Below are 72,089 nucleotides of genomic sequence, written 5' to 3' on the forward strand. Positions count from 1 at the left end.
GCTCCTTAAAGTAACTAACTTTCGCCTTCCGCATATCCTGGGTGCACTTATTTCTAATTTGCCTGAATGAGAGCCGATCAGCCTGAGTGTGCATGTGCCGAGCGATTTGCCAAATGGAATTCTTGAGGTAGAGTAACTCTGACAGATTACGGTCGAACCAGGGGCTGAACCTGTTTTTAATTCTCATTTTCTTTACGGGCGCGTATTTGTGAACGATACCACTGAAAATATCAAAAAAGAAAGTCCAAGCGTCTTCGACAGAGGGGATGAAGCTGATTCTATCCCAATTTACAGTGGCCAGTTCATGAAGGAAGGCTTGCTCATGACAAGTCATAACAGGTCATTTCACTGAGCAGCCATTACAAACACAGGCTGTAAAACAGTGATCACTAAGGTCATTACAGAAAACACCAGACTGATACCTATCAGGATTATTTGTAAGGATAACATCAAGGAGAGTAGCCTTTTCTGGGTGTTTGAAGTCATACCTTGTGGGATTGGTAATAATCTGAGAAAGATTTAGGGAGTCCAATTGCTTTAGGTTTAAGCATGTCCCAGTTTAGGCCACCTAACAGGATAAATTCAGACTTAGTGTAAGGGGCCAGGAGAGAGTTTAGAGCATTTAGGGTACAGTTCGGTGCTGATGGTGGCCGATAACACCCAGCAAAAGTCAACAAATAGTTATTTGAAAGTTTAATTCATAAAACTAGCAAATCAAATTGTTTGGGGACTGTAACGCCCTGGCCATAGAGAGGTTTTTTTTTGTTCTTTATTTTGGTTAGGCCAGGGTGTTGCATTGGGTGGGCGTTCTATGTTCATTTTCTATGTTGTCTGTTTCATTGATTTTGGCCGTGTGGCTTCCAATCAGGCACAGCTGTTGTTGGTTGTTGCTGATTGGGAGTCACACATAAGTGCCTGTTTTTCCATTGGGGTTTTGTGGGTAATTGTTTCTGTTAGATTATTTCCTAACAGGACTGTTTTGCTGTCGTGTTTTTGTTCAGTTTTGTATAGTGTTCTTACATTAATTAAAATCATGATGAACACTAACTCCGCTGCGCCTTGGTCTACTCTCTCTCCCGACAGCCGTTACAGGGACAGACTTGATGGAGACAACCAAGCACTGAAGGTGTTCCTTGGTTAAGATTGCCACTCCACCACGTTTGGAAGATCTGTCTTGCCGAAAGAGGTTATAACCAGAAAGGTTAACATCAGTGTTCAAAACCCTCTTTCTTAACCATGTCTCAGTAATGACCAACACATCTGGATTGGAGCTGTCAACCCACACTTTCAATTGATACATTTTAGGTAATAAGCTTCTAGTGTTAACATGCAGAAAACCCAGGCATTTACGAGAGCAGAAATCAGTGAAGCAGATATCAGAGCACAAATCAGAATTGGGGCTAGCAACAGTAGATGGGCCAGGGTGTACATGTACATTTCCATATATAATCAGCAATAATACAACCAGGGTACGGCAGAGGACAGGTAAAGCTCTGCAGTGTTGCTTTATAACATTTGCATGTGCAGTAGATGGCAACAAGATCATATTGTACGGCAATACATTCAGGTAACATGAATACAAAGCCAGTGAGAGGTGGCTAGAATAGGATGGGAGGCCAAGAGTCCGTGTAACCAATAGAGAGTCAGAGTCCCAAGTGTGGGAACAAACATAGACTGTCCCACGGTTGGGAACACAAGCAAGTTCAAAGTCGACAAAGCACGCAGGAGTCATGAGGCAAATAGCATTTTTATTACATTTTTTTATTTCACCTTTATTTAACCAGGTAGGCCAGTTGAGAACAAGTTCTCATTTACAACTGCGACCTGGCCAAAATAAAGCAAAGCAGTGCGACAAAAACAACAACACAGAGTTACACATAAACAAACGTACAGTCAATAACACAAAATTAAAGAAAAATAGAAAGACCTATAAAGCACAAGTGAAAAATATAAAAACTTGGGGCTAGCCATTGTAAGTTCAGAGTCACTCGCCTCAACAGTGCATGTGTGCTGGAGGCGAGCAAAAGCTTGGGAGAGAGGGGGAGTGTGTCGGGGGTACCTATACCAGACAGAAGGTGACAGGCCAGGGCAGACGGTGAACAGATCGTCAGTTGGAATCCAAGCAGCAGAGCAGCAGGCAACGGAAGAAGCTTTTTTCGGGAGGCAGATTCCTTGTAGAAAATCCCAGCTAGCTCACTAACGTAGCTAGCAAGTCTCCGTTCGTCTTTTCCGTGTTGAAAAGAAGGTCGTTAGCTAGCTATATCTTTTCAGTGTCAACGAATGGTACTTTACGACGTCCAAACAAAGTTGTCCTGTGGCTGCTGTATTTTGGGGATTCTGAGGAGGATATCTTCTCTGCACAGATGGGGGGCTTCAAAGGCCTCTGCATTTGGGTGGAGAGGGGCTGTGAAACTCTCCTGCCATTGTTAGGCTCAGGAGTTTTCACACGTCTCACTTCACACTTCAGTTCTAGTTTCAGTCAGATTATTTCCTAGCAGCGTGTTAGATTTATTTATTAAGCTTAATATAGAAAAAAAATTACCTAGAGATTGTCTTTTACTTTTTGCCTTCAGAAAGTAGGTTCAGACCGAACATTACTCACTCAATTTTGTGTTGGATGGTATTTCCAAGTTCCGCTGTGTTTCTTCTGCAGGTTTTGGCTTGTTAGAAGTATTTTTTTCTTGATAGTCCTTGGTATTAAAAGTCCATTCAGGTCATTTTGTCCACAAGCAAGGTTTTAGGTATGGAATTGTGAACTGGAATGAAGGTTTTGATGTTGAGGTTAGTGTCCTTGCAAAAACAATTCATATTTATCAACATTTATCTAACTCCAGTTCTATATTTTTGCAGAAGAACTTAGGGGCATCTGCTCTATGTGTCTATTCGCTCTCACTCCCTGCTAGGCGATTGAATAAGTGCATTGACGACATCATCCCCACAGTGACCATACGTACATTTCCCAACAAGAAGCCATGGATTACAGGAAACATCCCCACCGAGATAAAGGCTAGATCTGCCACTTTCAAGGAGCGGGACACTAATCCGGAAGCTTATAAGAAATCCCGCTATGCCCTCCGACGAACCATCAAACAGACAAAGAGTCAATACAGGACTAAGATGGAATCTTACTACACCGGCTCTGATGCTCATCAGATGTGGCAGGGCTTGAAAACTATTACAGACTACAAAGGGAAACCCTGCCGCAAGCTACCCAGTGGGGCAAGCCTACCAGATGAGCTAAATGCCTTTTATGCTCGCTTTGAGGCAAGCAACACTGAAGTATGCATGAGAGCACCTGCTTTTCCGGACGACTGTGTGATCATGCTCCGATGTGAGCAAGACCTTTAAACAGGTCACCAGCCACAAAGCCACGGGCCAGATGGATTACCAAGACATGTACTCAAAGCATGTGCAGACCAACTGCCAAGTGTCTTCACTGACATTTTCAACCTCTCCCTGGCCGAGTCTGTAATACCTACATGTTTCAAGCAGACCACCATAGTCCCTGTGCCCAAGAAAGAAGGTAACTTGCCTAAATGATTACCGCCCTGTAGCACTCACGTCAGTAGCCATTAAGTGCTTTGATTGGCTGGTCATGGCTCACATCAACATCATGCCAGAAACCCTAGACCCACTCCAGATCCACAGATAACGCAATCTCAATCGCACTCCACACTGCTCTTTCCCACCTGGACAAAATAAACACCTATGTGAGAATGCTGTTCATTGACTACAGCTCAGCGTTCAACACCATAGCGCCCACAAAGCTCATCAGTAAACTAAGGACCCTGTGACTAAACACCTCCCTCTGCAACTGGATCCTGGACTTTCTGACAGGCCGCCCCCAGATCCTCAAAACGTTTTACAGCTGCACCATCGAGCTGCACCATCGAGAGCATCCTGACCGGTTACATCACCGCCTGCTCAGTGTAACCGATGTGAAATGGCTAGCTAGTTAGCGGTGGTGCGCACTAATAGCGTTTCAATCGGTGACGTCACTCGCTCTGAGACCTTGAAGTAGTTGTTCCCCTTGCTCTGCAAGGGCCGTGGCTTTTGTGGAGCGATGGGTAGCGATGCTTCGAGGGTGGCTGTTGTCGATGTGTGCAGAGGGTGCCTGGTTCGAGCCCAGGTAGGGGCGAGGAGAGGGACGGAAGCTATACTGTTACATTGGTGCTGTGACCCGGATCACTGGTTGCTGTGGAAAAGGAAGAGTCAAAAGGGGGGGCAGTGTAACCGATGTGAAATGGCTAGCTAGTTAGCGGTGGTGCGCGCTAATAGCGTTTCAATTGATGACTTCACTCGCTCTGAGACCTTGAAGTAGTTGTTCCCCTTGCACTGCAAGGGCCGTGGCTTTTGTGGAGCGATGGGTAGCGATGCTACGAGGGTGGCTGTCGTTGATGTGCGCAGAGGGTCCCTGGTTCGAGCCCAGGTAGGGGCGAGGAGAGGGACGGACGCTATACTGTTACATCAGCATCTGACTGTAAGGCGTAACAGAGGATAGTGTGTATGGCTAGTACATCACTGGGGCCAAGCTTCCTGACATCCAGGACCTACACTACCATTCAAAAGTTTGGGGTCACTTCGAAATGTCCTTGTTTTCCATGAAAACATACATGAAATGAGTTGCAAAATGAATAGGAAATATAGTCAAGATGTTGACAAGGTTATAAATAATGATTTTTAATTGAAATAATAATTGTGTCCTTCAAACTTTGCTTTCGTCAAAGAATCCTCCATTTGCAGCCTTGCAGACCTTTGGCATTCTAGTTGTCAATTTGTTGAGGTAATCTGAAGAGATTTCACCCCATGCTTCCTGAAGCACCTCCCACAAGTTGGATTGGCTTGATGGGCACTTCTTACATTCCATACGGTCAAGCTGCTCCCACAACAGCTCAATAGGGTTGAGATCCGGTGACTGTGCTGGCCACTCCGTTATAGACAGAATACCAGCTGACTGCTTCTTCCCTAAATAGTTTTGCATAGTTTGGAGCTGTGCTTCGGGTCATTGTATTGTTGTAGGAGGAAATTGGCTCCAATTAAGTGCCATCCACAGGGTATGGTGTTGCAAAATGATAGTGCGTGATAGCCTTTCTTCTTCAAGATCCCTTTAACCCTGTACAAATCTCCCACTTTACCACCACCAAAGCACCCCCAGACCATCACATTGCCTCCACCATGCTTGACAGATGGCGTCAAGCACTCCTCCAGCATCTTTTCATTTTTTTCTGCATCTCAAGAATTTTATTCTTTGTGATCCGAACACCTCAAACTTAGATTTATCTGTCAATAACACTTTTTTCCAATCTTCCTCTGTTCAGTCTGTGTTATTTTTTCCATCTTAATATTTTCTTTTTTTTTGGCCAGTCTGAGATATGTCTTTTTCTTTGCCTAGAAGGCCAGCATCACCGAGTTGCCTCTTCACTGTTGACGTTGAGACTGGTGTTTTGCGAGTAGTATTTAATGAAGCTGCCAGTTGAGGACTTGTGAGGCGCCTGTTTCTCAAACTAGACACTAATTTACTTGTCCTCTTGCTCAGTTGTGCACTGGGGCCTCCCACTCCTCTTTCTATTCTGGTTAGAGCCAGTTTGCACTGTTCTGTGAAGGGAGTAGTACACAGCATTGTACGAGATCTTCAGTTTCTTGCCAATTTCTCGCATGGAATAGCCTTAATTTCTCAGAACAAGAATAGACTGACGAGTTTCGGAGGAAAGTTATTTGTTTCTGGCCATTTTTAGCCTGTAATCAAACCCACAAATGATGATGCTCCAGATACTCAACTAGTCTAAAGAAGGCTAGTTTTATTGCTTCTTTAATCAGAACAACAGTTTTCAGCTGTGCTAACATAATTGCAAAAGGGTTTTCTAATGATCAATTAGCCTTTTAAAATTCTAAACTTGGATTAGGTAACACAACGTGCCATTGGAACACAGGAGTGATGGTTGCTGATAATGGGCCTCTGTACGCCTATGTAGATATTCCATGAAAAGATCAGCCGATTCCAGCTGCAACAGTAATTTACAACATTAAGAATGTCTATACTGTATTTCTGATCAATTTGATGTTATTTTAATGGCCCAAAAATGTGCTTTTCTTTCAAAAACAAGGACATTTCTAAGTAACCCCAAACTTTTGAATGGTAGTGTATGTACTAGGCAGTGTCAGAGGAAGGCCCAAAAAATTGTCAAAGACTCCAGTCACCCAAGTCATAGACTATTCTCTAGGACCCAAAGGCTCCTTAACAACTTCTACCCCCAAGCCATAAGACTTCTGAACAACTAATCGAATGGCCTCCCGGACTATTTACATTTCATTTTTACACTGATGCTACTCAATGTTTGTTATCTATGCATAGTCACTTTACAAATTACCTTGACTAACCTGTACCCCCGCCTATTGACTCGGTACCGGTACCCCCTGCATATAGCCTCATTATTGTTATATATACTGCTCAAAAAAATAAAGGGAACACTAAAATAACACATCCTAGATCTGAATGAATGAAATAATCTTATTAAATACTTTTTTCTTTACATAGTTGAATGTGCTGACAACAAAATCACACAAAAATAATCAATGGAAATCCAATTTATCAACCCATGGAAGTCTGGATTTGGAGTCACACTCAAAATTAAAGTGGAAAACCACACTACAGGCTGATCCAACTTTGATGTAATGTCTTTAAAACAAGTCAAAATGAGGCTCAGTAGTGTGTGTGGCCTCCACGTGCCTGTATGACCTCCCTACAGCGCCTGGGCATGCTCCTGATGAGGTGGCGGATGGTCTCCTGAGGGATCTCCTCCCAGACCTGGACTAAAGCATCTGCCAACTCCTGGACAGTCTGTGGTGCAACGTGGCGTTGGTGGATGGAGCGAGACATGATGTCCCAGATGTGCTCAATTGGATTCAGGTCTGGGGAACGGCGGGCCAGTCCATAGCATCAATGCCTTCCTCTTGCAGGAACTGCTGACACACTCCAGCCACATCTAGCATTGTCTTGCATTAGGAGGAACCCAGGGCCAACCGCACCAGCATATGGTCTCACAAGGGGTCTGAAGATCTCATCTCGGTACCTAATGGCAGTCAGGCTACCTCTGGCGAGCACATGGAGGGCTGTGCGGCCCCCCAAAGAAATGCCACCCCACATCATGACTGACCCACCACCAAACCGGTCATGCTGGAGGATGTTGCAGGCAGCAGAACGTTCTCCACAGCGTCTCCAGACTCTGTCACGTCTGTCACGTGCTCAGTGTGAACCTGCTTTCATCTGTGAAAAGCACAGGGCGCCAGTGGCGAATTTGCCAATCTTGGTGTTCTCTGGCAAATGCCAAACGTCCTGCACGGTGTTGGGCTGTAAGCACAACCCCCACCTGTGGACGTCGGGCCCTCATACCACCCTCATGGAGTCTGTTTCTGACCGTTTGAGCAGACACATGCACATTTGTGGCCTGCTGGAGGTCATTTTGCAGGGCTCTGGCAGTGCTCCTCCTGCTCCTCCTTGCACAAAGGCGGAGGTAGCGGTCCTGCTGCTGGGTTGTTGCCCTCCTATGGCCTCCTCCACGTCTCCTGATGTACTGGCCTGTCTCCTGGTAGCGCCTCCATGCTCTGGACACTACGCTGACAGACACAGCAAACCTTCTTGCCACAGCTCGCATTGATGTGCCATCCTGGATGAGCTGCACTACCTGAGCCACTTGTGTGGGTTGTAGACTCCGTCTCATGCTACCACTAGAGTGAAGGCACCGCCAGCATTCAAAAGTGACCAAAACATCAGCCAGGAAGCATTGGAACTGAGAAGTGGTCTGTGGTCCCCACCTGCAGAACCACTCCTTTATTGGGGGTGTCTTGCTAATTGCCTATAATTTCCACCTGTTGTCTATCCCATTTGCACAACAGCATGTGAAATGTATTGTCAATCAGTGTTGCTTCCTAAGTGGAGAGTTTGATTTCACAGAAGTGTGATTGACTTGGAGTTACATTGTGTTGTTTAAGTGTTCCCTTTATTTTTTTGAGCAGTGTACATTTCTTGTTACTTTTTGAATGATTTGATTTTTTTACTTTAGTTTATTTAGTAAATATTTTATTAACTCTATTTCTTGAATTGCATTGTTGGTTAAGGGCTTGTAAGTAAGTATTTCACGTTAAGGTCTACACCTGTTGTATTCGGCGCATGTGACAAATAAAATTTGATTCGATTTCCTGTATTTTTGTAAGTAATTAAAGTGAAATATAGTGAAGTATAAACAACTAGCGTAAATCAATGGATCTGATTCATTTGATTCAATGCCATTCCATCACAGAATCCTCCATTTAATGCATATTCTACCCTGCACAAAACAAATTCATGCTGGTAATATAAGCTATTCAGAACTTCACTTCTATATAACGTTTTATGCTTATTTTTCTCACTGCCAATTGCTCACGCAAAACGTCACCAAATATGTGCAATATTGAAAAATGATTTGGTAACTGGGTGTGCAGAGCTGTGGCGGAGTGGTTACACTCCCTGCTCTCAATACCTATGTGACTCCTCGCCAGAGACCAAGGTTCAAACCCTCAGCCGACCCTTCCAACTTTCTCCCCTCTCTACCACAGGTGGCACGTTGTATGGCCATTAAAGTCTCTGTCTGACCACATACCATAGAATAACTATTGTGATGCATAATTGCCATGGTTTACTATTAATTCCCATGGTAATTTAGAATGTTCAGTCAAAGAGCATTATGGGTCATGTAGTCATTCCAAAAGTATAGTTTTAAACATGGGTTTTTAGTAAGGTTTATTTGATATGATCTTGTAGGCTATACATTTGCAGCTAAAAGCTGAATTACAGTATACTGACAATAATACGAAATTAGATGGGTAGGAAAATGAAGGATGATGGCCTTCAACAAATCTTTCATTTTAACAAATCTTTCATTGAGTTATTTATTTACAATAGATAGACTTTACTAGATAACTTAAACCTTAATCATCATCTAACAACACAACTCTGGCCCTTGAAAAAAGTCAAGGTTACATAGGCATAATTTAACAGCAAAAACTGGCCTATGCATCACAATGTAGCTTCACTATAAATGGACACCATGTGTAATCAGAAATAGAATTTCTCTTCAATTCTACATCTAAATATGTTAGGTCTCATACTCCACTGACAATCCACATTTATTTTCAGTGTAGCGCTTTGTCTGTACAGAAATTAAATTCTCAAAAATTGGATTATTCTGTTCAAATGTTTGATCTCTGGATATGCTGCTAATATTCTCAACTTCGGAGCATTTAAAAAAAAATCTCTGTCCAATTGGTCCAATTGATCATGGCACTTGTTACTTTCTCTTCAAAATTCTTTAAAGCCCAAAATAAAGAAAATAGGTCCAAAATTGTAGGATACAAATCTACCACCAGTTAGGGTCTTACGGTAATATATACTGAAACATTTTTTAACGCAATGTGCAACAAAATGTAAAATTCTCTAAAATGACGTTGAGAGGCTTATGGTAGAGAAATTAACATTCAATTCTCTGGCAACAGCTCTGGTGGACATTCCTGCAGTCAGCATGCCAATTACACACTCCCTCAACTTGAGACCTCTGTGGCATTGTGTTGTGTGACAAAACTGCACATTTTAGAGTGGCCTTTTATTGTACCCAGCATAAGGTGCACCTGTGCAATGATCATGCTATTTAATCATCTTCTTGATATGCCACACCTGTCAGGTGGATAGATTATCTTGGCAAAGGCGAAATGTTCACTAACAGGAATGCAAACAAATTTGTGCACATCATTTGAGAGAAATAAGCTTTTTGTGCGTATGGAAAAATTCTGGGATCTTTTATTTCAGCTTATGAAACATGGGACCAACAATTTACATGTTGAGTTTATATTTTAGTTCAGTATAGATTGTCCATTTTGCGAACGAAATGAACCTTCTAGTTGATGCAATCTTCCAGCTATTATTCAACTCTCTAACCTCTAATTGTCTAGGCTTATTTTTTTTATTGATGTAGTTCTGTCCTTGAGCTTTTCTTTTCTATTGATGTTCTATATTATGTCATGGTTCATGTTTTGTTTTGACCCCAGGAAGAGTAGCTGCTGCTTTTGCAACAGCTAATGGGGATCCTAATAAAATACCAAATATCCCAAACTCGGTCCTGGGGCCGCCCCTGGATACATGTTTTGGTTTTTGCCCTAGCAATAAACAGCTGATTCAAATAACCAAAGCTTGATGAGTTGCATATTTGAATCAGCTGTCTAGTGCTAGGGCAAAAAACAAAATGTGCAGGACCGAGTTTGGGAGACCTTTGATCTAAGCTACCTACTTCCCTCTGACCAAGAACAACACTGTAATAAGCGAAACCCTTGCATCTACACAATGAACTAACAATATAGCCTATGTTATGACATGGGTGTAAAAATGAGCTCTGGATTTGGTGTACTTTTGCCCCCGTGTGGTGATTTGTAGCTTGTCATTCAGTTTATTTAGTTGTGTACAGTATGCTATGTAATAAGGGCTTTTGCCATGTAAGCACCTATTCTAAAAATTATAACAATTCAGTTCATGATTGGGGGGGAGGCAATAGCTCAATTAAATATTATTTTGTTTAACGTTTATTTTATATACTTTATAAATACAATAAAGGAGAGGATAGAAAAAATATATAAATTGTGTTTGTGGCAAGGAGAAACAGCAATTACTAGTTACCTTCACCTTTTACATGTTGCCTCTTTCTCCTCCATGCTATCTCCCACTTACACTTTGGAGCCTTTGAGCCTTTGTCTTCTCCTCTCATATTACAAAAAGCATTTGACCAGCTCCTTCTCCAAGTGCATCTCTCAGCAGTCTGCAACAGAGAAAGTACACTGGCTACTATTACTCGAGTTCCACTTGCAAGTGCTCAAATCATGGATTGTCAGCTTGTTTCCACTACTCCTGCAACTCCTATTTCCGACCTCTCTGCTCTCATGAAATGACTCAGCCCAGGCTGATCCAGATGGCTGAAGGCGGTTTGGATCTCAACAGTCTCAAAATGAATCACCATGCTATTTGCTCTGGAAAAGTGCTACCCTCTCAACCGTTAATGAACAGTCCAACTCCCCCAGATAGGCCAGATAGCAACCGTTACTTTTTACTGTAATATTTTGAAAGACTTCCAAGACAATTCAACCAAGCCACTTACCCTACTTACCCTACTTTGACCCATCTCATGGCAAAGGGTCTGAATACTTATGTAAATAAGGTAGTTTAAAAAAATAATAATAATTTGCAGGTATTTCTAAAAACCTGTTTTTGCTTTGTCATTATGGGGTATTGTGTGTAGATTGATTGAGGATTTTTTATTTTTTTTTTACTTATATAAATGTCATTAAGTATAATACATTTAGTATCCATATAAACATGTACATTTTCCATGCATCCACATTTTTTGTCAATCACAGCCTCAGATATGTGTGATGTGAGTGACAAGTAGTTTTTGCAGATCCGTTTCCGGGAACCTCTTTTATCATCTATCCAACATCATACATTTCTGAAATCCTCAAGATGTTTCCTCATCACACAACAAGGACACATGTTTATCATATTCACAAGAGGCATGCCACTCATTTGTGTACACTGAGACAAAGCCATATTTTCAGTTCACATTTTGATAAACTTGGACAGCAGGTTAGATAAACTGGGATGGTCTTAATAGTACCCCAATGATAATTCAATTTTGTGTGATTAGGAAACATATTCAGGATTTGAGTAATGTAGCCCGTGTTATGCTAATATGCTGCATAGATGTCAAAAGAGGTTACAGAAGACAGGAAATGCAAAAAGTGTCCCACTTTTTCTGAATTCCCCCTACTATAGTTCTGCTTGGTGCAAGATAGCAGTACTACAAGAATCAGAGCCCGGTCTAATCTAATTACAGGGTCCCTCATGTAAACTGGATCTCTTTCCTACATTGGAAAAGCCTATAAGACTGTCCCACTTTAGCTACTCCTTGCTGTCCTACTTTAACTAACTATGGTTGGTAATGCAGGATTACAAAATTGAAACATAAAAATTGAAACATAATATTGGCAATTTTTATTTTGAAGCACCAGCACATAGTATGCATATTTACATCACAATTTTTCCCAGTGCAATATTTCTGACTTTTCTTAATAAACTTAACATCAAAACATAAAAAAAACTATGTTACTGATCTTACCATGTGCTACGCAGGGTGAGCTTGCTCTGACCCCCTTTATGTCACAACAATTAAACGCTGTGGTTTTGATCATGTGGTCCCTCTGCGAGGGTTAAGTAACAACAGTTGTGATTTTCAATTGTCAAACCAAGAAATAAACACGTCAGGATTAAACTGTCCCAGTTCATGATGTCCCAGTTTTTCTGAATTCACCATACTGTATGTTCATGGCCCTTTAAGAAACACCATGTTTTCGCAACATGTGATACGTCAACATAAAAAAAAAAACGGATGATGACGATGTTATGTAAAAAAATAAATAATAATAATAAAAAAAAAAAAGGAAAAGAAAAACTCCGAAGTGAGTCGAGGTCCATGTAGCCTACCGTCCGCAGGTAAGTGCTCTACTTTCATATTTTCTTTCTCCGGTGATGGTTACGGCAGTGACTGGTGTTATTGAGGTCGATATCCGTAGCCGCCTCGCAGTTTGAGGGTCTGTAATTGGATGAAACTAGGTCCCTTTGCAACTGTACAGTACGTGTTTCATATCTACATGCGGAGTCTCATACACCTGACATGTCTTAATAAATATCGCACTTTTGGGGGGGATTTTCCTGCGATCGTTTGTATCAGCTGTTTTTGACGCTTCATGCGCAGTGTTCGGGCGGAGTTACTGCGACTCGAGTTTGAGTGGCTGGCGAGAACAGAAAGTCCAGTGACATCAAGCCCCTCGGAGTAGGCTAGAGGATGGACACATAGTGTTGAAGTCGGAAGTTTACATACACCTTGGCCAAATACATTTAAACTCCGTTCTTCACAATTCCTGACATTTAATCCTAGTAAAAATTCCCTGTTTTAGGTCAGTTAGGATTACCACTATTTTAAGAATGTGAAATGTCAGAATAATAGTAGAGAATTATTTATTTCAGATTTTATTTCTTTCATCACATTCCCAGTGGGTCAGAAGTTTACATACACTCAATTAGTATTTGGTAGCATTGTCTTTAAATTGTTTAACTTCGGTCAAACGTTTTGGGTAGCCTTCCACAAGCTTCCCACAATAAGTTGGGTGAATTTTGGCCCATTCCTCTTGACAGAGCTGGTGTACGAGCGGGTGGACCGCTCGCAAACACTTTTTCAGTTCTGCCCACACATTTTCTATAGGATTGAGTTCAGGGCTTTGTGATGGCCACTCCAATACCTTGACTTTGTTGTCCTTAAGCCATTTTGACACAACTTTTGAAGTATGCTTGGGGTCATTGTCCATTTGAAAGACCCATTTGCAACCAAGCTTTAACTTCCTGACTGATGTCTTGAGATGTTGCTTCAATATTTCCATCTAATTTTCCTGCTTCACGATGCCATCTATTTAGTGAAGTGCACCACACCCTCCTGCAGCAAAGTGTAACCGATGTGAAATGGCTAGTTAGTTAGCGGTGGTGCGCACTAATAGCATTTCAATCAGTGACGTCACTCGCTCTGAGACTTGAAGTAGGGTTTCCCCTTGCGTTGCAAGGGCCGTGGCTTTTGTGGCGCGATGGGTAACGATGCTTCGTGGGTGTCAGTTGTTGATGTGTGCAAGGGTCCCTGGTTCGAGCCCGGGTTGGGGCGAAGAGAGGGACGGAACCTACACTGTTACAAAAGCACCCCCACAACATGATGCTGCCACCCCCGTGCTTCACGGTTGGGATGGTGTTCTTCGGCTTGCAAGCCGCCCCCTTTTTCCTCCAAACATAACGATGAACATTATGGCCAAACAGTTCTATTTTTGTTTCATCAGACCAGAGGACATTTCTGAAAAAGTACGATCTTTGTCCCCATGTGCAGTTGCAAACCGTAGTCTGGCTTTTTTATGGCGGTTTTGAAGCAGTGGCTTCTTTCTTGCTGAGCGGCCTTTCAGGCTATGTCGATATAGGACTCGTTTTACTGTTGATATAGATACTTTTGTACCTGTTTCCTCCAGCATCTTCACAAGGTCCTTTGCTGTTGTTCTGGGATTGATTTGCACTTTTCGCACCAAGGTACGTTCATCTCTAGGGGACAGAACGCGCCTCCTTCCTGAGCGGTATGATGGCTGCATGGTCCTATGGTGTTTATACTTGCGTACTATTGTTTGTACAGATGAACGTGGTGCCTTCAGGTGTTTGGAAATTGCTCCCAAGGATGAACCAGACTTGTGGAGGTCTACACATTTTTTTCTGAGGTCTTGGCTGATTTCTTTTGATTTTCCCCATGATGTCAAGCAAAGTGGCACTGAGTTTGAAGGTAGGCCTTGAAATATATCCACAGGTACACCTCCAATTGACTCAAATGATGTCAATTAGCCTATCAGAAGCTTCTAAAGCCTTGACCTCATTCTTCTGGAATTTTCTAAGCTGTTTAAAGGCACAGTCATCTTAGTGTATGTAAACTTCTGACCCACTGGAATTGTGATACAGTGAATGATAAGTGAAATAATCTGTCTGTAAACAATTGTTGTAAAAATGACTTGTCATGCACACAGTAGATGTCCTAACCGACTTGCCAAAACTATAGTTTATTAACAAGAAATTTGTGGAGTGGTTGAGAAACTAGTTTTAATGACACCAACCTAAGTGTATGTAAACTTCCGACTTCAACTGTATGTGTTTACACTGACCTTCTTTGAACTCGTGTCACAGCTGATGAGACTACTTGACAAGTTGTTGCTATATTAAGTCATTCTCCAAAACATACGTTTTTATTTTTGCCATAACAGATCAAACCATTTGCAACAGTAAAAGTTATCCCAATAATGGACTTAAGGTGCCTAACATTACTCTTTATAGTCCAGGGAATTGATATGTTCTGTTTAAAGGCGAATTGGCTCTAGAAGCCAAAACAGCCATCTACAGTAAATTTGAATCGATTCTCAACTGTGGTACGGTTCTAGAAACAAATCCTTCTACTTTAATATCACATCAAAATCATTTCACAAATGCAAAATACACAGTTACTGTGTGGCGGTCAGTGCTGTTTAAGATTTGGGAAGACTAATATTTTTTTTTCAATGATCATTGCCTTATTTCTATTACAGCATATTGGATGACTGTCATTCATATTCCATTCACCCAGCTCAATGTAACATCGATAGGTTTAGGCTACTTACTACATGATACTCAAATTTTCCATATACCTGTCATGAGATTTATAATGTAGGCACACTCTTGCCTGCATCAAGTTGATCTAGGGTGTAATCATTAGTCCAATCAGTTGCTAACGAGAGTTTCTATTCGATAAATTCAGGTAGGTTTATCCCCCATTTCGTTCCGTTTAAGATTTTTTTCTACAGAATCGGTGGATTGAATACATCCCTGTTCACCTGCACAAACCGTTCACTTTCATAGCAGACACATACAAACAGCATCATCACTTTTCTTGTTGTATAATTCCTTCTTGCATCTACGCGCTATGCTCCTCTCACCTTTTCCCTTCGCAAGTGGACTTCAGTGCACAACACAACAGCTGTCTGTGACCAGGCAAAAAAACTTTTCTAAGTCAAACCTTCATACCATAACCGCTAACCACTACACACAGCCTACATCGTTGTCACCATATTAGCAAATGTCATAGTCAACATAGCTACTAGAACTAACGCCCTAGTAAACCTGCTACAATCACGCAGTACAGTGTACAGCAAGCAGTTTAGCAGTTACACCGGCGGGCCCCCGTGGCAGTAAATTCATAAAACAGGAAGCTTGACTTGGAAGAGTTCCAGTGTTGGATAGCCTAGCTAACACTAATAGCATGCCTCTGTTTGAGCTGGATGTTTGAGTAGGCTAAATTAGCTAAAGTGAATGAAATACAACAAAATACATCTCAATCATCTCCTTAACTTGAAGAAATTAAGTTGTTGAACTATTTTATTTCTCTCTCTTTGAGTCAGCTACTCACCACATTTTATGCACTGCAGTGCTAGCTGTAGCTTATGCTTTCAGTACTAGATTCATTCTCTGATCCTTTGATTGGGTGGACAACATGTCAGTTCATGCTGCTGGATCTCTGATAGGTTGGAGGGCGTCCTCCGGAATTCGTCATAATTACTGTGTAAGTCTATGGTGGGTGAGAAGTGGGTGAAGTGAGAAGGGTGAGAAGTGGGTGAGAACCATGAGCCTCCTAGGTTTTGTATTGAAGTCAATGTACCCAGAGGATGATGGAAAATAGCTGTCCTCTGGCTAAACCATGGTTCTACCCCAGAGAGTGCTGTTGAGGCTACTGTAGTCATTCTTTGCAAAACAGTGTGTTTTAATCAGTTATTTGGTGACGTTTAGTATAGTTTGATCTAAAAAGGAGAACTTTTTAATGTTTCACAATTTTTATGAAATTCACTGAGTAGGATGGTCATCCCTTTCCTCCCCTGAGGAGCCTCCACTGCTGTATATTGTTTTAAGGGAGTGAACATGTAACGCCCTGGCCATAGAGAGGGGTTTTTTGTTCTTTATTTTGGTTAGGCCAGGGTGTTACATTGGGTGGGCGTTCTATGTTCCTTTTTCTATGTTTTGGTATTTCTTTGTTTTGGGCCATGTGTGTGGCTCCCAATCAGGCACAGCTGAAGCTCGTTGCTGCTAATTGGGAGTCACACATAAGGAGCATGTTTTTCCTTTGGGTTTTGTGGGTAATTGTTTCTGTTTGAGTATTTTCCTAACAGGACTGTTTGCTGTCGTTTTTGTTCATTTTGTAGTGTTCTCTTGTTTATTTGAATTACAATTCTAATAATGAACACATCCTCTGCTGCACCTTGGTTCCCTCTTTCGGACAGCCGTTACAGAACACTATTTATAATAAGGGTTACATGGAGAAAATCGTACTTCTCTGCAATGAAAATGGATGGCCCTCCCTTCAGCAAAAAAATATTTTACCTAAACAATCCCTGAATGTTAAAAAAAGACCCTCTTTTACCCAAAATAATAATTAAAACATAAAGTGGATTGCAGAGAACATGCATACCGTTTACCCTCAATTCTTGGACAGACCAGAGCTTGGGATATGCAGTTTTAGAAACAGTTTTCTGAAATTACATCTCATCATATTTCTCTAATGCCAAATCTGTGTGTCTTGTTTGCAACAAAACTAGCCCTTTTTGCAAATAATTTAATCTGAGAAGTCATTAGGAATCTGAGCATGGTACTTTCAAAAGTTAGGCCTACCTTTCCACCCCAGACAGAGTAGGCCTACCGATGCAGAAAAATGCAAGCTTTAAATGCTGGCTACTCTTCTTCTGTGGCTTAACCCAACGAGAGAAGATCACACATGTTTCCCTGAAAGCTGTCTGGGTTTAAACGTCTTCTATTGTACAGAAAGTGAATCGCTTAATCAATTGATAGTGACAGAATTAGATTACTTCCCAAACAAAGTCAATGTTTTTGTCTCCTTGGCTATAGAAGGTTGTAGCTCCACCTCTGAATATCAAGGAAATACAACAATGATATTCCCATAATGCATCAGAGTCACATCTTTCCAGGGTACTTTGCTGCTTGTTTCTAGCATAAAGCATCGAGGACCAAAGCGCTGTTATAGATCACTTTATATAATCGCATCCATTTTATTTTCTTCAAAATCTTAATCTAACGAGGGGTAGGCCTGTGATATTTTTTGTTGCCATTTTCTTTAATAAAAGGTAGGCCTTTGGCATACACTCTCATACTCCCTCAGTTCAAGTCTTGGTTTTAACTTACCCTATCGCCATGTCAGTGAAAGGCTGTTATTTAAAGAGTGCATGGTGAGTGGAGCAATTGACCAACAAAATCTATGGATATAGCAGCCTGTAGCCTAATTTCGTTTGTCAAAGACGTAGGTCTACCTCTTATTTCTTAAACAGGTAGAAATAGGCTCAACACAAAGCCCTCTTGTTGTTAGTAAAGTCTAATTAAAATGAAGACTGTTGAAATGAGTTAAGCCTATGTAACGGCTGTCTGTGGAAAGAGTAGACCAAGGTGCAGCAGAGTTAGTGTTCATCTTGAGTTTTAATAAACGTAAGAACACTATACAAGAAAACCGACAGCCAAACAGTACTGCCAGGTGCAAGACACTAAACAGAAACAATCCCCCACAAAACCCAAAGGAAAAACAGGCTCCTTATGTGTGACTCCCAATCAGCAACAACGAACTACAGCTGTGCCTGATTGGGAGCCACACACGGCCCAAAACAAAGAAATACAAAAACATAGAAAAATTAACATAGAACGCCCACCCAATGTAACACCCTGGCCTAACCAAAATAAAGAACAAAAACCCCTCTCTATGGCCAGGGCGTTACAGCCTACTTGAATTTCTACTTTCAGCACCATGATCTGTCCATTTCTGTTTGATTGTGTCGCGACTGCTGCTTCAAGTTTCAACACCAAGTTACTCGAATCTAGCTTATTGTGACGCCAATAACGCTGATAAATACATAATGGGCAAGAAACATATTGTTTTAAATAAAATCAATTCTAGTATTAACAAGCCGACCTCCGGTCAAAGTTGACCTCCGGTCCTCCCTCTCATCGTCACGTTCTCTGTCTCAAACTGAACAGAACATAGGCTATAGGCTAGTCCACGCACAGGAGAGTGCTTTTAAAAAAAATGTTTAGACTCTCCTCCTAACTGCCATCGTAGGCCTACACAGCACGGTGATTGGTTAGGCAGCACACAAACAAGTTTTTGATCAGCAAGAGCAGGCCGGGGCTCCGGGTTGGAATATCCATTACAGTGTGTAATGCAGCCTAGTTTTATTTACACCATCCCAGCAGCTATCTTGAAAATATAACTTTGCTCTGTGCTTCTCCCAGCATGCACTTCGTAGCCTATAAGCTATGGATCATTTGATTGAGACTACACTAAATAGCCGATAGGCAAACTTGATTTATTGCGCGCACAGTGGAGAATCAGAGATGAGGTGTGGCATCGGGCACACATCGATATACACGGAACAAAAATATAAACCCAACATGTAAAGTGTTGGTCCCATTTTTCATGAGCTGAAATAAAACACCCCCTCATTCTGATTGGCCGGGCCTGGCTTCCCATTGTGTGGGCCTATGTCCTCCCAGGCCCACCCGTGGCTGCGACCTTGTCCAGTCATGTGAAATCCATAGATTAGGGCTTAATAAATTAATTTAAATTGACTTTCCTGAACTGTAACTCAGTAAACTCTTTGAAATTGTTGCAGGTTGCATTTATTTTTGTTTAGTGTAGATGATTTACGATAACGATGATCGGCACCAGACAGCGCATCAGTATCAGAAGTAAAAATGCAGCCAGACTGTACTATACTGTACCTTTTCTAGACCTTATCTATTGATAGTAGACCCACAACTGATCCAAATAACAGGGCTTTTTGGGCCATTATTCAAATGAAATTTTCACCCCAGTTTACAGCCTAGAGTACAATTATACTCACTTGAAAACAATAATGCAAATATTGATTGCATTGTGGTGTTGTAAGCTAGTCTAGGTAGGATCATTTTATTGGCCCTAAGGCCATACAAATGTAATTTAGTGAGGTGAGCCAGCTGGAAAAAAATTTATATTACAACAATGATACTAAACAACCTTTGTACAACACCTAGCAACCTCACCAAGAGATGTTAGCCTTTTGGTATTGTAGCGAACGGTGGGGTGTGGAATACAACTCTGGTCTCTGGCGTGAAAGGGAATTGTAACGTGGCTCATATAGCAAGGTTTGCTACACTGTCCCCTCCGTACTTGAAGACACTCGGGATTCTAACCAGCGACCTTTCGGTTACTGGCCCAACACTCTTAACCGCTAGGCTACCTGCCACCCTCATCATGACTCATATAGCGAGGATTGTGACAGTATAATGGTTTTATGACAGTCACAGGGACCAGGATTTGAGTCCCATTCAGGGTACCCCCCTAATCCATTATGTTGGTGTCAGGTGTTGGACAGCACCATTGAAGGGATGTCACAGTACATTTGTGTTAGGCTAGCAGTGTTTTGCACATGTGATGGCAGAGTATGGAAAACAAATGTGCACCCTATTGATACAAATCATCATGATATCATTCTGCCAGTTCTGCCTACTTTGCAGTCATTTAATTGGGAAGGTTTTTGGAGAAAAAAGTTGAATCACAGATTTTATAGAGCTGGTAGGCTATACTGTACAGTGCCTTCGGAAAGTATTCAGACCGCTTGCAGGTGCATCGTGTTTCCTTTGATCATCCTTGAGATGTTTCTACAACTTGATTGGTGTCCACCTGTGGTAAATTCAATTGATTGGACATGATTTGGAAAGGCACACAATTATCTATATAAGGTTCCACAGTTGACAGTGCATGTCAGAACAAAAACCAAGCCATGAGGTCGAAGGAATTGTCCGTAGAGCTCCGAGACAAGATTGTGCCGATGCACAGATCTGGGGAAGGGTACCAAAATGTTTCTGCAGCATTGAAGGTCCCCAAGTACACAGTGGCCTCCATCATTCTTAAATGGAAGTAGTTTGGAACCAACAACTCTTCCTAGAGCTGGCCGCCTGGCCAAACTGAGCAATCAGGGGAGAATGGGATTGGTCAGGGAGGTCCCTACAGTGTAGCATGGTGGTGGCAGCATGCTGTGGGGATGTTTTTCAGCGGCAGGGACTGGGAGACTAGTCAGGATCGAGGGAAAGATGAACAGGGCAAAGTACAGAGAGATCCTTGATGAAAACCTGCTCCAGAGCACTCTCAGACTGGGGAGAAGGTTCACCTTCAAACAGGACAATGACCCTAAGCACAAGACAATGCAGGAGTGGCTTCGGGGCAAGTCTCTGAATGTCCTTGAGTGGCCCAGCCAGAGCCCGGACTGATCGAACATCTCTAGAGACACCTGAAAATAGCTGTGCAGCGATGCTCCCCATCCAACCTGACAGAGCTTGAGAGGATCTGTGGAGAATAATGGGAGAAACTCCCCAAATACAGGTGTGCCCAGCTTGTAGTGTCATACCCAAGAAAACTCGAGGCTGTAATCTCAGCTAAAGGTGGTTCAAAAAGTACTTTGGAAAGGGTCTGAATACTTATGTACAGTTGAAGTCGGAAGTTTACATAGACTTAGGTTGGAGTCATTAAAACTTGTTTTTCAACCACTCCACAAATTTCTTGTTTACAAACTATAGTTTTGGCAAGTCGATTAGGACATCTACTTTGTGCATGACACAAGTCATTTCTCCAACAATTGTTTACAAACAGATTATTACACTTATAATTCACTGTATCACAATTCCAGCGGGTCAGAAGTTTACATACACTAAGTTGACTGTGCCTTTAAACAGCTTGGAAAATTCCCGAAGATGATGTCATGGCTTTAGAAGCTTCTGATAGGCTAATTGACATAATTTGAGTCAATTGGAGGTGTACCTGTGGATGTATTTCAAGGCCGACTTTCAAACTCAGTGCCACTTTGCTTGACATCATGGGAAAATAAAAATAAATCAGCCAAGACCTCAGAAAAAAATTGTAGACCTCCACAAGTCTGGTTCATCCTTGGGAGCAATTTCCAAACGCCTGAAGGCACCACGTTCATCTGTACAAACAATAGTACACAAGTATAAACACCATGGGACCACACAGCCGTCATACCGCTCAGGAAGGAGACGGGTTCTGTCTCCTAGAGATGAATAAACTTTGGTGCGGAAAGTGAAAATCAATCCCAGAACAACAGCAAAGGACCTTGTGAAGATGCTGGAGGAAACAGGTACAAAAGTATCTATATCCACAGTAAAACGAGTCCTATATTGACATAACCTGAAAGGGTGCTCAGCAAGGAAGAAGCCACTGCTCCAAAACTGCCATAAAAAAGCCAGAATACGGTTTGCAACTGCCCACGGGGACAAAGATCATACTTTTTGGAGAAATGTCCTCTGGTCTGATGAAACAAAAATAGAACTGTTTGGCCATAATGGCCATTGTTATGTTTGGAGGAAAAAGGGGGAGGCTTGCAAGCCAAGGGTACACCAACCCAACCGTGAAGCATGGGGGTGGCAGCATCATGTTGTGGGGGTGCTTTGCTGCAGGAGGGTATGGTGCACTTCACAAAATAGATGGCATCATGAAGCAGGAAAATTATGTGGATATATTGAAGCAACATCTCAAGACATCAGTCAGGAAGTTAAAGCTTGGTCGCAAATGGGTCTTCCAAATGGACAATGACCCCAAGCATACTTCCAAAGTTGTAGCAAAATGGCTTAAGGACAACAAAGTCAAGGTATTGGAGTGGCCATCACAAAGCCCTGACCTCAATCCTATAGAAAATTTGTGGGCAGAACTGAAAAAGCGTGTCTGAGCAAGGAGGCCTACAAACCTGACTCAGTTACACCAGCTCTGTCAGGAGGAATGGGCCAAAATTCACCCAACTTATCGTGGGAAGCTTGTGGAAGGCTACCCAAAACGTTTGACCCAAGTTAAACAATTTAAAGGCAATGCTACCAAATACTAATTGAGTGTATGTAAACTTCTGACCCACTGGGAATGTGATGAAAGAAATTAAATCTGAAATCAATCATTCTCTCTACTATTGTTCTCACATTTCACATTCTTAAAAGAAAGTGGTGATCCTAACTGACCTAAGACAGGGAATTATTACTAGGATTAAATGTCAGGAATTGTGAAAAACGGAGTTTAAATGTATTTGGCTAAGGTGTATGTAAACTTCCGACTTCAACTGTAAATGTCATATTTCACTTTTTTTATTTTTAATAAATTAGCAAAAATTTCAGAACCTGTTTTTGCTTTGTCATTATGGGGTGCTGTGTGTACATTGATGAGGAAAAAAGTAATTTTAATCAATTTTAGAATAAGGTTGTAATTTACCAAAATGTCGAAAAGGTTAAGGGGTCTGAAAACCTTCCGAATGCACTGTATTACAAAACATTTTTGCTGTAACAATCAGTTCTGTAACAATCAAACATCAATTTTTTTACTTTTAAATTTGTGATATAAACTCATTGATTCTTGAAGAATATAACTTGTAAATACCTCATGAACTTAAATGCCCAGTGCAGTCCAAAAATGTAATTTTCCTGTGTTTTATATGTTTCCACACTATGAGGTTGGCATAATACTGTGAAATTATGATAATGCCCTTTTAGTGTAAGAGTTGTTTGGAAAGAACGCTCAATTTCAGCCTGTTTTTTTGGGATGTTTTTTTTTGCCAGGTGGTAAATTTAGTTAATAGATCAATGAGAAAGAGTTCCAATCCTCTCTGCCAGTAACCGCTAGTTTTCAGTTTTCCCCTTCCCACTCAGACCACTCGCAGACAGTCCTAGCTACATTTTTGTTCATTTTTACCATTTTAATTTAAAACAATCACAGGCACTTCATTGATACCCAGACAGGATTTGATATTGAGATAAAATCAGCTGCATTGGACGTTTTTTAAATAAACTAAGACCATCAGAACCCAAAATATAAGCTTGTTTTACTCAAATGCTTTGTATACAATGTGTTTGTAAACAAACACTCTATAGCCTTAACATGGTTAAAGCTTTAGTTCTGATCTCATGGATGGTCTGTCCTTGCATCCATAGCCCCGTCTATGAATTTGTGAGTGGTTACATTTCTCCAGCCCCATCCATATGAAGTTTAACCAAAAAGGTGGTGGGGTGACCGCTTTATTGTTTGATTGCCCCTTTTAATGAAATGTAGCGAATGGGTTATGGGAAGGCTGTGACAAGATGACACTTTGCAGTAGCCTCCAGAAATGTCAGAGCCTATTTGTAATGCACCATGAACGGAAGCATAAAGCCATACAGGAAGTCTATACAGAATCCTATTTCTTCCACAAAGTGCCCTGCTGGTTACTTGCACTGCCTGCTTTGTCACTCTCTTTATTCTGAATGAATAATCCTCTTTTAAATATGCAATTCATGAAAAAGCAGAAGAATCTGTGCACTTGGATAGTAATAAGAGTTCATATGGAAAACTGCTCTTTGGTCTTTGGACATCAGATGCAATATTGTGCAGTTGTACACTGAGCAACAAGAATACCTGAGATGGTTTTGTTTTGATTCCTGAGCAGATGGAAGCCATAAGACTCTGACCTTACCCTAAGTGATTGTTTTGTGGACGATCGTTGGCCCCTAACTTAATAGCCGAGGTAGCCGAGGTAGCAGAGCCTGCGTTTACACAGGCAGCCCAGTTCTGATCTTTATGAGGCAAAGCCAGGTCAGACAGGAAACCCCAGTGTTTGCATCAGCTGATGTTGCACCAATTAGATTCATCACCCTACCTTAACATGGAGGTCTATTTAGTTAGATTCATCACCCTACCTTAACATGGAGGTCTATTTAGTTAGATTCATCACCCTACCTTAACATGGAGGTCTATTTAGTTAGATTCATCACCCTACCTTAACATGGAGGTCTATTTAGTTAGATTCATCACCCTACCTTAACATGGAGGTCTATTTAGTTAGATTCATCACCCTACCATAACATGGCAGTTTATTTAGTTGACCAGTTTCTGCACATCCTCTGATGGCCACAATGCGCTGGGGGTTCTTGGTGACATGCTGTTGCTGTAACATGCGTTACTCGCCATCGCCATGCGTGTCTGTTTTTCTGTTTTCCCACCCCAGCCTCCAACTGTTTGGGCTATGCTTTTGTAATGGTTGAGCTTTGCTATGGCAGTGAGCTACCCTGAAGCTGCAGAGCCTAATGCCAATACCTAATGTATTGTAATTTACTTTCTAATAAGTGGTTAAACGAATACGTGGCGTTTTCAGTCTGAATTCCACTAAATGGTCTTTTGAGCAATCAGGTCAGCAGCTCTTTTGCCAATAATTGACCAAAATATCAGAATTGGGCTGCCTGTGTAACACAGCCAGAGCTGGACGCAGATGGGTCACATGGATGCTCAGCATCGGGGTCTGTTCTAAAGGGTGCAGCATTACAGAACTTCCAGAGAGAAATGTTTTCAAATCAAATCTTGTGTAGAACCGATATGACTGACTGGCAATGATATGACTGAGTAATCTATGAAGTTCTGAGCGTTTCACTGAATACACTATTGTTCTCACTGGTAGTGGCACTAAACAAAACTGGCAGACAAAGCCATTGTTTATTTATTTTTTTGCTAATTTATTCTCATCCCTTTTTCTTCAATCACGCTATCAGTTTAGGGGAATGTGTTTTTTTTAAATCAATTTCAATCTTGAGATGATGCTCATTCACTTTTATCAATATCTGAAATAGCTTGTCAAGACCTTTACTGTTTACTCTTAGCTTCAAGCCATACAGTAGTAAAGCACTGGCAGCTCGTTCCTATTTATTGTGTTGCACTGAAAATATATATATAATATTTAAACGCAACATGCAACAATTTGAAAGATTTGACTGAGTTACAGTTTGCCCACACGACACCATACACCCTGTCTGGCCGGTACAGTTGAAACCGGGGTTTCATCTGTGAAGAGCACACTTCTCCAGCATGCCAGTGGCCATGGAAGGTGAGCATTTGCCCACGGAAGTTAGTTACCACGCCGAACTGCAGTCAGGTCAAGACCCTGGTGAGGACGACGAGCATCTACAGTGGTTCCTCCTTTAAAAGTTGCAGCAGACTGCGGCACACCCTGCATGCTACTGCAGCATTCTGTGGCACGTCATTTAATTCTCAGCCATTTCTTCTATTACTGCAAGTTATTGGTAGTTTGACCACCAGAGGGCATCTTTGAGAAACATTTGATGGTATTCCGTATTGGCATTACCAGAGAATTTAAAACCTTTTTTGTAATAACATAGTATATGGGATTGATTTTAAGAAATTTGCCTTAATTAATTTGATTAATATTATGGTGTTTCCATTCAGAGAAAAATTGTAAGTTTGTAAATTCAGACCGTTTCGCTCTCTGGAGCGTTTCGCACACTGGACTTTCGGGCCGAGGACTAGGGTTCCTTTGAGGGTTCTGGCCTTACAACGGCAGTCAAGCACCCAAGCAAACTTTGGCTAGTTACTTCCAGACACAAATGAGACAACTCTGACCATTTTACTCGCCCTAGCAGAGCTGGTAAGGCAGTTTTCATGTTAACCAGAGCGTTGGTGACTGTAAATGTGCTGCTGGAAACAATTGAATTACATTTTTTCCCGACGTTTACTGATACCGGCCATATTCCATGGGTGTTGAGCCGCTCGTAAAGTAATTATTCTGCGCTCTGGTACACTCAGACGAGAGTGCTCTGAAATCCGTGTAGATAGTAGGCTGGACACATGACATTTTTAACAACGTTCTTTTCTGATTAAAAACTACTTCATTGCATCCGCAGTGGAGCCCAGTTTCATAATATGATCATGTTTTCCAGCTGCTTGCCGTCGTTTTGAAGTAATCGCGAAAATACCTTATTTTAGTGCATTTTTCACCCTGCCATCTCCTTTTAGTTCTATTGAGCACCGTGGCACCAACTCGCCTTCTGAACATTCTATTCCTAACTTATTGTTCAACGTCACAATGCCTGCTTCGCTATTGTTGGCAATGAGACCTGCTCACGTTGTTTTGTAGTTAAAATGTAAACAAGTAAAATAATATTGGAACTCTGCGGTCTTCCCATTGTTTCCTATCGGGAAAATGTAGGCATGTCTGTCTTTTGCCAAATATCTCACAATGTGTATATTTAGATTTTTTTTCAAGTCGGGTGTAACTGGTGTGAAATGGCTAGGTAGTTAGCGGGGTGCGCGCTAATAGCGTTTCAATCGGTGAAGTCACTCGCTCTGAGACCTTGAAGTAGTTGTTCCCCTTGCTCTGCAAGGGCCACGGCTCTTGTGGAGCGATGGATAACGATGCTTCGAGGGTGGCTGTTGTCTATGTGTGCAGAGGGTCCCTGGTTCGAGCCCAGGTAGGGGTGAGGAGAGGGACGGAAGCAAAACTGTTACATGGGCACAATTTTAATCATGAGAATCTCCTCTTTGTAATTATGTAAGTCTGGGCAGCAAGCTTGTTCATCATCGATCACTAGACCAGAAATAGTCGGAAGCTCTTATTTTTTTCCTACTTTTTCATTACGCAGACATAAGCACAGTTGACACCATCGAGGTGCGGATGTTTGCATTCTACACAAGTTGTTTTTTCCAATTTCGTCCGATGAACAGATTGTAGTGGTGAAATAAAAGGGATACATTTTTTATGGAATTCTAAGCATCACTCCAGTCAAAACAGACACAGCATCATTAAAATAATGGACTTTGATATGACTGAAAAATAATGTCTCAGAGATTCATACCTGAACCGCACCATTATTTGCCAAGGAAGAGTACATGATCAGTGAATATATTCATTGTACAGGCTACAATGTGGTTATCTCATGCGTGGTAATAATTACAGTACATGTATATATAGGATGTGCATCCTTGGCACAATAAAGTTATTATATTATACACTATCCATAGGCTTCATTAATGCCATTCAGACTTGAAGTTGATACAATCACTATGATAGCTGAGGTTCATAAATTGGTATAAATATTAGTTCAGAACCTAACGTTTTAGGGTCCATACACAGATCGGCTACATACTATAGCTAGCTACACATCCATAGGCATACAGTTATTTTTATCCTCCACTACACAGTAAGCAAGTAAATGGTTAGCTAGCTATGTTACTTCAGCTGCATTGCAAGGCAAGCTTTCACAATTGTACATTCAATTTGCATTTAATGCTTTAGCTAGCTAGATTTTTTACATCCACTGTTTCACAAGGCGACAGGTCCCTAAAACATTCAACAACACGAATTACAATTCATTCTCCTAACACTAGCTAGTTGGCTAATGTTATCTAATCAGATAACTTGCTAAATAGTGATTTTCGTTAATTAACTATATGACAAAAATATGCACAAACGATTGTCTCTACATTAACTAACATATTCCTCTCAATTGTACATTTTTGCTTGACTCGTTATGACATTATTGCAACTTACAATTGGTTCCGCCGTAATGTTTTGTCAGCCATCTTTGTTGAAGCACGCCACACATCAAGGTGGCTCGTGTCAAAATTCGTCATTGGAACCACTCGATATGATTGGTCATATAAAAACCTTGGGACCCAAATGCATAATGAGTGCTCTAACTCCCCCTTGTGGTGGTCTGGAGCAATGAAGCCGCGACGCTAGGTACCTCTAAGTCCCGCGGTGTAAGATCACAACTTTTAAAGGATGAACCACTGTAGATGAGCTTCCCTGAGACAGTTTGTGCAGAAATTATTTGTTTCCGCAAACCCACAGTTTCATCAACTGTCCGGTGGCTGGTCTCAGACGATCCTGCAGGTTAAGAAGCCAGATGTGGAGGTCCTTGACTGACGTGGTTACACACACATCTGTTATTATCTTTGCATAGTCACTTTAATAACTCTACCTACATGTATATATTACCTCGACTAACCTGTGCCCCCGCACATTGACTCTGTACCTGTATCCCCTGTACATAGCCTCGCTATTGTTATTTTACTGCTGTTCTTTACTTATTTGTATCTTTTTATTTCTTACTTTTTTAAGGTATTTTTCTTTAACTGAGTTGTTGGTTAAGGGATTGGATTGTAAGTAAGCATTTCAGAGTAATTTGACACGTGACAATACATTCTTTTATTTTTTTAATTGCACGCTCCCTCAACTTGAGACATCTGTGGCATTGTGTTGTGACAAAACTGCACATTTTAGAGTGGCCTTTTTATTGTCCCCAGCACAAGGTGCACCTGTGTAATGATCATGCTGTTTAATGGGGCGGCAGGTAGCCTAGTGGTTAGAGCATTTGGCCAGTAACCTTAAGGTTGCTGGATTGAATCCCCGAGCTGACAAGGTAAAAATCTGTCGTTCTGCCCTGGTTGACGGTAGGTTGTCATTGTAAATAAGAATTTGTTCTTAACTGACTTGCCTAGTTAAATAAAGGTTAAACATGAGCTTCTTGTTATGCCACACTTGTCAGGTGGATAGATTATCTTGGCAAGGGCGAAATGTTCACTAACAGGTATGTAAACACATTTTTTGAGAAATAAGCTTTATGCTAGGTTGTTTTATTTCAGCTCATGAATCATTACATTTTACATTTTAGTCATTTAGCAGACGCTCTTATCCAGAGCGACTTACAGTAGTGAATGCATACATTTCATTTCATGCATTTAAATATTTTTATTTATATTTTTTGTACTGGCCCCCCGTGGGAATCGAACCCACAAACACCATGCTCTACCAACTGAGCCACAGGGAACCAACACTACATATTGCGTCTATATTTTTGTTCACTATATAAATTATACATAAAAACTCTATGGTTAACTTTCTTGGTAGAGCCTGTTTCAAGGGCAGTCATTCAAAAATAATTTTAAAGGGGAAGAGAAGCCCATTCATGGTTTATCTCTGCTGGTGTCACTTTCTAAAATAGACGCCTCTCATGTGGTTAGAGTGTATGGATTGATCATATTGTAGCAACCTTAACCCAACACTTAGTGACCTCGTCAAGAGGTTTGGATCTCTTGGCATAATGGCTGAGGTGTTGGGTTGACCATCACTGGACCAGGGTTCGAGTCCCGATCGGGGGCTACACCCCGAATTCGCTTCAGTGTCGATGATGGACGCAGTCTCATGGTGTCCTGTTGGAAAATGACCTTACTGCTGCCACCAAGTCATTAAAGAAATCGTATGTCCAGTTATGCTTCTGCAGATTATCTAATCAAATAGATGACGTATAATTGTATCTAATTCTATGAGTTTCAAGATTATCATTGGTGATATCACAAACAGAGTTTGTGCTTAGTGATTAAAAAAAATGTAACAGGACAGCCCGGAGGTTATCTTTGTAGTAAACTACTCTCTGAAGATGAGAACCACCTTCAGTCACAAACAGCATTTAGATTGCTGTGATACCAGAAAGCAAAACTTTTTTTTAATGTCCCCTACACATAATAAAAACTCCAAGGGCATCAAAGTTACATACACTGATGGTGCGACTAGTAATGCCTGAATTAAGTTAGTACCAGCGTGGAACGTTTAATAAGTCACATCTTAAACTTGCTCTAATGTTGAGGATAACTTGTTTCATATGGCCACGCTACAATCCTCAAGCACATCAGCCACTACCTGGAATCAAGCCAAATGCCACAGCTGTGAAATGTACTGGTCCGTTTCGAGGAAAACGGCCACTGAGACAAACCAACGTCAGCTGTTGGTGGATCCACAGCTGCAATGGATTTGAAGGGCTCCCTGGCTTCTCTCTTATCACACTTGAGTATTTACATGGTGAGGGACAGTAACTCCTGTTTTAGGAGTCAGCCACTGTCACCCCGAGGGGTTTTGTATGTCTCTTATCTTTCACTGAAAAGCACAGAGCACATGGCATAAAGTGTCCTTCAAAGTGACAGATGAGTGAAATTGGGCACCTCCCCACTTGAGATCTTCGGAAAGACAGACCCTGCTAGTCAGAGGCCCATTGTTCCTGATGGTTTTTGAGAGGCATGTCAACCTTTTTTACTGGCGTAGAAAAGCTGTCAACAAAGGGCCAGGTTGTAACGGGAAAATGTCCTTGTGAGTTGATGTGATGAGATCTAAAATGCTGACCGCAAGTAGACTCTCTCACTCTCTCTCACTCTCACTCTCACTCACAGGGGTTAGTTTCAAGTCTTCTCTCTCTCTCTCACACACACACACACACACACACACACACACACACACACACACACACACACACACACACACACACACACACACACACACACACACACACACACACACTTGTTAGTTTCAAGTCTCCTCACTCACTCACTCACTAACACACAAACACACAGTGGTTAGTTTCAAGTCTCCTCTCACTCTCTCAGCTCCATGTGTCCCTGGCATCTTGCCCTGCGCTTTGAAGATGAGCTGAAGCTAACTAGACTTCCTGTGTCATCTCCTATCTGAACAGAGGTTGTGAACTGTCATCTACAAATCTGTGCACACGAACGTGTACAAATGAATGTTCACATTTGCTGCCTGTTGAGTTCATGGCAAGCATCAAACAGTTTGAAGTTTGTGTACGTCTTCTGTACATTCAAGCATTCAACACCTGACATGCAGTGTCAATATTAATGGTAAATAACTTTGGATATAGTAACTACTCTAACCGTACTTTATTAACTGATTTTGAAGCTTTTGTAAACTTCTCAAATTGGTGTCATGTCTATCTCTCTATCCTGCTTGATATTGATTATGAAAGTTGTTTCAAAGCAGTGGTGGAAAAAGTACTACATTCTCATACTTGAGCAAAAGTAAAGATACCTTAATAGAAAATGACTCAAGTAAAAGTGAAAGTCACCCAGTAAAATACTACTTGAGTAAAAGTCTAAAAGTATTTGGTTTAAAATATATTTAAGTATCAAAAGTAAATGTATGAATAATTAAAAATTCCTTCTATTAAGCAAACCAGACGGCACAATATTTTTTTTTTTTACGGATAGCCAGGGTCACACTCCAAAACTCAGACATCGATTACAAACAAAGCATTTGTGTAAAGTGAGTCCGCCAGATCAGAGGCAGTAGAGATGATCAGGGATGTTCTCTTGATAAGTGTGTGAATTGGATCATTTTCTGTCCTGCTAAGCATTCAAAATATAACGAGTACTTTTGGGTGTCAGGGAAAATGTATGGAATAAAAAGTACATTATTTTCTTTAGGAATGTAGTGAAGTAAAAGTAGTAAAAAATATAAATAGTAAAGTACAGGTACACCAAAAAACTACTTAAGTAGTACATTAAAGTATTTTTACTTAAGTACTTTAACACCACTGTTTCAAAGGGATGCTAAATTTAAAAAATGTATCTCATGGCACCTGGTTTGCATTCATTAAGGCACGCAATGGAAAAGGTTTTTCAACAGAAAATAAAAATAAAAGTTTCTTATTGGATAGATCCATGTTGATTTGTAGTCCCTCGCGGTTTCAGTCCATTTTCTTCCGTTTGTGGCTTAAAGAGCAACTGAATGTACCTATTCCGCATGTGTTTCTCTGTAGCTTAATTTCAGTCTTGGGATGCGGTTCGATGTGGCAGTTACTGATGTTTGTCCCCCATTAGACACCATAGTAACAAAGCCAGTATCACTTCCTCAAAATAGTCAGAATGAACCGAAGTTAACTCAAGTCATTTTTGCCGAGGAGGTTTTCAGTGGTGTAAAGTACTTAAGTAAAAATACTTTAAAATATTACTTACAGTAAATAGTTTTTTGGGGGTAAATGTACTTTACTTTACTATTCATATTTTTTTTTACATCTTTTACTTGTCCGCAACATTCCAAAGGAAAAGAATGTACTTTTTACTCCATAAATTTCCCCTGACAACTAAAAGTACTCATTACATTTCGAATGCTTAGCAGGACAGGAAAATGGTCAAATTCACACACTTTTAAAGAGATCATCCCTACTGCCTCTGATCTGGCGGACTCACTAAACACAAATGCTTCATTTGTAAATTATGTTGGAGTGTGCCCCTGGCTATCTGTAAAATAAAAATAAATTCTGCCATCTGGTTTGCTTAATATAAGGAATGTGAAATTATTTAGACTTTTACTTTTGATAATTAAGTATATTTCAAACCAAATTATTTTAGACTCTTTTAACCCTCAAGTAGTAAGTCCTGACGAACTCGCTTACAAAACTCAGTTTTGGACAAGGCTGAATTTATGAACAAAATTATCCTATTTACATTTTGTAGTCAATTTTGACACTAGAGTAAATGTTTCTGACTAATACCGATGCCACATAGGCCACTTAGTATTGTTTATTTCCTTCAGTTGCACTTTAATGAACATGTATGACTCATTTGAAGATATGAGGAAGATGTTTTTTGTTCATATTCACTTATTCAGAATAGGGGAATTGGTGCATGATATTGTCCCATTAAAACTGGAGTCAGAATGAATCTATACTGTAATTAAAAACCATTGCACAAAGACATTGTTAAAGTTGGTTCCAGTCAGAAAGGAAAGGCTTAGGTGTTAAATGTCATGCTAAGTGAGGAGCAAGTGCTCAGAATGCAATTTAGGTGCTGATTCAGTGTAGGGGGTCAAGCTCTCTGCTGTCTGCCTACTGTATTTAGCAGTTTTCATACCCCATTAAATCAGACATGAGGCTTTGACAGCTGTTTATCATACACTACAAACTTAATATTGATGAGACCAATTATGATTTACCCCAATAAGTGTGATTTTTGACATGATGCCAACATTATACTAAAATTACCATAAAGTTGTCTCAGCCTAATTATTAGCTCAACATTATACCATTTACTTGAAGTGCGAAAATATATCAGAGTTGCGTGGCTACCCAAACACCTAACTGCGGGCAAACGCTCGGCCACTCCCACGGACGTCAGTTTCTTTTCCACAATAAATCGGGATCTGAGTACCTCCCGGACTATTTCTAGAATGCAAATGCATTCTAACCATTCTGATTGATCCCAGAAACCGATGGGTTGGGCTAGATCCAGAAGAAGTCAGCATTGTCTTTGATACTCTGATTGGTTAGAGATGATCCAATCGCTGATTTACTTTGTATTGTACAACACCCCCTCATTTTGACTTCACCACAAACGACTTCAATGATGGCAGTCTCAGACTGAAGCATGCAGTGAAGATGGAGTAGTGAAAGAATTCACTTCCGAGTCCTCAGGCAAATATCAGAGAGCCTTTATGTTTAGAATGGCTATGGTTGAGAAGTAAGCTATAATAACCTAGTGGATGTTCAAAATGTTATTCAAAGCAATAGGAGCAGAAGAGGCATGGATTTCATATAGGTTTAATTAGGCCTATACTTTCATTGCAGGATATTGATTTGAAATGGATTTCACCGTTTTATTGTTTTGATAGGTGGACATTGGATAGCCTGAACTGAATTTGTTCCATCCCATGGAGGAAATAGACTTTGATTGGACAACCTAGATTTCAAAGACGCACAATACCGTCGTTGTCATTGGTTTGCATTTGGTTTGGAGATTTTCCGATTGGGGTTGATTCAAGGAAGACTTTGTAACAAAGTTTCCGCTTGATATTGATTTTTTCATAGTCCAGGGCGCCGCAGTGTCGTGAAGCAGGTTTGATTCATGCAGCAAGTTTTAATTGTCGGAGAAAACTTGATCGTTGAAGGTAGAACAGAGCGATATTGCAATTTCTGGCAGTTCATTTTGACCTCGGTAAACTTCGATAATAAGAATATTTTGAGAAAATCGTAGCTCTTGGAACGATATTTTAGTCGATGTCACAGCGCAACAGCAGCGTCTTAATGCAGCGCCTGGATATTATCTCCAGCATGCTACTTCGGAAGTAGGTCACCGTTTTACCACGTCTCTATTGGGCGATCGTTTTCTCGCAATTAAACCTCGACTCTGGTCATCATTTATAAAAGGTGTATTCTGAATTAAGAGTGGACTCAAACCGACCTTCCATCGGGACCGAAGGTAAAATTGCATAGCGGATATACGTCATATTTAATGTAAATCCTAATTGAGTGAGATACGTTGTAATAACATGCTTATAACCGCTTTATTAAGCATAGCCAGTGACCATAGTTATTCCTCGCCTTGCATCCACCTGAACCCCTACTTCTGATATTATACCACAGCCTGTCATCCTGTTAGAATATCCCATGTCGATGGCCGAACTCAATAATTCAGAACAGATTCTGGCAATGCATTATCAATCTCATAATGTGGGTTTCTGGGCAGACCATAATGACTGCCTATAATATGAAATATTCGATTAGTTATAATGAACACCCATATGAGTTATTAGTTAATCATAATGTGTGTTGCCGATCTAGTGGTTTTATAGCCCCGTGCTCATCATGGATGATAAATGAATGTGATAAACCCGGACGGTGATAATATGGATTCCATTGATATAACGCCCTGTGGGAACTGCACTGTAGCGCAAGGTCGCTTCCCTCACCATATCCATGGTATTTTGCCTCTCTCTCAGTATTCTTTGAGTTTAGGGCAGGTTTTGTGGGTTACACGATGATACTTTAAGATTATTAGGCTATTCCATATCCAGCAGTAGGCTATTTGTCACCATCCACTTGCAATGTGTTGGTCACTCATTGTGGCCAAACTGCAAATATTTCCCCAACACCAACTTTTGGTGTGATTGAAAGTAAAATAAAAAAAATAAAGAGAAAATATGTTTTAGATGCTATAGGCCTAGCATAGAAACATATATTTTTTTCTTAATCCAAGTTATTCAGAGTTTGACCCTTTCTCAATATAACGTTTCTGTAGAAAACAATGTGCTTCAGTTACACTTGATCCATTGCATAGCCTTTTGTCGTATCCCAATGAAGCAACTTGATTTGATATCCATAGACAGAAACTCAATGTGTGTCTCCTTCTGTTCTCTCCTTATCTGTAAATTAAATTAGTCTTTCTCATGTATTACATTTCATGGTCCACTGGAAATAATGGCCAACCAAATTGTGGGATGTTTGGAAGTGCAAGGCTAAAAATGCTGTGCAGAATCAAGTCAATTTGCCGTTGTTGTGGGTGTCATTTAAAACGTGTATGTCTGCTATAGAATAGGAAAATACGGAAGAAAGAACAACTAATCTTGTATAGAGTTGGCTTGTTTTTAGAAGAACAATTACATTTTGATTTGATTATGCTCTTAATACTTGTGGGAATTATTCTCTTAAACACATCTTAGTATTGATTTGTAAATGAAATGATCATAAACTTTGAAAACAATATTACCAAAACCACAGGCATCTGTTTAAAAAAATATATATATATATATTCTAGTCTTATCTTATTCTAATCTTGACTCAGTAGTGGGTTTGCAAAGGTTGCTATTTGTTTCTGAAAGATTGGAGGAAACCAGTGAAAGGATATTGTGAAGATGAACACTAACTGTGTTCAGTTAGTATTTGTTTTTCTTTCAAATACTGCGCTTGATTGAGCTTGCTTGGCACAATGAACTCAATGGAATAGTCCCAAAAGTGCAAACCCCACTTATCTGGCACTCCAAAGCTCGTACTTGAGAGAACCCAGATCTGTAAGCCACTTGTGTTTGGTAGCAATCATGCATATGAGGTGGCAGGTAGCCTAGTGGTTAGAGCATTGGTCCAGTAACCGAAAGGTTGCTGGATTGAATCCCCGAGCTGACAAAGGTAAAAATCTGTATTTCTGCCCCTGAACAAGGCAGTTAACCCACTGTTCCCTGGTAGGCTGTCATTGTAAATAAGATTTTTTTCTTAACTGACTTGCCTAGTTAAATAAAGATGAAATAAAATTACAAAAAATCCTGTACTTCTGTTCTAACTGATTTGTGGGAATAACAGAACTACATCAATAAGATGGCAGACTGGGTTCCTGTAAGGGAGGGATGTTTATGTCTTGGATGTGTGAATAAAACCTCCTCCATTCATGTCATAAGAATTTCCCACTGCCTCATGATATCAAACAAATGAATTGGGGGGGGTGACTTATGGGTGTTTTCCTGCATTGATTTCAGTGGGTAGTAGTCACACCAACATTTGAATGGTTGCAGATTGATGATAGGCCCATTTTATGATATGTTCATAGTATGATAGAAGATGAAGTGTCGTAAGAGAAAGCAAGTCATCATAAGGCTTCAGAAGATTATAGGTCATTTCAGGTTTTAGGTTTTATTTCAGTGCAGCCAGTATTGGAAAAAAAAACAAATTCAATCTGGGAGTCTTAGATATGAATGGCCACTGTGGAAAGTGGCGATTTTCTGAATTGTAAATGACAATCCACTCTTAGACATTCTGATTAGAATGTGATTGTATTTCCTGAGAGCTAAACGTTTATTGCAATTTATTCTGTGAGGATGTAGATAAAATAATATCTGAAGCTTGTTTGATGAATCACTTGGATCTGCACAATAGGATAAGGGCAAGATTTTGCTTTCCTGGAAATATGACTCGGGGGTGTGTGTGTGTGTGTGTGTGTGTGTGTGTGTGTGTGTGTGTGTGTGTGTGTGTGTGTGTGTGTGTGTGTGTGTGTGTGTGTTGGGTAATTCCTCCATGGATATGATCCTATGTCAGTCAGCACCGGTATCTTTCTGACCTTGTCGCTTTTTGAAACCCATATCCCCTCTGTGCTAACCGTTTTTACTACTACAGGCTTAATCTTTAAGCCAATTACCAGTTGCAAAATATGTGGTCAACCACATCAGTGTTTCAGCAGATAAAATATAGCTGTTTTTTATGGCCGTAATAAAAACTGAGCCAAACTTTCTTATTGGGCATTCATCCACTGTCATGTCGGTTTTTGCAAAAAACTCTCCCCATGTATTGATTTCTTGGTCTCCTCCCCCAGGGTCTGTATGAAGGGATGTGATGACCCATGCAGATACCGCCCCAGTGACTCCTGGGAGCAGGTAGGTCTGCCACATGCGGAGGCCATGGTGGGGGGAGCCCGGCCAAAACTAAAAAGAGGGAGGCCCAAGGAGGTAAAGAGAGGCAGTGTGAAGGAGAAGAGCAATGAACTGTGGGAAGAGGAGGAGGGCAGGAAGCTGGATCTATGCGAGGGGGACAGCCTCGACTGTCGAGTCCTTCTCACTCGTCTGGAGACAAGCGGTGATAAGGACAAGGAGAGCTGCTTGGAAACTCCAATAGAGCCCAAAGAAGAAGGGAGCAATAGCCTGGTGCGTGGAAGGACCAAGCCCTGCAAGTCTAGACAAAAGACCTGCAAAGCCTATCGGCTAGCGCTGGAACCAAACAATCAATCAAAAGTGTTGTGTACATTACCTGTTGTGGAACCTCGCAAACGGAGGCTGGCCTCTCTCAACGCGGAGGCTGTGAATAGTCTGCTCTTATACAGAGAACATCCGCAAGGGTCCAGACTCGCAAATAAGTTACAGTCCAATGGGAATCTGGCAAAGAATGCAATCATTTTGGGCCACAACACCCCAAGTGGTCCTAAGGTGGCAAAATCAGACATTTGTGGAACTGGAAGTTCCAAAAAACACCAAAAGGCTATGAAGATGGAGGACGTGGGTCTGCTGAGTCTGTACGGTCCCATCCCTCGGCGTCAGGCCAGCCTCAATGCCGCTGCTTTGCTCAAGATCACCAGCACCTCCTTCAAAGCCAAACACCGGGGGGCCAAGACCAACTACAACCAGCTGAGTGGGGTAGTGAGGATCAAGCTAAAGAAACGGCATCATCATGAACTCCATCACAGGCAATCCCAGGCCTATCCACAGCTGGTTCAGAGATGCTGTGATCTCTGTAAAAGGGAATACTTCCACCCAGAACCCCAGTGGGAGGGGACTACAGGGGGGAATGGCTTCATCAGATCTGACTTCCAGTGTGGATCTTTGCTTGGCTACCTAATGAAGTCTGTGGAGGAGCCAGTCGAGACCCAGGTGACTCCTTCTTTCTGCTGCTGCTCCCAGGAAAGGTCGGGGGAGTACTGCCACCGACTGGCCCTGTTCCTTGGCCAAAAGAGCTTCGGTGATGACGAACTTGAGGACCATTCGCTCTCCAAGGACTACCTCCTCTCTCCCCATTCCCTTGCCCACCCACATGCCCTGACCATAGGCCCCCACCCTTACCCATGTTTCTCAGGCTATTATGTCCACTTTGCCCACCACGAGACCTCCTCTACTCTCATGACCTCCATGAGCTCCAGCCCCATGCCCTACCCGTCCTCTTCTGTGGCCTCCATCACGTTGTGCCCTGGTGGGGTCCAGAGTCCCAAGCTGCTGTCCCCGACCAGCTCCCACCCCTCAGGAATCGCCCACCCGGTCTACTGCTATGGAGAACCCTGCAGAATCAGTCGCTACCCCTACAGAGCAGTAACAACCCTCGCCAGCAGGGGGTGTTGCTATAATGCAGGTTGCTCCAGCTGCAGCCATAACATCAAGATGGGTAAGAGAAGGCAGAAATGCCTATAGATTTGTAGTAATAATGATGTGAATGGGTCATGATGATTGCAGAGTGTTAACCGCATATTTGAGATGGCTCAGTGACCTCTTTTAGTCAATCAGTCAAATCAGCAACAATCTGCCGAGAAAATTCTCATGTTTTTACCTTTTTTAGAATACAGAGAATCAGAAATGTCACAGGTGAGGCAAGAATCTAAAGTTTTCAAGAAAGTTGTTCAGTTGTGTTCTAGGGTTAGGATTAGGTGTTCTAGGGTTAGGATTAGGTGTTTTAGGATTAGATGTTTTAGGATTAGGTGTTTTAGGGTTAGGATTAGGTGTTCTAGGGTTAGGATTAGGTGTTCTAGGGTTAGGATTAGGTGTTTTAGGATTAGGTGTTTTAGGATTAGGTGTTTTAGGGTTAGGATTAGGTGTTCTAGGGTTAGGATTAGGTGTTCTAGGGTTAGGATTAGGTGTTCTAGGGTTAGGATTAGGTGTTCTAGGGATTCATTCAGTGGGATCTAAAAGCCTGGTAGGGTTTAAATCCACATCCCTGCCCGCCACTCTAGCCATTAGTTGGGTGACTAGGTCCAATGAGTAATCACCACAGATTGTGTAAATAGAATGTACTGTATTTACTATTGAAGCTGTGGAGTATTCGTCTGGAGATGCCAAGCTGTGCTCTCTGATCAACCAAACCCCATTTACTCCCAGTGGTAATATAAACACTACTGTTCATAGTTTGGGGTCACTTAGAAGTGTCCTCGTATTTGAAATAGAAGCACATTATTTTGTCCATTAGAATAACATAAAATTGATCAGAAATACAGTGTAGACATTGTTAATGTTGTAAATGACTATTGTTGCTGGAAACGGCAGATTTTTAATGGAATATCTACATAGGCTTACAGAGGCCCATTATCAGCAACCATCACTCCTGTGTTCCAATGGCACGTTGTGTTAGCTAATCCAAGTTTATCATTTTAAAAGGTTAATTGGTCATTAGAAAACCCTTTTGCAATTACGTTAGCACAGCTGAAAACTGTTGTTCTCATTAAAGAAGCAATAAAACTGGCCTTTAGACTCGTTGAGTATCTGGAGCATCAGCATTTGTGGTTTCGATTACAGGATCAACAAGGCCAGAAACAAATAACTTTCTTCTGAAACTCAGTCTATTCTTGTTCTGAGAAATGAAGGTTATTCCATCCGAGAAATTGCCAAGAAACTGAAGGTATCGTACAACGCTGTGTACTACTCCCTTCACAGAACAGCGCAAACTGGCTCTAACCAGAATAGAAAGAGGAGTGGGAGGCCCCGGTGCACAACTGAGCAAGAGGACAAGTACATTAGAGTGTCTAGTTTGAGAAACAGACACCTCACAAGTCCTCAACTGGAAGCTTCATTAAATAGTACCCACAAAGCACCAGTCTCAACGTCAACAGTGAAGAGGCGACTCCAGGATGCTGGCCTTCTAGGCAGAGTTCCTCTGCCCAGTGTCTGTGTTCTTTTGCCCATCTTTTATTTTTATTGGCCAGTCTGAGATATGGCTTTTTCTTTGCAACTCTGACTAGAAGGCCAGCATCCCGGAGTCGCCTCTTCACTGTTGACGTTGAGACTGGTGTTTTGCGGGTACATGTGGAATCATTTCAGCCTGTCTGTGTGTGTGTGTGTGTGTGTGTGTGTGTGTGTGTGTGTGTGTGTGTGTGTGTGTGTGTGTGTGTGTGTGTGTGTGTGTGTGTGTAACATGTGGAATCATTTCAGCCTGTCTTGTGTGTGTGTGTGTGTGTGTGTGTGTGTGTGTGTGTGTGTGTGTGTGTGTGTGTGTGTGTGTGTGTGTGTGTGTGTGTGTGTGTGTGTGTGTGTGTGTGTAACATGTGGAATCATTTCAGCCTGTCTTGTGTGTGTGTGTAACATGTGTAATCATTTCAGCCTGTCTTGTGTGTGTGTGTGTGTAACATGTGGAATCATTTCAGCCTGTCGTGTGTGTGTGTGTGTGTGTGTGTGTGTGTGTGTGTGTGTGTGTGTGTGTGTGTGTGTGTAACATGTGGAATCATTTCAGCCTGTCTTGTGTGTGTGTGTGTGTGTGTGTGTAACATGTGGAATCATTTCAGCCTGTCTTGTGTGTGTGTGTGTGTGTGTGTGTGTAACATGTGGAATCATTTCAGCCTGTCGTGTGTGTGTGTGTGTGTGTGTGTGTGTGTGTGTGTGTGTGTGTGTGTGTGTGTGTGTGTGTGTGTCTGTGTGTGTGTGTGTAACATGTGGAATCATTTCAGCCTGTCTTGTGTGTGCGTGTAACATGTGGAATCATTTCAGTGTGTGTGTGTGTGTGTGTGTGTGTGTGTGTGTGTGTGTGTAGCATGTGGAATCATTTCAGCCTGTCTTGTGTGTGTGTGTGTGTGTGTGTGTGTGTGTGTGTGTGTGTGTGTGAGTGTGTGTGTGTGTGTGTGTAACATGTGGAATCATTTCAGCCTGTCTTGTGTGTACAGTATCGAGCTGTGGTACAAAGATTAACTATATATATATATATATATATAATATATATATATATATATATATAGTTTGTTAATACACACTCAAGACAGACTGAAATGATTCCACATGTCATTTCAGCCAGGAGTCCCATAGCCCCTTTACAGTACTTGAGTAACTGCCTCTGGAGCAGTGGATGACGACTGAGGGAATTTGTTCTCAGCTGGTCTGTGGTCAGATCGTATTTGTCGGGGACCACAGCAGCACTCATGACCTCATTTAAGAATGCTGATTACAGATCAAGATGGCGTGTCGTTGGCTAGCCCGCTCAGAGGCACTATTAGCTGAGGTAAATTGGTATTTGGCGATGTCTTGTTGCCTCTGTTGAGCTGCCTGCTTTGATGTGACACAGAAATCGACCCTTTTCCCCTGACAAGTGACGGAGACTTCTGTTTTTATTTCCTACTACCACAAGCTATCCGATTGCGAGAGTCTATTATAATGTGACATTTGTTGTATCATCCTAGCTGGCCTTAATGTTCAGGTGAACCTGCTCTAGTGTGGTGGGTTGATTCCTTTGGGGTTTTCAAAGACTCCACACACACTCCTACATTACAGTACATAATCTCCACTTCCATTGTGTACAGAGCCAATCATGCATCAGCTGATGGAATCCTAGATTTCCAGGAACAAACACTAGTGGTATATGAATGCTGACTGAGATGATGGGAGGCAAGTAACATAAATGCTATAATTTAAAAATATATATATAAGTACAATTATTTGCATAATAGGTGCCTAAACGCTATTCACAACAAAAAAAACATCTCTCCACTGCATCACTATTACAGTATCATAATTATTACATTATTCCAGAAGGTTCAGTTGTGTCAAGTCGGATAACAGAAAGATGTGAACATGTAGACAGCAACATTAACACATAATGGATACAAATGCTGACAAGGTTTATGCAAGATAAAATGTAAGTCACAGCCATCCATTTTCCTTTCAAAGCCGTACTGGTGCCTGTACAAAACTTTTAGCAGCTCTGTTGGTTCGCTCCCTGAAGGCAGTGCTGCATGTTGGCTGTTCAGCGGATGTGTAACATCCAAGATTATTTTATTACCCCTTTTTACTTGTGCGCTCTTTGTAAATGTCTCAGAGAGCCTTTTGCTTGTACAGATGTATGTTCCCTCCCTCTGATCACTCTCAATATCCTTATCCAGCTCTCTGATTCCACACTTCCTGTCTGGGGTCCATCAGGCCACAACAAATGGCCATCTCTGCTACTCTGATGTGCATTTGTGGCCAGCCCTGTGGCCAGCCCTGTGACTCACAGCTACAATTAAGACAGCGGATACAGATAGTGTTCTTATCTCTACTGCACGCAGCATCACTGTTTCAATACCAGTGGCGCTGAAACAGAGTGGCCCATGGCAGGAAAGGAGAGGATGAATGTGAAGTAAGATGTGCTGGTGAGTGTGCGTTTAAGAGACTGATCACTCCAGTGTCTGACAGTTCCACTTTTCTCCACAGAAGACTACTCCTCGCCTTTGGAGGACCACAGCCCCCCCTCTGTCCCAGTTTCCCCCGCACCAGGCTGCCTCGCCACCGCCGGCGCTCCCCCAGCCAGCCAATCAGTGCCCTGCCTCCAGAACCCTCTATCGGACCCCAGCCAACCGAGGATTCCGCTGCATGTGACGCGGGAGTGTCCTCAGAGTGCAAAGCCACCCAGCAGCTCTCGGTCTGGGGTCCGTGGTGGCTCCCATATTCAAGACAAGCATCAGCTGGGGCCTGCCGCCAGCGGAGCTGCCAAGCAGCAGAGGATCACCCGTCGCCGGGCAACCAATGGCTGGCTGCCCGTGGGCGTGCCCTTCGAGAAGGAGGTTTTCGCTGTGGTATGTGTCGCTGTGTGTTAAGAGATACTGGTTGTACCTTTTAAGTTAGCTAGCTGAGGCTACAGAATATTAGAATTTCCTCTAAAGGAAAACTTAGTCTGTATGCATGTATGGTATTATTACCATCCACTCTTACTTCTGTGCTAAAAACAATGCTAATAACCGGGTGATTAGCATGTGCTAACAAGACTGTTAATAACCGGGTGATTAGCATGTGCTAACAAGACTGTTAATAACCGGGTGATTAGCATGTGCTAACAACACTGTTAATAACCGGGTGATTAGCATGTGCTAACAACACTGTTAATAACCCGGTGATTAGCATGTGCTAACAACACTGTTAATAACCCGGTGATTAGCATGTGCTAACAACACTGTTAATAACCCGGTGATTAGCATGTGCTAACAACACTGTTAATAACCGGGTGATTAGCATGTGCTAACAACACTGTTAATAACCAGGTGATTAGCATGTGCTAACAACACTGTTAATAACCGGGTGATTTGCATGTGCTAACAACAATGCTAATAACCAGGTGATTAGCATGTGCTAACAACAATGCTAATAGTATGTCCCAACAACAATGACATATTGACTATGTTTCCAGGGGGAAGAGACGACAGTGTTGCGCAAATGTTTCGAAGGAGTACAGCGAGACGGGGAGGTCATTCGGGTTCGAGACACAGTCCTGCTGCGCTCCGGTACCAGGAAGAAGTCTCTGCCCTACGTAGCCAAAATCTCAGCCCTGTGGAAGGACCCCGAATCAGGTGAAGTTCTGCCTTTTCACACATTTCTAAACTGATACAGATGGATGAAAAATACAACTATAGCCGTGTTTAAAAAACGCTTAAAATAGTGTTGGTTTTGTTTTAAATACTTGGTCGGCACTTAAGTGAGCTTGCCTGGCACAGACGGTGTGCCAGGCAACTGATGGAGTAGTATGAAAAAGTACAAAACCTGCCCATCTGGCATTCCAGTCAGCAATCAAACGCTCTGTTTGCCACAAACTTTTGTAGAATGTGATAAAAAAGTTTAAATGATTATGGATAGTCTCCCTACACATCACATCAAATGTTCAATTCGATACAACTTTAGTAATCCTCTTCTCACTCTGAAAATGGCACTGTCTGTGTGTCCTCAGGAGAGATGATGATGAGCCTGTTTTGGTTCTATCGCCCAGAACACACACAGGGAGGACGCGATCCCAACACTCACTGTGAGGTGAGTTCTCCAGAAAGCCCAGTTCACACGGTGAGGTGAGTTCTCCAGAAAGCCCAGTTCACACTGTGAGGTGAGTTCTCCAGAAAGCCCAGTTCACACTGTGAGGTGAGTTCTCCAGAAAGCCCAGTTTACACGGTGAGGTGAGTTCCCCAGAAAGCCCAGTTCACACGGTGAGGTGAGTTCCCCAGAAAGCCCACTTCACACGGTGAGGCGAGTTCCCCAGAAAGCCCAGTTCACACTGTGAGGTGAGTTCTGTGGAAAGCCCAGTTCACACTGTGAGGTGAGTTCTCTGGAAAGCCCAGTTCACACTGTGAGGTGAGTTCTGTGGAAAGCCCAGTTCACACTGTGAGGTGAGTTCTCCAGAAAGCCCAGCTCTCACTGTGAGGTGAGTTCTCCAGAAAGCCCAGTTCATACTGTGAGGTGAGTTCTCCGGAAAGCCCAGTTCTCACTGTGAGTCGAGTTCTGTGGAAAGCCCAGCTCTCACTGTGAGGTGAGTTCTCCAGAAAGCCCAGTTCATACTGTGAGGTGAGTTCTCCGGAAAGCCCAGCTCTCACTGTGAGGTGAGTTCCCCAGAAAGCCCAGTTCACACTGTGGCTGCCATCCCCAATGTTTGTGCAGACTCAGCCTGGGAAAAGAGATGGCAAACACATTGTTTCCATTTAATTATATATTTCCTGGAGAAATAGGCTGTACAGGCTTCCCGTTGTCAATATCCCCCAGGAACAAACACACTTTGTTCACCCAGGCTATGAATAATAAACAGCAGCCTTATTCACAATGCTCTGCGAGAGAGAGCTGGGGTGTGTTCAGTAGGGAGAAAACGTTTTGAAACCGGGAGGCACTAGCTGAACTCGTCCAATGAAAAAAACTGATTTTCATTACGGTTGTAAAATGTTTTACTACAGTGTGCTCTGCTGAATACCCTGGGCTTTGAGAAGACCAAAGCTACTGCTCTGCTTTACGGAAGTCTCTGAAAGGATAACCAGCTGGGATTAAATCAAAACTTAGACTGCACCATTTTTTGAATTCGCATGCCTGGGTGATTTCCTGATGGGGAAGTGGGTTGAAAAGGACTATACAGACTTTTCTGATGTACAAACTGATATTTTAGAGTTGGTTACGGGTTTGGTTGAGGGTCAATTTTAGATTTTGGCTAGTCAGTTTGCACATCAGAAAAGTCTGTATAGACCTTCCCAAGTGGGTCTTGATGATGATGATGATGATGATGTCAGACATACATAGTTAGGGGATCATTCAGAAATGACATATTTTGATACAGTATGTTAAATCGCTGAACTATCCCTTTACGCTGCTGCTTCCCTCTGTTTATTATCTATGCAGTCACTTTAACTCTACCTACATGTAAATATTACCTCAATTACCTCGACTAACCGGTGCCCCCGCACATTAACTCTGTACCGGTATCCCCTGTATATAGCCTCGCTACTGTTATTTTACTGCTGCTCTTTAATTATTTGTTACTTGTACTTTTATCTATTTTTTACTTAACACTTATTTTTTCTTAAAACTGCATTGTTGGTTTTTAGGGGCTTGTAAGTAAGAATTTCACTGTAAGGTTGTTTTTGGCGCATGTGACAAATAACATTTGATTTGTTTTGGTTCATGAGATTCATACAGTTTTCTCCCCTCTTGTCACCCAACTTCCTTTCCAGAATGAAATTTTTGCATCTCGGCATCAGGATGAAAACAGCGTGGCCTGCATTGAAGACAAGTGCTACGTGTTGACGTTAGCACAGTACTGTAGGTAAGGTCTGTTCATCTCTGATGGGAGATGGGGTGTGAGAATGAATAGTATGTGGGAGACACAAGATGTTGAGTGGATTGTATTACATTTTATTTGTTGCATTGTATTTGTTCACTTATTTGCGCAGTCTTTTTGACATGTCCTTTGGCTTGGTGTTTCAGATATTGTGCCATGGTGACTCGTCAGGGGGAGGATCTCCCTGAAAGTGCCACCAAAGTGGTGCCGCCTTCCGTCGAATACGCCGTCCCTGCCCACTGCTGTGTGCCAACGGACATCGACCCTGACCTGGTGTTCATGTGTCGCCACGTCTACGACTTCCGCTATGGACGCATCCTGAAGAGTCTGCAGTAGCACTTGTGAGGATAGTGGTGGAACGGAGGAATCTTAAACAGTGAAAGAGAAGGCTGAAAAGACAGGATTTTGAGACCGAACAAGCCACTCTGTTTTGAAAGGAGTGGAAGATGTTGACAGTTTTAGGCTGAGGAAGTCTCTAAGTCTGGAAGTGCTTTTGCCCAATGTCTCTATCTCTCACTCTGAGGGATTTGCAAAGGGTCACACTTGGTCAAAGAGGAATTGTGTTTTATCATCCCGAGCACAAATCCCCTTTAATAAAACTGATTTGCCAAATTATTATTTTATTTTTGCATCGTCCCATGACTTTGCCTGTATCTATGTGGGTTATTAGTTACGTTGTGTTGGCAGATGGTATCAGTTAAGACTTGTTTTGTATTTAATGGGATGACTCATGAATTAGATGGTGGCTTAACATATTTATCTGTAGTGATTTAGTCTAGAGTTTAAGGTTTAATTGGCTTATAAGTGCAGAGAAATATTTATTTCTATATGGAGACATTTTTAATTTATTTTTTAAAGTAATTTAAGAGTGCATTAATTTAGTATTTTCAAAGCAAGGAAGGCAACTACGAGATAATTATCATTCCTAAGTAGAAATGATCCATGGGGTTCGCCAAACACTAACTCTCTGTCTGCACTGTCTTAGAGGTAAAGTACCAGTGAATCCCAAACCAGCCTCTCGCCTATACCTCACCCCTACCAACTATACCTTACTCCTACCAATTCATGGCCCTATGTAGTCACGTGTTGCTGACAAAACTCCCAGAGTGGCGAGGGGATTAAATAAACCCGTTAACTTCGGGACACACTCTTGACTTGAATTATGCAATTCATGTATGACATTTAAATAATAAGAGCATGAAATTCAAATGAACAAATTCCCCTTGTCATTTTACAGGATATAAATCAGACACAACAAATGCTCCATTCTTTTGTATGAAATTGTACAAAATATATTGCGTTACATGTTGGAATAGCTGTTCGCTTTGGAACCGGCAGCTTTGCTGGCTCGGTCGAAGTGGCTATCGAAGGGGCTGATCATTTTCGCACCCTCAGCTTTGGGACACTTGTTCATATGAAGGAGGTGCGCGTGAAAGCGCAAATGGAGGGCTGAGGGGTGAGGGGAAGGGACTGGTTTGGGATTCAGCATGAGAATGACCAGTGACTCAACCGGGCCACCCCCACGATAGTTGTTTGTCCCTACTACCCTGCCTTGAATTGACCAATGAACGGGGGTTTGAACACAACACCCACACTGCCGTTACCCATAATAACTTGCCTTACATCCCGCCGGTTGACATCTAGGACGCAAGCTCCAATACGTACAGTTCACACCTCACCAAAAAACCTGCCTTCCATCTAAACCAAGGTTGCCAGTGAGTGGAGCTACAGTTCAGTACAAGCCCCTCCCCATGTTACTGTGCACTAATCCATGTTCCATTATGAGATCATCGACTGTGTCCTTAAACTGAAAAAGCTACTGATTCGTTAACATGGAAGTCACACTGTGGATTCATCTACATGTGTGTTTGCTTAGATCAGAGGGAATCAAAGTTTGGTATCACAGTTCCTGGAAAAACCTCCTATCTGATCAACACACATATACACACACACACACACACACACACACCACACCTGCTTCTAAGATGTATCTCGATGTATAGGGCACAAGCCATAGGAGTATCCTCTTACACGCTCAAGTCCTTTTTATGTCCAATCGAGATGCGATCGATTTTTCTTACATTGACTGTTGTGCCTGCCTGTCTCGGTGAACTCGGTGTCCAATAACTTTCCATGAAAAGTAGGCCAAGATTATTGTTATTTTTTATGTCTTTTTTAAATGCCTTTTTTCATGAAATTATGTTAATTGCTAAGAAATGTATGTACCAAAAAGGGTATAGAATGAGTGTAAAATGTCCCATTCAACTCATTCCCCGGTGTAGAAAACTCTCAATTCCAAGTTTCTTTGTTCTTGTGTGCATATATTCCGAGTTTTAGAGGTTCTGGGAATTCTGGAAAAGGATATTCATAGCACAGTGTTTGTATTATTTAACATGTAATATACAAATATTTGAATGGAATAAACAATTAGTTTTAACCCAAGAGTCTCATTTGATGATGTTGCAAAGTCAATAGGGCAAATCTTTGCATACGTTCTTCTTCCTCTTTTTCTCTCCCCACTTTAATATATATTTTAAAGTTTGTGTGTAATTTCCTTCTGGTCCTGTAAGGTGGGTGAGCTGTTGCTAGGAACAGGCTGAGAAGTGTACTAACAACAACCCACCACAAGGTGTCATACTAGTTCATCTCTCAGTGTTTTATTTAACATCATTCTGTCTTCTGACAAATACAATATTGATGTCTCCATGGGCCGTATGCATCAAGCATCTCAGAGTAGGATCAGTTGTGTCTTTTAGATCACAATTAATTTTGTTTACATGGACAGTGAAACCTGATCCTAGATCAGCACTCCTACCCGGAGACACTTGATACCCACAGACCCAGAAGTTCTTTCATATTGATCCTCCAATCCAATAAATATTGGAACAATATGATAAAAGATATTTAATTGTTGACCTTTTACAGATTCCTCACATGACTCCGCTTTTTACCGAAACAGTGGCGGGGAGACAATCGTTAATCGTTTCAACTGTGGGATTGCCCCTTTAGTAAGGCATGATAATGTACAGGAAATACAGACGTGACGTAGAGACGCCATGAGGAGTGTGAAGAGGAGACAAAGACATCTGTTTTTGGCCCACTACTCCCAAGTCTGCGCCAAACCCATCCTTAACTAGAAAACATGGATCCACCTCTCCTTGTTAGTTAATGGAGGCCATTCATGTCTTCTTGTTGAGTGGATCAGGAGATGGGGGTGTCAAGGAGATAGAGATGTGTGGCGTCTTTCATCCAATACAGTAATTAGGGGTGTCATGCATATTCATGAGGCTCTCTTACCACTCAATCAGCTTCTGGGTTTTGAATACCATGGTACATTTGCATGTCTAACAGCATGCATGTTTGATGTTTGATAAAAACCTAATGAAGGGTAAACTTCTTAGTTTTATCCCCTTGTAACTGTAATTGACCCAAACTGTACAACATCTGTGCACTGAAACATATGGTGGATCGAAGTCCATTTGCACTAGGGACCTTGTAAAAGTGTATCTCTACAGCAGCTTGCGGAGGTATGAGTGGAAATACACACACGTTGACACACACACACACACACACACACGTGGACACACACATACACGTTGACACACACACACGTGGACACACACACACGTTGACACACACACACACACACACACGTGGACACACACACGCGTGGACACACGTGGATAAATACACATGTGGATACATACACATACGTGGACACACACACGTTGACACACGTGAGAGAACACACATGCATACAACTACACCCAAGGCAATAGATGAATAAGGGAATGAACTCTAAGAAGTTAACCCTTCATAAGCTTTTATCAAACAAACATGCACAAATACATGCACACACACACACACACACACACACACACGCAAAACAGTAGATAAATACACCTAAATACACTTAGAAAATGGAGTGCACCTGCATCACTCATCCCATTTTCAGCTGTCCATAACATTTTCAATTTGGAGTACTTCACTTTTCTTAACAAAAAACATTAGTGCATCAATTTAATCTGTTTGTGACTTCAAGCTCATGTTATTTACGGATGTTCTTCCGTCTAATTCAAGGTCTCGGTGTAATATTGTTTTTCTGTATTTTGAGACATGTAATTTTCTACCACATCGCTTGTTATGTCAATTTGGTCTGTAAACAAAGGCTGGTGGCATCCATTTCCCATTTCCTCTTGACCTCAAAGGTACCAGAGCAGATTGCTCAGTTCTTGTTGCTGGCGGAGTCAAAAGGGCAGCACATTATGTTCTGAGCAATCATTTATGAATGGGTAACTGCAGTGGAAGCAATTATTAAGCTTTTATTAATGTTTGTTTTTGGCTTGAAAGTCAATTTCATTCCTTCTAAGTTGGCTGTAGTATAGAGATGTGGCGGGAGTGAATGTGGATATGCTAGGACATAACTAACCAGTCCAATTCTAATCTTTCTTCCACTCTTTTGGTCTTTTGACCAATCAGTATTGCCAATATTTGGGAAAAAAGATCAGAATTGGACTGCCTGTGTAAACACAGTCATCGGAAAGTAAGTCAAATGATGTGACCTGTAGAAATGTATTTGTCCACCCTAGGGCATGTGGTATAGGCTACCGGTCTTTGAATGTGTCTCATATTGACAGCTCTATAATGAAAGGGTTGGTGTGAGATCCTTCATACCATTTCAGACTAGATTAATCCATTAGTCTCTTTTTTTTACAAACAATCCAGACTTGGAGGGAAGTGATAAGAGCAGGATGGGGAATTGTCCCAGGTCTGCGATGAGCATCATGAGGACCAGTGATTGAACCACCGACTATAGAAGTTCCTTTAAACAGTACAGAAAAGCATTGAAGAATTAGTCTCTTCTAAAGTCGCTGGAGCGCACAGATTCCGGTGAGCAAGACTATTGAACAGTGGTCTATTTTAGTTCTGGCTAGCATTCGGTTCCCTTAATCCAGAATGTCATAACTTTCCAATAGGCTCCTGAGAGAGAACCCTTGCTTCTGGCAAACAGCTCTGGGAAAACCTTGGCCAATTTTTCAGCAAGCTCATATTTTCACATGCTAATTAGTTTTGTGGTAAACTGTTGCGGCGACTTGTGAACTTCAGGTAAACAATTCTGGCAAATATTCTACTATTTGCTGCAAACTCATCATGAATATGCTTCTTTTTTTTTTACTTTGTGTATAACAACATTGAAATGTCTTATCTACTTAAACCAAATTACATATAACTTTAAATACACTTGCCTCTCACAGAGAAAACTAAACGTAACATACTGCATTTACTAAATATATTAAACAACATGTATTCAATGTCTTAACAGATCAAAATAAATCCAATACAATGTTTTGATCCATCTCACAATGAAAACATTATGCAGAGTGCCACAATACACCTTAAAATCATCAGCATGCTAATGAAGAAAAGAGAAAAGACTGGATATTTCCCAAATAAATTGTTTATTATATATTTGTATCTTCTTACAACATTTACATGCGAGAAATGTGAACACTATAGGGATGTTAACCTTACTATGTTTAATGAGGCAACTGCCGAATTTACTTGAGCCATGTGATAACTAAGCAACAAGCATTCAACTAATAGAAGTTTAAAAGAGAATGAAAAACAGTTAAATAATTAAAACAAGAAAAACATCATCAATCCCAGTTCAGAACTATTGCCTTTTTGAGTGAACTTTGGAGATGCCGGCCCTGTGGAAGTCCTTTGTCCAAAGCGTGTTGAATGCATGCACTGAAACAATCAGAAAACACAAAACAAAACAACATTAAGATACTGAAAACAATTACTTAAAACATTTTATATTTTGGCATCTTATTAAAAGGCAGACTCAGCGACTAATGGGCAGGTATGAATTTGGAAAAGCTGTCAGGAATCCCGCTTCCTGAGTCTGTTTTCTGCCTGAGCTGACAGTTTTTTTGTTTTGGAGTCTGTTTCCTGAGGTTCCTGAACGCACCCTGTCTGGTTGCCAGGCGACGAAGCTAGGCGGGAGATCTCTTAATTACCCGCACCTGCATCTCATCAGCACACCTGGTCCTGATCATCACCTCTTCTCTTCATAAGCTCTAACCTGACATCCATTCCCTGCCGGATCGTTAGCAATGAACAGTATGTTGTGTCAGCGTATCAGCTTCATGTTACCAGAGTTAGTTTTGATGTTCTGTACTTTTTGCCGGTTACTCACCCCCGTTTACTCTGTCTACAGTCATCCTCCCGGAACATCCAACTCCCTTGCCTTGCCTGGCCGTCGGTGGTTTCAGTGACTTCATTGGATCTGCCTATTCACTCTCATCAACTCACCTCCGCTGCCGCTCCGTCTCCTGGATTATTTTTTGAGGTACTACTAAAGTCTTTTTTTTGGGGATATCTTTACTTATCTATTTATATTTTTGACCTTTTTTTTTAAAACTTTTGCTTTACTACATTCCTGAACAAAATAATGGAATTTACTCCGTACATTTATCTTGACACCGAAAAGTACTCATTACATTTTGAATGCTTAACAGGACATAAAAATTGTCCAATTCACCTACTTATCAAGAGAACATTCCCGGTCATCCCTAGTGCCTCTGATCTGGCAGACTCACTAAACACAAATGCTTGCTTTGTAAATTATGTGTGAGTGTTGGAGTGTGCCCTTAGCTATCCATAAATAATAATAAAAAACTAAAATATATATAATATAAGCAATTTGAAATGATTTATACTTTTACTTTTGATATTTAAGCATATTTTTGCAATTTCATAAAACTTTTGATACTTAAGTATATTTCAAACCAATACTTTTACAAGTTTACTCAATATTTTAACGGGTGACTTTCACTTTTACTTGAGTCATTTTGATTAATTAATCTTTACTTTTACTCAAGTATGAAAATTGGGTACTTTTTACACCACCGCATGAACGCCCCCCCCCCCCCCACCCACCTCGAGCAGCCATCTAACGTATGTTTCCCCATTCTATACAAATGTGTGCAACCAGCGACATTCAAACGAGGCTTCAAAGAAAACGAATGGGACTGTAGCGACTGTGTTGACATCAAAATCTGTGGTGTGAACTAGGTTTCTTTTCAAGCGTTGATTGACATGGTAATGGCTCTATAGTATTGGAGAAAAGTTGAGAACTGACCCCTCCGACGCTGTACGTTACATTGTGACGTGTCATGAGGTAATGTACAGCACGCATAAAGGAACTAATTATGTCTTACAGCCCTCTCTCCACCAGGTGTAGCACTTCTCTCACCGTTTAAAAACAAGAAATGGACAGGGTAAGGGGGATACCTAGTCATTTTTTGTGTCATCACTGCAAGCTATCATGACTCTCAAAAGCCGCTGTCTACTTCTGAAGATCACTTTAGCACCACCCTAAAAACCCGATTCAAATTCGACACAAACCTTCAAATAGGTATGTAATGACACATTATATAAACTCTTTAGAGTGTTTTATTTACATTTTAGAGGCGATAAGTTGGTCAGATCGAGTGAAAAAAGCTGTTTCCCCACACGACATCTCTCCTCACTATCACACAATCGGTTTCGCTTCCCCACCCGCCATTTTTAAAAAGACCCGACAGAGCTCATTGCCTTCTTGAATCATGCAGAGATGGGCATCATTAAGGTCTCGTCATTGATTTTGTTGGAAAGGGGAGAAATTGTGCTTTACAATGGTATTGATATTACAGTTGATCTGGAAGTATTACGTTTTTTTGGGCGCTAAAATAAGGTCAATTGTTCGGACCAGCGCGATGTACAAAAGTGAGTTAGTTCACATTACATGCTTGTGTGACACTTTTGATGTTCTTGATTTCCCCTGATTGTCTATGGAACTAAAATGTTGGTCAAAAGGGAAATAAAAGTATTATCTGAGTTTTTTGGGGACCTAGCTAGCTAGCTACCGGTGTCACACCCGCCACACAGTGTCGTTCACCTGCCCTTGCCTTAGTGAACAGAACTGCAGGAAAACAGGATTTATTGGCGGTTGTTATAGTGCATTACCACCACCTACAATATTGGAGTGCCCGACTGTGTACCGGAGTCCGAGCTTAAAGGGTAATTTCACCCTGGGGGAATCTGGGCTTGTTTCCATTATGTCTGATGCATTCATAGGTCAGAGTTGTGTTTCACTCATAATTGCCCTGGAGCAAGGCAGGTTTGGGCTTCGCGCTCTGAATGATACACCCTATGTTAGCTTCCGGTGTATAGATGGCGGGGGCGATATCTGAAAAAAAATTGTCCTGCTCTATGTGGTACTGATCGCACTTTACTTTTTTGTGTGTGTAGATATGGTTGTCTTTGTACGATAGAGCCATTGAACGTCTTTCTGCAATGTTCCTATCAGCGGATTTATTGCTAAATATACAAGCTGACACATTTTTTCCAGTCGCTGAAAGACTACAGATGGTGTGATGTGGTGCTTTGTGCTCTGGTCCCATCTCTCCCCCAAGGCAGGCTTTTTTGAAAGGGAGCTAACAACACAATCCTTTGGGCAAAACTGAAAGAACTGAACAGACCACAATGGCTTTAAGTGATTCCTCTCATCAACATGAATTTGATGATGGAGCATTTTTTTTTACTACTTAGCATCATTCAACCATAAATGTTTCAACTGGAATATAGAAACAAAGAGTTGGATTTAACTAGAACCGATGCCATCACCAAGAGGGCAGAAGACAAATCCAGCAAGTTAGCTAGCTAGCTAAGTTTACTAGCTAACAGTGAGGAGAAACAATAATACAGTCATTTAACTATTGTAAATCTCTAAAACTGATAATATGGCTTCACTATATAAAAGAAAGATATGCCTAAGTATACCTGTTAGGCATGGCTGTAGCTAGATACTGTCGGCCTACCTACCTAGGTACATTTGTACAGTCTGGTCACTGTGCAAAGGTTGAGGGTTATGCCATATTTCTTTCTATTAGGATAGCTATTGTTCTAAATGTAATCTCTGTGTCTATGTACATGTATTCATGTTCAACTAATCTGTTGTTATACTGGCACAGTTAAACTGTTCAAACTTTGCAATGCAGTATAATGTATTATCTTTTTATGTCTTACAGACAATACCATATGGTGCCTGGGCTTCTTCCTGGAGTGGATTCTTGGAGAGAAACAGAATTCCTTTGCCTGCGTGTGTCATTGTAGCAGAACTGTATCCTGTGAACTGTAGCCCTCTCGATGGATTGGACATTATGCTGGATTTCAAGTAGAAGATGACCCAAGAGAAGTTGAATGGCAGTTCATGACAACACTCCTCACACAGCTGTACAAGTGTGCCCTGAACTTAGTGTATGTTTCTTTGGATTGGCAATTTCATCTTGACCACCTCTCCCATCATCTGTTGATCACCAGTTCTCTTAGCTACAGACTGTTACAGCAGATAATGTGATTCAACCAGAGATACTGTCTTCATCGTCAACCAACCATTACTGGGAGTTACAGGATAGGTACTGTTTGGTGTAGCACAGAATTTTAGACCAACCTTAGCTTGGCGATGCTGTCTTCGTCTTCGATTAGTGTAAACACGAGTCTCATAAAATGTCCATGTCCAGTTGCAGAGGGTTTTCATGCATTTTCTTATTTCAAAAGACCCGCTGCAACTGGACATGAACATTTTCAGACTCCTGTTTCAACAAGTTGAGGACAAAGAGAGCCAATCTAAGGTTGGTCTAAAATTCTGAGCTACACCAAACAGTACCTATCCTGTCACGCATGTTATAGATACCAGGACAGAGTCCCGATGAAAGCAATTCCAGAATAAGATCCTGAGGTACTATAGAGATACAAGGACAGAGTCCTGATGAAAATGTTCCAGGATAAAATCCTGAAGAAATAAGAAAATATTCCTGCAGGTTAGAAAAAAAAATAAATGTATACAAAATTAAATAAACATTGTAAAAGAAAATGTATGAATCAGTATACTGGTAAAACAGTTATGATTGGTTATGATTGGGAAACCAGCTATACATGTAAACCCTACACGGAAATGTGCATATGCAACATTTCAAATTATATAGAGTAATGAAAAAATATTTTCATGGAGGCGAAATTACTCTTTTCAAATTATAAGAAAGGAAAACATTCCTAACCAAATATTGTTTGTTTTGTGGTTTTGTTTTTGTTTCCTGAGTGTGTGTATTGACGAGAGATTTATATTATGGACCCTATCAGCCCGACTGGCTGCACTGTGTGATCGAACAAATGAACACATATTATCCAGTAGTAAATTGGCAGACGTAACCGTATTGGTTCTAATACAAGGTGTCAAAACCGTTACCAATTTAAAAGGCACAAATACCATAACTAGAGCATGTAGTATATAGTATATTAGTATGAATATTAGAACACAGATTGTGTATGTGAGTATTTTGATAGAATGTGTACGTCTGCTTTGATGTCAGGTTTGTAACCTGTTATTAGCATGGATATATCCATCAGCATGGATATAAAGATTGGAAAGCTGCCGCTGTCATCCCTCTCTTCAAAGAAGACACTCTAGACCCAAACTGTTACAGACCTATATCCATCCTGCCCTGCCTTTCTAAAGTCTTTGAAAACCAAGTTAATAAACAGATCACCGACCATTTCGAATCCCACCGTACTTTCTCCGCTATGCAATCTGATTTCCAAGCTGGTCATGGGTGCACCTCAGCCACGCTCAAGGTCCTATACAATATCATAACCGCCATCAGCTGTCAGAGCAGCTTACCGATCACTACACCTGTACACAGCCCATCTGTAAATAGCCCACCCAACTACCTCATCCCCATATTGTTATTTATTTTTGCTCTTTTGCACCCCAGTATCTCTACTTGCACATCATCATCTGCACATCTATCACTCCAGTAATTATTTCGCCACTATGGCCTATTCATTGCCTTACCTCCCTAATCTTACTACATTTGCACTCACTGCATATAGATTTTTCTATTGTGTTATTGACTGTACATTTGTTTATCCCATATGTAACTCTGTGTTGTTGTTTTTGTCGCACTGCATTTACATTTTTTACATTTCAGTCATTTAGCAGACGCTCTTATCCAGAGCGACTTACAGTAGTGAATGCATACATTTCATTTCATTTCATATATATATATTTTTTTTTGTGCTGGCCCCCCGTGGGAATCGAACCCACAACCCTGGCGTTGCAAACACCATGCGTTGCAAACACCATGCTCTACCAACTGAGCTACAGGGATGGCCAGTTGCTTTGCTTTTTCTTGGCCAGGTCCCAGTTGTAAATGAGAACTTGTACTTAACTGGCCTACCTGCTTAAATAAAGGTGAAATAAAAATCAAATAAATATAAATTGCAGGGGTAGCAGAAAAATACCGAAGCGTAGTGTGTGGGCCCTGTGGTCATTCGAAACATGAGTGTAGGGGCAATATGTGTTACGGCTTGAATTTTTTTTTCTTGGTAGTAAGAGTTAGGGAGAATTAACACGGAATGTAGACATAACTAGTAACAACGTACATTTTTTTGGGGGGGGGGGGGTTCCATCAAATTAAAAATCACTGTGGCGTAAATGTGATGTAATGAAGGAATCTCCTCCCTCAAATACCCAGGCATTGAGCATGCTGCTCTACCAAGGAGAGGAGGTAACATGGAGATCCTACTACGACAATGGGAGGCTTACTGGATATCCTGTCTAAAAACATTGACCCCTAGTGGTCTGAATATTGACTTTGATCTCAGGCCCTTCTTATGAACAATTCTTTCTTTCATGAACAAGTCTTATACATTGATATGTTCTTTCTACAGATTATTAGTGTACACCTAATATGTTCCCCTGTTGATGGTGCTTATTATGCATTAAGGTTGAACCAAAAGATTACTTGTAACAAATGTGAAAATGTGAAATTAAATGCGAACAATTAAATATGTGAAATTGAATTAAACAATAATGTATGTTGATGCTAATATTATGTACAATATTCTATTATGTTTCTATATGATAACAATAGCCTAATATATTTAATATGCCATAAACTATTGTTTTTTAACAGTTTCACTAATTCATTCTAATTAACTTAATCATTATGACACACCCCTCACTATTGTCATTGGTTACACTAATTGCACTCTTTGTCTACATAACCTGGTTCAAGTATTCATGACATTATCCTGAAGAAGGCACAGTGATGCCGAAACGTTGGTAAATACCCGATAAGTTACTGGGAGTTTATATGTGGAGTGTGCGACTCTCTTTATTTTGATAGTTTAAGTCGCTACGGAAAATATCATCTGTTTTTATGGACCTTGCCAGATCTGTTTCCAAATCAATGAATGTCGATTCAACTCGTTGACTGCTAAATCCCATGTGAAATCTTTGCAAAGAATCACTTGGATGAACTTTAAGGCTATTTTCTGATAATTGTGTTGTTATTATGTGCCAGATGTTAAGACTATAAACCATTATAATTGGGTTATTTGCTGGATTTACTGGTCATTTCAATAGCATTGGGTCTATGTTACTGACTGAATTGAAGTTGTGGGCAGAAAGAGGCTCAAGTATTGTGAACTATTTTAACTCCCATCGAAATGTATCTTTTCCCTTAGGAATTGGCTGATGTATTTTGTGGATTTGGCACATTACATGTTAATCTTATGTGTGTGTGTGTGTGTTTTATTTTACTATGTTATTATAATTCTAATGTTAAAGCGCATCAATGCATATGGCTTTCTGGATGATACAGTAGAATTGACTTGAGCATGTTTTAGTATGGTTATAACTATGTACGTGGACTAGCAGTAGTGACCTACGTGCTATGAATTAGATAGAATGATTCATTGTGCAAAATGTATTTGTAGCCGGAAGCTAAGTACATACGGTGACAGAATGTTTGCATAAGACTGTGCCAAATGATAGGTGACCATTGCTGTACATTCATACCCCAGGGTGAGGGTAACTTTACTATTGGAGAGGAACATCTGAAAGAGCTCAGTGGTGATTGGAATCCGTTTGGATGGGTTCAGTCATTATTTGGTGTTATGGGAGCTACAATATTTCATTGGTTGATTTATTGGCTTAGTTATATATTTTTTTAACAATAATGCTGATTATGACTTGTGTTAAGAAATTGTGCAGCAAAGCCGTTGAGACTATTCTTACCATGCCATTACTGACCCCTGAAGGAGACACCTCAGAACCCCATTTACTTGATTTATTTCCTATGTTTGATTACATTTCTGATAAGGACTATGATAATCCATTACACCAAGGTAAAAACATTGAGTTGATGGTGCAGCATGTCCATAGGCCATGCTCACGGCAGGAGTTAAGTGAATGGTGCTCCCAAGGTAGATTTAAGGGCCTATCGTCATGGTGACCCTGTGGCAATACGGACAGTCTCAACGAAGCTATTGCCTTGTGCATGGTGATAAAGTATGTACTGATGTTTAAATTCATATGTTCCTTTCTCCCTTGAGAATGAATTGCACTATGTGGAGAGTTGAAACTCAATGACAACGGAGGTCATTTACAATTGTAATGTATTACGTGTAAGAAAGCATTTTACATGTATTGTATTTATATTTGTAATTTTTATGCTGCCGAAGCAGCAGCTACTCTTCCTGGGGTCCAGCAAAATTAAGGCAGTTTATACAATTTTATACAATCCAATACATTCACAGAATTCACAACACACTGTGTGCCCTCAGGCCCCTACTCCACCACTACCACATATCTACAGTACTAAATCCATGTGAATGTATAGTGCGTATGCTATTGTGTGCGTGTGTGTGTGTGTGTGTGTGTGTGTGTGTGTGTGTGTGTGTGTGTGTGTGTGTGTGTGTGTGTGTGTGTGTGTGTGTGTGTGTGTGTGTGTGTGCCAATGTTTGTGTTGCTTCACAGTCCCCACTGTTCCATAAGGTGTTTTTTTTATCTGTTTTTTTTAAATCAAATTTTACTGCTTGCGTCAGTTACTTAATGTGGAATAGAGTTCCATGTATTCATGGCTCTATGTAGTACTGTGTGCCTCCCATAGTCTGTTCTGGACTTGGGGACTGTGAAGAGACCTCTTGTGGCATGTCTTGTGGGGTATGCATGGGTGTCCGAGCTGTGTGCCAGTAGTTTAGACAGACAGCTCGGTGATTTCAACATGTCAATACCTCTCACAAATAAAAGTAGTGATGAAGTCAATCTCTCCTCCACTTTCAGTCAGGAGAGATTGACATGCATATTATTAATATTAGCTCTCTGTGTACATCCAAGGGCCTGACATGCTGCCCTGTTCTGAGCCAGTTGCAATTTTCCTAAGTCCTTTTTTGTGCCACCTGACCACACGACTGAACAGTAGTCAAGGTGCTACAAAAGTCGGGCCTGTAAGACCTGCCTTGTTGATAGTGTTGTTAAGGAGGCAGAGCATCGCTTTATTATAGACAGACTTCTCTCCATCTTAGCTACTACTGCATCAATATGTTTTGATCATGACAGTTTACAATCTAGGGTTACTCCAAGCAGTTTAGTCATTTCAACTTTCTCAATTTCCACATTATTTATTACAAGATTTAGTTGAGGTTTAGGGTTTAGTGAGTGTTTTGTTCCAAATACAATGCTTTTAGTTTTAGAAATATTTAGGGCTAACTTATTCCTTGCCACCCACTCTGAAACTAACTGCAGCTCTTTGTTGAGTGTTGCAGTCATTTCAGTCGCTGTAGTAGCTGACGTGTATAGTGTTGAGTCATTCGCATACATAGGCACTCTGGCTTTACTCAAAGTCAGTGGCATGTTTTTAGTAAAAATGCTTGTTTAATGGAAATGCTTGTAAGTAATTTTCTATTAGGTTGAGACTTAGTCTCAAAAGGGAGGGAATATCTTGGAGAATTATATAATTAGTCATGCTATCCCGTGTTTTACTGTTTAAAGAATTGTCTCTTGTTATATGCTAGTGTTTTTCTAACAAGATACAAACTTGTCTTTGTGGGACTTAGTCGTAAGACTGAGCATATAGCTAAGGTCCGCTTAGGTGCGGCCGGTGCATGTGACATCCCGTGGGTTTACTATCTACAGAATGTCACATGTATGGAAACTTGCAGAAAGAAGCACATTATAGTGTTTTGCTGTTGTGAATGTGCTAACTAATTACCTTTTACACACTATCTGCTGACTGCCACGTATACAGAAAGGGGTTGTGTATATTTCCTCTATAAAAAGCAGAGACGGCTATGTTTGTTAAGCTTTCAACTCTGAACCATTCTTGGTGATGTTGATTGCTTCATTTTTGAAAATCTTATGATAAATTGTTGTTTGAAAGAATCTGCAGTCACACTTCCCTTTGATTAGATATTTTATTGTCCCCAGCACAAGGTGCAGCTGTGTAATGATCATGCTGTTTAATCAGCTTCTTGATATGCCACACCTGTCAGGTGGATAAATTATCTTGGCAAAGAAGAAATGCTCACTAACAGGGATGTAAACAAATTTGTGCACAAAATTTGATACAAATATTTTTTTTGGTGCATAAGGAAAACTTCTGGCATCTTTTGATTTCAGCTCATTTCAACATGGGACCAACACTTTACATGTTGCGTTTATATTTTTGTTCAGTATATAAAGAGGGAATCCTGCAGATGTACGAATGACCACATGCAGGAAAGCCCCGAATTGTGGGCCGCAAATACACCCTTCTCCATATTGTTGCTACCTCAGCTGTTGTGCTAGCTAACATGCTACTGAACAGTGATGCTAGCATATGGACATGCATATACAGTGACTTCAGAAAGTATCCTTGACTTTTTCCACATTTTGTTGTCTTACAGCCTGAATTCAAAACAGATTAAATAGATTTTTTTTCTCAACCATCTACACACAATAAGCCATAACGACAAAGTGAAAACATATTCTTAGAAATGTTGGCGAATTTATTTACATTTAAAAACAGAAATATTTAATTTACATAAGTATTCACGCCCCTGAGTCAGTACATGTTAGAATCACTTTTGGCAGTGATTACAGCTGTGAGTCTTTATGACCTAGTCTCTAAGAGCTTTACACACCTGGATTGTACAATACTTGCGCATTATTATTTAAAATCTCTTCATGCTCTGTCAAGTTGGTTGTCGATCATTGCTAGACAGTCAGTTTCAAGTCTTGCCATAGATTTTCAAGACGATTTAAGTCAAAACTCTAACGAGACTACTCAGGAACATTCAATGTTGTCTTTGTAAGCAACTCCAGTGTATATTTGACCTTGTATTTTAGGTTATTGTCCTGCTGAAAGGTGAATTTGTCTTCCAGTGTCTGTTGGAAAGCAGACTGAACCAGGTATCCCTCTAGGATTTTTTTCTGTGCTTAGCTCTATTCCGTTCATTTTTATTCTAAATAACTCCCTAGTCCTTGCCGATGATAAGCATACCCATAACATGATGCAGTCACCACAATGTTTGAAAAGGATGCATGTTTTGGAATATTTTTTATTCTGTCCAGGCTTCCTTATTTTCACTCTGTCTATGTCGAAACTGAAATAGCAAAAAAAAAAAAATAGTTTCACTCTATACCATAAAACATGACATTGCTAACGAGGCATCAATTAGCTAACACATTTTACGTTCATTAGGAAGTTTAATAAACTGGACACTCACCAGACAAATTTGGTAGGTAGCTAGATTGGTTTCCATTTGTAACAGTTTTCTTCTCCCCCTGACTAGTCGTCAACTGTTACTGGTCTTGGAACACCTGTTCCCCTGAAACGGATTCTGTCAAATATTATTGTTTCCAAAGGTTTGCCACAGGTTCACCACTTTGCAAACTACTGGCAACATTTTGTGGCAGACTATTTAGTTTGAAGGAAATTTCCCACGATCTTGCGGGAAGTTTGCAACAACAAATACCTTTAGTTAAGGGTAGGCTCCATCTTTGTTCTCTGTTTTCTCAGCCTCAACAGAGAATACATTATTTAGTTTCCGTTATCAAACAGGTAGCATAGTGATTAAGAACAATGGGCAAGTAACCAAAAAATCTTTGATTTGAATCCCCGGGTCGACTAGGTGAAAAATCTGCCGATGTGCCCTTGAGCAAGGCGCTTAACCCTAGTCACTCTGGATAAGAACGTCTGCTAAATGACTAAAAGGTAAATCAAACTACAATCCATCCCCAATGATCCAGCTCTGGCTCCTTATGAAAGCAAGATAAAATATATAATTTTATGCCAGATAAAAGCTGTCATTATCAGTTATTATGCCAAGCCAGATAAAAGCTGTCAATATCATCTTCTGTCAGGTATTATGCCACTGTGTGACCAACACAGTTAAAATGGAATGACTGAAAGATTATTTCCTGGGAGCTCTTTGTGTGACTACTACAAATTGGTATGGATTTATTTTCCGTGTGCTCTCTCTCCATGCCCTTTCTACCCCAGCCAGCTCTCACTGGTTCTCTCCTTATAACAGACGCCAGCTGCCATGGAAAGTGAAGGAACAGGTATTAGTCATGGCCACTCAATGGCAACTACCTGTGTTTCCATTCTAATGTGTGATTCTAAAGCCCTAGAATGGAGTCCCAATGGTAGCCTGGGACTCCGCTTGGCAGGGCCTTTCTAGTGGGCAGCCCTGTGAGAGATTATAAGACACCCTGATAAAAACCCACAGATGAGTTGCATCTCAATAGTCTGAACTGTCCTTCATCTGTCATAGAGGTGAAAGCAATATGGTAAAGATTTCAGAGATTTTCATAGTGTTGACAAAATTGACTTTTTCGCTTAAAGATGAAATATGTAACTTTTTGGGTGACTCCAGCAAATTCACAGAGAAATGTGCATTATAGATCTGTCATTCTCATTGAAAGCAATTCTAAGAAGTGGTAGATATGTTCTATGTGCGCTATTTTTATGCTTCCCGTTCTTAAGTTCTGGTTTTGTACACCAGCTTCAAACACCTGAGGATACAAATATATTTCACAGCGGTTTAGATGGTACAATGATTCTCTATGCTTTGCTTTTTTCCCCCACATAAACTGAAAATAGGCAAACAATTCGAATTTTAGCAACCAGGAAAAGGCGGAGTGATTTCTTCATATTGCACCTTTAAGTTTTCATGTACCGAATAAAAATCTAAATTTCAATGTCTTTCCATCACATTTTTAACTCTACTGATAGTTTTGTTACACAAACTGTTAAGTTAAATAGCTAGAGAGCAAATAAGTGCTCAGCACATGTGGGAACTCCTTCAAGATTGTTGGAAAAGGTTTCCAGGTGAAGCTGGTTGATAGAATGCCAAGATTGTGCAAAGCTGTCATCAAGGCAAAGGGTGGCTACTTTGAAGCATCTCAAATATAAAATATATTTTGATTTGTTTAACACTTCTTTGGTTACTACTGTACATGATTCCATAAGTGTTATTTCATAGTTTTGATGTCTTCACTATTATTCTACAATGTAGAAAATAGTAAAAATGTATTTGCCGATGACCCCATAATATACCTGACCAAAATTGAAAACTCAATGGCCCCTTTGCAAAAAATATTTTCAGAAAAAAACGGAATAATGGCAATATGAAAAAGTTAAAGAATAACTCATGATCTATAGCAATACTTTATGTGGACCACAAAAATATTAAATACCTCGGATGTTTAATTAGTGACAACAAACAACAAATATATAAAGATAACTTTATCCTATTACTGAACAATATGAAAGCAGATCTAATTATATGGAATAATCTTCCCATAAATATTATAGGTAGAATAAACCTCTTTAAAATGGCATGGCTGTTTTTCTATTTATTACCCCACCGAAGACATTCTTCAAAAAAGTATACTCGGTCATAACAGACTTTATATGGGCAAATAAAATGCATAGAATAAAAATGTATGTTTTTTTATATTTTTTATTTTTACTTAACTATGCAAGTCCATTAAGAAAAATGTCCTATTTACAATGAATGCCTACACCGGCCAAACCCGGACAACGCTGGGCCAATTGTACGACGTCCTATGGGACTCCCAATCATGGCCGGTTGTGATACAGCTTGGATACAAACCAGGGTGTCTGTAGTGACGCCTCTAGCACTGAGAAGCAGTGCCTTAGACCGCTGCTCCACTCGGAAGCCCATGTTTTACATCTTCCAAAGTCTGAAGGTGGTTTTAACCTTCCAGACTTGGGATTGTATCAACTTGCTACCCAAGGCTTTTACTATATATACAAAAGCTTGTGGACACCCCTTCAAATTAGTGGATTTGGCTGCTTCAGCCACACCCGTTGCTGACAGGTGTATAAAATCTAGAACACAGCTATCCAATCTCAATAGACAAACATTGGCAGTAGAATGGCCGTACTGAAGAGCTCAGTGACGTTCAACGTTGGCACCGTCATAGGATGTCACCTTTCCAACAAGTCAGTTCATCAAATTTCTGGCCTGCTAGAGCTACCCCGTTCGACTGCCCCGGTCAACAAAAGTGCTGTTACTGTGAAGTGAAAACATTTAGGAGCAAAGTGGTAGGCCATACAAGCTCACAGAACGGGATGGCCGAGTGCTGAAGTGCGTAGCCCGTAAAAATCATCTGTCCTTGGTTGCAACACTCACTACCGAGTTCCAAAATGCCTCTGCAAGCAACATCAGCACAATAACTGTTCTCCAGGAGCTTCATGAAATGGGTTTCCATGGCCGAGCAGCAGCACTTAAGCCTAAGATCACCATGTGCAATGCCAAGCGTCGGCTGGAGTGGTGTAAAGAAACACATTCTCTTGAGTGATGAAGCATGCTTCACCATCTGGCAGTCCGACAGACGAATCTGGGTTTGGCGGATGCCAAGAGAACACTACCTGCCCAAATGCATAGTGACAACTGTAAAGTTTGGTGGAGGAGGAATAATGGTCTGGGGCTGTTTTGGCCTGCACAGATCCCTGACCTCAACCCCATCAAACATATTTTAGTCATTTAGTAGACACTCTTATCCAGAGTGACTTACAGTAGTGAATGCATACAATTTCATAGATTTTTTATTTTTTTTTCCTGTGCTGGCCCCCTGTGGGAGTCAAACCCACAACCCTGGCGTTGCAAACACCATGCTCTACCAACTGAGCTACAGGGAAGGCCAACACCTTTGGGATGAATTGGAATGCCGACTGCGAGCCAGGCTTAATCGCCCAAAATCACTGCCTGACCTCACTAATGCTCTTGTGGCTGAATGGAAGCAAGTCCCCGCAGCAATGTTCCAACATCCATGATTTTGGAATGAGATGTTCGATGAGCAGGTGTCCACATATTTTTGGTCATATAGTGTACCTTGGATAGCTATTTAGAATTCATCTATAAATTGTCCCACATGGAAAACTAAAGGCATAGAAACCCTAAATGACTTGATAACAGGAAATACATTTATTTCCATGACAGCTTTAAAAAGCCATTTTTGGTTGACCAATGTAGATATTTTCAAATGCATCCAACTTAAAAGTTTTATATCACAAATTTCGATTTGAAATCTTTTGGACATCAGAGCATTCTTGAGGGAATCCTATTTGAGTTATAAAAGGTTATTCATATGATACGGAAGATACACAAAACCTTGCAGAACTGACAATCTCTTAAAAAATAAGAACTATTGCAACTAAGATTTAAATATAACTGATATCGTTACAAGATATTAGCACGAGATTACAGTTAACAAAAATGTACGCTTAATCCAGTATAAATGAATGTATAGAATGTATTATACTAGAGATAAAATTCCCACATTTTACAGCACAATGGCAGAGTCATGTCTAAAGTGTAAAACTACTAATGACTCAATATGCCTTCTGGGAATGTTACAAAATTCAAAAGTTATGGGCGGAGTTGCAAAGATGGAAGTCAGAGGTATTGCAAAGTAAATTTACTTGTAATTCGTCTGTCTGTATATTTCAAGACATGACAACCTGATGGGTTGGACAATACTATTCTCATCAATTATATTTTAAAAAAGTATTCTCACTGGAAACTGGAAATCAGCCAATCCTCCGTTGCTCACACAATGGAAAGGTGAAATGCTTTATTATCAAAAAATTGAAAGAGCGTGTGCGATGGAGAGAAACAAAATGGTGCAGTTTGAGGCCATGTGGCTGAATGTGATAAGGGTGCTGGAGATGGAGCTAGTGGATCTGGGCACGTGTGATGTAGGGATGTTTGTATGGTGTATTCATTTGTATGTGTATGTTGTTGTATTGTCTATAAAATAGCAAATTAAATCGTATAAAAAAAAAAGAGCAAGAATAAACCTCATGGTTTCCAAAATCATAATCACACACCATCACGTGACTCCGAGTTTAATTCCATATGATGGTTATTATATCAATATTTGCACATGAAGGCGTTTCCACTGTCAATTCTCGAAAAATACATTTTACCAACACAATTAGATCCCACCATAATGAATGGGCAAATTATCTTTTGGCATTTATAAAATTGTAACGAAACTTCCTGTTTCCATCACAGCCGTCCTGATTTTCTTATCTAAGGTATGACTTTACTCGCATTAAAACTGTGGTTGTAAACGGGGTTAGTCCTTCAAAAGCAGAACTCAAGTCAACTATTGTATGAAGAAAGACGGAGTTTGTACATTTTTGTATTTTTTTTTGTCAGACAATGCATCTTCGCTGTCGTTCGTCCAGCAATGGTTGACTGCCATTAAAAAAGCATTGGCTCCTTACGAAATTGTCAGATACAAAATTCCAGTGTGTCAGAGCCCTTAGACCATTGAGATGCGCTCAGAGTTTGGCACCCTATTCCCTATTTAGTGTCATGCTTTTTATCAAAGCCATAGGGATTAGGGTGTCACTTGGGACACAACAACAGGTTCAACTAACATGATGGATTCATATATTACATCAAAATGGCTAAACATCACAAAGCCAGATGAGTTTGACAAGTACATATTTCAGAAACCCCCATGATACTCTCCTTTCAATTGGATTTCTTGAATTGTTTACAGGAAGCACAGGAAAATTACAAATGCATAGAGTTTTTACTGATTACTTATGCAGAATGACAAATTATGTAATTCGATGTGACACGGCAGAAGTAGATTTATCTGGAGAAAAATGAGGGAAACATTTTGGGTGATGGCCAGGTTGACTGTTCTTTCCCATGCCTTTTTGGAGGGTGTTGGGGTTGTTGTATTGCCTCAAAATTATTTCAGAGTTCCTGATATGGTTTATCAACAATATAATCTATAATTATCCTTAATTCCTAATTATGATGAGATGCCCCATCACATCTTCTGAGAGTGGGTGTATATTTGAAAGTGAAAGAGGACATTTTAAAATCAGGCTCTTTACATGAAAACATCATCATGTGCATCAGCTTGATATCCCATGCTGCTTTGCCACGTGAAATTCATTGAAGTGTTGTTCCTGATCGCCTGTGAATGCCAAGTGTATCGGGAACATATATCCGGGAAGACAATACTATACACAATACTAAACGCGATACTTGAACATACGACAATGACAAAATGGGGTGGGTGGTTGTGGTGCATGGGGGATGCCCCAAAACCATCCTCCCCATAATTTCCCTCTAAATTATATATATTGCTGGCAACACCTTTGTCAATCTCTTCCCCACTCCACAAATGACGGTATAAATTAGCGTAGTGCGTAGCCTAAGGTACAGCACCTAACCCCTGGTATTTGCATGACAATGAAGGTACATCACAAGAAAGGCTAACAATGGCCCAGGAATCTGGGGGCTGCTGGAGAGAAGGAAGGAGTGAGTGCTGCAGCTTTTTATAATGGATGCCCTTTTCAGATTGAAGACCTTGTCCGGGTCCCAAATCGAACCCTATTCCCTATATAGTGCCAAATGGAACCCTAATCCCCATATAGTCCCAAACAGCACCCTATTCCCCATATAGTCCTAAATGGCACCATATTCCCTATATAGTCCCAAATGGCACCATATTAACACACACACACACGTGCGCACGCGATAACATACGCACTATTCATACACATGGATTTAGTACTGTAGATATGTGGTAGTGGTGGAGTAGGGGCTTGAGGGCACACAGTGTGTTGTGAAATCTGTGAATGTATTGTAATGTTTTTAAAATTGTATAAACTGCCTTAATTTTGCTGGACCCCAGGAAGAGTAGCTGCTGCTTTGGCAGCAGCTAATGGGGATCCATAATAAATACAAATACAAATACAAATACCATTGAATGTCATTTCCTTTCTGAAAATGCAATTACACGTCAAAGGCCACAGTTAATTGAGTGGTCCCCGTATAGCATTGACGTCAGTTAAGTCATGTCATAATTAGTTGTATGTTGTAGCCTAATTATAAATTGTCAGTTAAAGCATAACACCAGGATCTCCTTAGGAAGTATTGAGGGATTTCTTTGACCTCAGTCCATGTGAAAACAGTGGAGTAATCAAAAATCTATTTATAGGTCACCTTGATTGCCTTTTCATTGAAGTAAGCATTGAAGAGATTTGATTTATGCCCCACTCAGTTAAACATATGTGTAAGTATAATGGTGAAAGCGGTGGAGATGGAATCACAACACTGCACTAACTGATGTCATTTGTACAGCGCTTTATTGAATTTCACTGGGGATGGTTTTACCTGCGGTGTTGGGTCTCCTTCGCATCTTGTGTCCCTCACTTTTATCTGGGCAATGTGTGAACAATAAGATGTTTGGGATGTATTTGACTGGATGATGTATTATGTTCTGGTCTGTGTTCATTAGGGGCAAGCAACTGAAAATGTTTTAATTTTGCAATGGGAAAAAAAGTTTCCTATTGGACTAGTAGAAGGTAATAATTAATAATGATAATAATAGATTAAATTGATAATGTGATTTTCCAGATGCTCAAAGTGAGGTTAAAATCATTCTCTGTTTCAGTCTGTTTTTCATGTGGTGCCTACTGATCATGACCCTATCCTGTTTTTACGGTTTCAGCACAACAGACAGGGCCTAGTAAAATAACCAGCCGTGTTGGGGGACAAGCACCCCTCATCAACAAATCTATGGATTTTGGTATAATTATTACCCACTCCTACTGTATATACCTACTCACTGCATAAGTCACTGAATTCATTAGTGAGTGGTATAAATGTTGTCTTTGCAGTGATTCATCATATTATACTGTACAGTTTGTCAGTAGGGGAGGCAGGTAGCCTAGTGGTTAGAGCGTTGGGCCAGAAACCGAAAGGTTGCTAGATTGAATTCCGAAGCTGTTCTGTTGTTGTCGTTCTGCCCCTAAACAGGCAGTTAACCCACTGTTCCTAGGCTGTCATTGTAAATAAGAATTTGTTCTTAACTGGCTTGCCTAGTTAAATAAAAAAAATTAAAAAAGTTGTAGGTCAGTTGGATGAGCATGGTGCTTGCAACACCAGGCTAGTGGGCTTGATTCCCAGGACCACCCACATGTAAAATGTATGCACGCCTGACGGTAAGTTGCTTTGAATAAAAGCGCCAGCTAAATGGCATTTGGAAAGTATTCAGAACCCTTCCCTTTTTCAATCAACATACAATACCCCATAATGACAAAGCGAAAAAAAGGTATTAATGTATTAAAAATAAAAAACAGAAATACCTTATTAACACAAGTATTCAGACCCTTTGCTGGGAAACACAAAATTTAGCTCAGGTGCATCCTGTTTCCATTGATATTCCTTTAGATGTTTCTACAACTTGATTGGAGTCCAGCTGAGGTACATGCAATTGATTGGACATGATTTGGAAAGGCTCACACCTGTCTATTTAAGGTCCCACAGTTGACAGTGCATGTCAGAACAAAAACCAAGCCACGATGTCGAAGGAATTGTCCATAGAGCTCCGAGACAGGATTGTGTCGAGGCACAGATCTGAGGAAGGGTACCAAAACATTTCTGCAACATTGAAGGTCCCAAAGAACACAGTGGCCTCCATCATTCTTAAATGGAAGAAGTTTGGAACCACCAAGACTCTTCCTATAGCTGGCCACCTGGCCAAACTGAGCAATCAGGGGAGAAGAGCCTTGGCCAGGGAGGTGACCAAGAACCTAATGGTCATTCTGTCAGAGCTCCAGAGTTCCTCTGTGGAGATGGGAGAACATTCCAGAAGGACAACCATCTCTGCAGCACTCCACCAATTAGGCCTTTATGGTAGAGTGGCCAGACGGAAGCCACTCCTCAGTAAACGGCACATGACAGCTTAGTTGCAGTTTGCCAAAAGGCAGGTTGGATGGGGAGCGTCGCTGACCATGAGACCATGAGAAACAAGATTCTCTGGTCTGATGAAACCAAGATTGAACTCTTTGGATGCCAAGCGTCACGTCTGGAGGAAACCTGGCACCATTCCAAAGTTGAAGCATAGTGGTGACAGCATCATGCTTTTGGGATGTTTTCAGTGGCAGGGACTGGGAGACTAGTCAGGATCGAGGGAAAGATGAACAAAGCATAGCACAGAGAGATCCTTGATAAAAACCTGCTCCGGAGTGCTCAGGACCTCAGACTGGGGTGAAGGTTCACTTTACAACATGACAATGACCCTAAGCAGACAGCCAAGACAACGCAGGAGTGGCTTCGGGACAAGACTCTGAATGTCCTTGAGTGGTCCAGCCAGAGCCCGGACTTTAACCCGATCTAACATTTCTGGATAGACCTGAAGAATGGGAGAAACTCCACAATTACAGGTGTGCCATGCTTGTAACATTTTACACTTTTTACATTTTAGTCATTTAGCAGACGCTCTTATCCAGAGCGACTTACAGTAGTGAAGGCATACATTTCATACGTTTTCATACGTTTTTTTTTCTTGTAA

The 72,089-nt window shown here is 41.0% G+C and overlaps 1 protein-coding gene across 2 annotated transcripts; it reads left to right on the plus strand.

Moving 5' to 3' along the window:
• Positions 1-12,465: 12,465 nt before the first annotated feature.
• On the plus strand, positions 12,466-48,791 carry LOC106608351 (bromo adjacent homology domain-containing 1 protein). Of its 2 annotated transcripts, none has more exons than XM_014206287.3 (7): positions 12,466-12,565; positions 37,440-38,992; positions 42,991-43,352; positions 43,961-44,120; positions 44,495-44,574; positions 46,248-46,339; positions 46,501-48,791. In XM_014206287.3, exons 2-7 carry the CDS (start codon positions 37,447-37,449, stop codon positions 46,688-46,690), a joined length of 2,430 nt encoding a protein of 809 aa, XP_014061762.2. In that variant the 5' UTR covers positions 12,466-12,565; positions 37,440-37,446; the 3' UTR covers positions 46,691-48,791. The 2 variants fall into 2 exon arrangements, with proteins under 2 accessions (XP_014061762.2, XP_014061828.2); XM_014206353.3 differs by lacking the exon at positions 12,466-12,565 and adding an exon at positions 33,895-34,562.
• Positions 48,792-72,089: the final 23,298 nt, after the last annotated feature.

The sequence above is a fragment of the Salmo salar genome, chromosome 01 (assembly GCF_965601325.2).
Source record: "Salmo salar chromosome 01, fSalSal1, whole genome shotgun sequence".
Lineage (NCBI taxonomy): Eukaryota > Metazoa > Chordata > Actinopteri > Salmoniformes > Salmonidae > Salmo > Salmo salar.

Coding starts and splice junctions, on each gene's coding strand:
- LOC106608351 (XM_014206287.3), top strand. CDS start 37,447: ATGAAGGGATGTGATGACCCATGCAGATACCGCCCCAGTGACTCCTGG. Junction 43,353..43,960: donor AGAAGGAGGTTTTCGCTGTG/GTATGTGTCGCT, acceptor CTATGTTTCCAG/GGGGAAGAGACGACAGTGTT. Junction 44,121..44,494: donor GTGGAAGGACCCCGAATCAG/GTGAAGTTCTGC, acceptor GTGTGTCCTCAG/GAGAGATGATGATGAGCCTG.